The sequence below is a fragment of the Borostomias antarcticus genome (genome assembly GCF_949987555.1).
Source record: "Borostomias antarcticus genome assembly, chromosome: 16".
NCBI classification, from domain to species: Eukaryota; Metazoa; Chordata; class Actinopteri; order Stomiiformes; family Stomiidae; genus Borostomias; species Borostomias antarcticus.
Window position 1 is genome coordinate 21,981,836 of NC_140249.1, and position 60,948 is coordinate 22,042,783.

Below are 60,948 nucleotides of genomic sequence, written 5' to 3' on the forward strand. Positions count from 1 at the left end.
CTACCCTGCTACTCTGCCCTGCTGCTCTGCCCTGCTGCTCTGCCCTGCTACTCTGCCCTGCTGCTCTGCCCTGCTACTCTGCCCTGCTGCTCTGCCCTGCTGCTCTGCCCTGCTGCTCTACCCTGCTACTCTGCCCTGCTGCTCTACCCTGCTGCTTTACCCTGCTGCTCTACCCTGCTACTCTGCCCTGCTACTCTGCCCTGCTGCTCTACCCTGCTGCTTTACCCTGCTGCTCTACCCTGCTACTCTGCCCTGCTGCTCTGCCCTGCTGCTCTACCCTGCTGCTCTACCCTGCTGCTCTACCCTGCTGCTTTTAACAACTCATCCCTCCAACCCTCTATAGAAACTCTGCGGTAACTTCTGCTTTTATGAACCCAGAGGAGAACCTTGTCTGAACACCCGAGATGAAACATATATGAAACGCAGACGGGGAAAGGTACTAAATTAAAAATGATTCGCCCGATGGGCCCAAAGTGGTCTTTTCAGAGGACACACACACACACACACACACACACACACACACACACACACACACACACACACACACACACACACACACTTGATTAAAATAGAATGCGCTTCTCTCCTCAATATGTTCCTGGCTAATAAAGGCCTGTGACTGATGTTGTAAAGGGTCACATATTCATAATCCACCTGCAGCCCATTCTACAGTATGTCCCCTCCTATGGCACCAGCAGTGCCTTTCCCCCAAGCAGGCAGGTGTCTGTGACAGGTCAGCTGACCGAGCCTCTGCCCCTCCCCTCAGCTCTCTCTACCGCAGATCGTCCCCGGACGAGCCCTCCATCGGCGCGTCCAGTCCTCCCGATCCTCCATACGTCTGGCTAGCTCGCTGTCCGGAAGCTCCCAGCCACATTAATGACCCTCCATGCCTCACCATGCTGTTGTTCACCATGTGCTGCCTCCACTCTCTCACCTTCTCCATCAACCCCCCCCCCCCCCCCGATCCTATAGTAGGTATTGAAGAGAAGCTGTTTTGGCCTCGTCCAGTACCCTGCGGTTCACTCCGGCGCCCTTCCTCCTCTGTGCCTCTCCATCACAGGCACGCACATCCTGGTCGACTCTGCGCTCGCAACAACGGACCACCTGGTGCTTAGGCATTAGGCTCCTCCTCCTCCTCCTAACCCAGCAGCTGAAAGCAGCTGGAACACAGGGATCACTACGGAACTGCCCCCCCCCCTAACTTCCCTTTTCGCCCTGTCCCACCCCCACCACGTTCTCCTCCCACCTGGTTCACCTCTCTGCTGGAGGAAGAGGCTTGTGTGTGTGTGTGTGTGTGTGTGTGTAGTCTGACCTGTGTGGTAGTGGAGCTCCAGGTCCTGGTGGTGGTCTCCAGCAGTCTTGGGTAGGAAGTCGACTGTCACCTGCATGCACCCTCCTACCCCCACCGTTCCAACAGGGGGAACCACTGAGAAAGGGCTTGACACAACACAGAACACAGCCGGGTTCATAGGGCAGAAGACTCCAACACGCCTGCTATTTATGTGTGTGTGTGTGTGTGTGTGTGTGTGGATGTGGGTGTATGTTAAATAGGAATTTGGTGTTGTTGTTGTTGGTCTAACCTGTGCGTGCGTAGCTGGAACTTGGCGTCTGTGTTGCCAATATTGCGAACCAGTAGGGTTCGCTGGGCCGAGGTTTTGACAGGGCAGACGGTGAAGTGCAGCTGGTCAGGGAAGTCCAGGACAGCCCGTGCTCCGATGGCCCGAATGGGGACCTCAAACCGCTCTCTCTCCGTCACACACACCAGCCGGTGGAGGTAGTCCTGACCACACGCACAGACACACGGAGACAGAGAAAGATCAAATCACAGTCCCCAACACACAGGAAGGGAGGTGTCTGGTGACCCTCGGCGCGGTACCTTGTTCTCCTGAGGGGTGAAGAGGACAGTGAACGTGGAGGCCATCCCTGGTGCCACCTTGTTACAGACGTCCACCGGACTGACCACACGGAAGTACAGGGAATCCTCCTCCACCACCTTCACAAGCCGAGGAATCTAAAATAACAAACAAACAAACAAATACAGATGTGTTGCTGGCATTTACATACAGTAGCAGTGTGAGCAGAGAGCATGCTGGGAGCCAGAGCCCACCTTGTCGTTGTTGCGGAGGGTGAGGGGAAGCTGGAAGGTCTCTGAGGAAGTGTAGTTCTGGAACACAATTTCAGACGGGTACGGCTGGAACAGAGCCTGGTCCACATCTACCGAGGAGAACTGACGACACAAGAACAGGGTCAGGGTGAAGAACCTCCCAATCATTCAGGACATGGAATACTGAACACACTGGAACATTTGTCAAGGTGCATGCAGAGATAATAATAATAATAATAATAATGTTGATAATAATAATAATAATAATCATCATCATCATTTAAAAAAAAAGTTATTTGGATAAAAACCTTTCATAGAGAAATTTAGACGCACATTGAGTTGTCAAAGATAGAAGTGTAGGAGTGACAACAACCATTCAGAGTCCTTCTGTCTGCTTCCTGCAGAACACCTTCCACCATTTTACATAAAGCCCTGACGGCACCTTCCTATCCAATGCCATCAGATTTACAGAATGTCTGTTGTTACCATGGATCTCTATAGGAGGAATGTGAGTGGCATGAACCACTCTCAGTCCGTCTGGCTCAGGTGAGAGGTTGTCACCACCACCTGGACAACCAAGCCATACTTTCTGTCTAGTGGCTCATCTTTGCCATCCACTTCTACCATTCTGTTTCGGCTAGTATTATCTTTTGATAGGTAGTTTCTTAGATAAGTCTTCTTGACCTTTGAAGTTGAGTGTGGTTCCGACACCTGTACAACACCCGAGATTAAATGCTACTTTTAATGTTCAGCTCATCGTACACTAAGTTTTCCTTACCCAAAATGTCTTTAAAAATTACCGTTTAACTGAGACACTCTAAACCAAAATTGCGCATAACCACCTCTGCTGTTGTATATAAACGAGGGTTAATATGTGCTCTCCCTACTTTTTACTCTCTGGTGTGTGTTCTCCCTAGTGTTTACCTTCTGGTGTGTGTTCTCCCTAGTTTTTACCTCCCTAGGGTTTACCTTCTGGTGTGTGTTCTCCCTAGTTTTTACCTTCTGGTGTGTGTTCTCCCTAGTTTTTACCTTCTGGTGTGTGGTCTCACTCATGTCCAGTAGCTCCAGGATGCGTGGCAGGTGCATCTCATGTGTATTGGCCAGTCTTTCCTCTGTGGACTGGGACCTCTCACGGGCAAATTCAGATGGGACCATCTACAATGACACAGCAGTCTAACTACTCACCGTGGTCAACTACAGAGCACTACTGACCACGTACAGACCAGTAGTCACATACTGACTACTACTGACCACAGGAGCTGTGGGAAGAACTCTGTAATAAGTAAAACACTAATGATAGATCCTTGTTGTTAGTTGCTAGAAATAGGGAACAGTGATCATGCATTATGAAGTGAACTCAGCACTGTACAGCCAGGGTTGTCTCAACAATCAAATCTTTTATTACTAGAATGTTCCTGCACCCTCACAGAACGCTGATCACTCATCTTAAAGCACAGCAAACTGGGGGTGGGGTATCCGTCATCTTCTCACCTTCTTGGGCTTGTCTTCCCGCCTAACTAGTTTAGGGTTCCGAGGGGCCAACACTTTGCTCTTGAGCCCTTCTGGTATTTTCAGGGGCATGCTTGGCAGTGCACCCGCGTGAGATGCCTGGACCTTGGAAGTTGGCATTGTTAGCTAGAGAGTTGACTTCAACTTGGTTCACTTCATCTGGAACAGCTTCAGATCCTGATGGACAGTAACAGAATCACTAGTTAAGTAGTTAGATATCCAGGTAGCTATGGTAAGTTTAGCTAGCTAGCTCAACCCAACTCAAAACAAATGCTATCTATGCTTGTTAAGTTATAGCTAACGTCAGCACTGGCACTAATTGAATGCTAACGTTAGCTAGCTCAACTAACATGAATGAGCATTTGTTTTCAAACAATTACACTTTAGCTCTATTAGTTATTTGTGTATTCATGACGTTATATGAAGTTATATAAACAAACGTTATTTACAGACTTACAGAAACTGTCCATTAATCAGCTGGTCACCAAGTAGATAGTTAAATTAGTACTAAATTAGTACTACAGCGCTTCAGTTAAGATACTGTTGACTGTTTCTCTCTCGTGCGCCTTGTTGGTGGTTAGCAGGCTTGGTCGTTACCATGGCAACGGCTCCCTAATGAGCTGCTTTCTCATTGGTCCGTGGCAAGCAAGTCCAGCCAGCGCCTCGGATGTCAAGAGATTATAGTATTTTAGGCTATTAGGCTACTGTTTGTTTATTTATTTAATGTATCTTTTGGTGATCAAATTAGCATAACTAACACTATCATGGAACTCTCCAGTCCTGCATCTCCTCTTCATACCATTGCATCGGTTTAAAGAGCGTGTAATACATCTCAACAGATTATTTCTCTATTCAGTTAGGCCTAGGCTACTTTGCCATAATTACTCTGGCTGTAAACTAATTTAATGCGTTACACTTTCTTGAAACACAGCACCGTAAACACAAATCATATGTGCTATAGGTCAGGGGTTTCAATCAGAGGAACTGACGGGCTGGATATAGGCTAGATATCTGACCGGCTGACTGAAGCCGCTACGGACCTTGGGTTTCAGGTTAGGCATAGCCTACACACATTACCGACAGGTCCGACAAATGTATCTCCCCGAAAGTTTAAACTATGAGTAAATCATTTTTGTGTTATAATAATGAGTAACTTTCATGCTCTCTCTCTCTGTCATTCTCCCTTCTCTGTGGTTCCCATTGTCATTCCTCCTCCGGGCTCAATGCTCGGGTCAGTGCGCGGCGGACAGCGGGCCTGTTCAAAGGGACCGCACTCTGCAGACTCCTCCTCCCCCATCACACACCCTCCCTCCACGCCAGTCGCAGTGTGTGACATCGCCCGGGCGATTACCGTTTATCACCCACAAGTCACTGACCAAGAGCCGTAACAAACTGCAGAATAAAACCGGTTCAACTATGGATACTCCAGTCTCTGGCCAGTGCAGGTAAGATAACGGTGTAGGCTATTGTTCATTTAAGGTTGTCTAAGCTACGGTAGCCTATGTTATAGCATATTCGCCGACTACTGGGGGACTCAAGCGCATGATGTTCGATCTCCAATCCTTATTATCGCCTCCCTTCTGGCGACGCTATCTGAATCTAATCACCCCCTTTCATCCTCAGATACGCTGATGAAGCTATTATAGCTCCGGTCCCAATCCATCTAACTGTCATAGCAAAGCCCTCGTAGATAAGAACCATTTCCTCCGCCTTCGTGAATAGCGCACTGATCCTGTTATACTAGCCTATCATTCTTATGATTTTTCATACTAGTCTGGGCATCACTTAAAGACACAACCCCTCTTTTTTTAATGCGAACCGTTTGGCATTGAAGCGAGTAATAGCTAGCGCAAGCTCTTTTCAAGGCAACGGGCGGAGATTTCTGTCAATAAATACAAACTGAGAGAGCCATTGTGCCTGTTCACAAGAGGCACGGTGCTTGCGCGGCCTGCTGAATGGAAAACGCTGATCCTAGCTGCCGATAGCACCACGGACAGCTCCGTGTCCGTGAGGAGCCATATCAGCCAATCAGATTGTATCTTTTTCTCTTGCCCCCTGTAGCCACTCCCCCGCTTTATCCTACTGTACCGCTCAACTGAATTGGATTTTGTTTGGTAAATCAATTTTTATGTTGAGAATTACATTCTATACACAGTCATACTCATAAAATGTGCTTCTTTGAAATTGAAGTTTTATGATGGAAGCTGGTTCACAGTTAACATGAGGAACAACATTATATTGCAGGAGCAGTGTTTGCTGTTGCCAACAGTGTGTTCACGGTGGTGATTTATTTGTCCTGCTTCCCTCCTACACACCGTGACTTCCTCATCACAGACATGGAGATAGATTTTAACACAATGGAGCAATATCTGTGTTCCTGATCTGTAGGGGAGCTGGGGACTGATGCTTGTCCTTCTTTAGTGCTGGTCAGATGACCTAATCTGGTTTATGATTATAACTTGTGATCATACTGTCAACTGAGCTGAGTAGGGCTACTTTGAATGACAGACAAGGTCACTGAACCACATCAACTACACTGTCTCTCCGTATGTCTACCTCTCGACGGTACCTCTCTCTCCATCCGACTCCCTCTCTCTGTCACACACTCACACAAAGGCTGTTGGGATGGTCATTACCAGCTGTATGGGTTGCTAAGCGAATACAGCTATATATAACATGTGAGGCCTGCATGTAGCAGAGGTGGTTTGTGTTAGGGAGGTGTTTAGATCCTTGCTCTCATGATGAATAAGCCTTATTGACATTTGTAAGCTCATGCGTCTTCTTTGCCCACAAGGATGTCCTTTTGGTCTAATGGTACTGTGCCATTGGACAAAGCAGAACCAGTTTCTATGACGATGTCTACCTTGAGCTTGTATTATCTGTATTTTTCCCTCAACCAGGAGACCATAGAGACAAGTATGATGAGTATAAGGAGATAATATGAAAAGTTACAGCGATAGTAAAGTTATAGTTATGGTATATTTACGGTGCTGAATCTTGTTTGGAGAAGTTCTGCTTTCATAACCTAACCAACCCTAACCATAAAACAAATATAAGATATTTACTGCTAAAAGGCCGACATAAGAATAGTCACTGCCTATAGTCATAGGTAGTTCTCTAGTTAAAGGATAAGCTCATTATTTTGGACTTTAGGGCCTATTCTCAGTCTGTCTTACATGAACCCAACACGTAGAGATCATTTCTCTGATAGCCTCAGTATTGAACTAGCTGGAGTTGTTCTGCAGGTGTACACACAGCTACAGTGGATCGGTTACAGTGGAAGTCAATGTGGCCACTGGCCAGTGAGAAGTTGGAAAGATTTGTAACCTAACTACTTTTCAAGTTGCCCTCCCCCCAAGGGTGATTTAAGACCCTTTTAGGAGTGCTCAAGCACCCCTGAATTTCATCTTAGCACCCATATAATAATAATAAAAAAATCATTATTATTATTATTTCTGAAATCATTTTAATCACAGAGACAGGGGACAAACAAATACAGGTGGATAGAGATTTTATTTTAAAAGGTTTAATATCCTATTCTTTTCCGGTTTGCAAGAGCCAATGTTCCTTGTTGGTAAAGAGAGAGAGAGAGAGAGAGAGAGAGAGGGAGAGAGAGAGAGAGAGAGAGAGAGCAAGAACCAGGTGAGAACAGTGTTGCCAACTCCTCTGTAAGGGAAGTTGCTGTTGGCTCTCCCAAAAGTAGCTAGAAGTCACTAGATGATGTATCAACTAATTTGCATAATACATTTAAATTCTGAAAGAGGCAAAATGAATAGAAAAGACTGACAAGGTAGTTTACAAACTAACTATTTAGTCCAGGGGTCAATCCAGATTTTGGTACCACCTAACTGCTCGATTGTCTCATTCAGAGAGGTCAGGGAAGAATGTTTTGCAGTTCTCCTCAGGTATATTGGCTTAAATGGGGGAACTGTTATTTTTGCTGCCATCTGGAAAATTAGTGTCAGAATCAGTATATAGGCTACTGTACAACATATGTACACCCCCTTTTCTGAGAAGCACATTGTGTTACGTCTGTATATGAAATGTGCTATGATAGTCGTTTTTACAAGTTTGATTGATCGATTGATGTTACTGTATATAGTTACAGGTACAGTACATTATACTCTAGAGGACTGTAAAAAGACAGTGTTTTTAACAGTTACAATTGATGAATCTCGTTGTCTTTTATTATTGTCCTTGATTAGCTCTGCGTTGTGTTTTGATTTCAATAAAATACGGCCCCAATCTCACACAATACCACACAGTCCAGTGTCTCCTTTTTAGGTGTATTCCAAATGAATCTCTCCAACACGGGATTTGAGCCCCAACAAAAGCGGTTTATTCCAGAAGGTTTTACATACAAAAGACGATGGCATGCCTAATGTACAGTTGACCTCTCTGTATGCTGTCTGAATCCAAATCAAAGCATTGGTCTTGTTGCAACGTTTTTATGTGGTTTGAGTGTCCGCCCCCTTCCTCGTCTCTTCTCCGATAAGACTGTCTCTGGTCTCTTCTGTGGCCTTGTTTTGACACGTTAACCTATGCCGCCTCGGCGCCCAGGCCTTTATCTCTAACCACAACAATGGTGTTTGGCCCAGAGTGTACCAGCCATGGAATGTCTTTATCTCATAAGTCTATGGAAGGCTATGGAGGGACACCGTTGCTTACTGAAAACTCAAGCCGACAGCCATACTCAGAGGTCAATCATCATAATTAGGAAATAGCTAACAGGATCATATTAAAAGGCATTTCTCTGAAAATCACCAATATTCAATACAGGTATGAGGACTGTAAAGATACAGTGTTTTTAACAGTTACAGGTATGAGGACTGTAAAGAGACAGTGTTTTTAACAGTTACAGGTATGAGGACTGTAAAGAGACAATGTTTTTAACAGTTACAGGTATGAGGACTGTAAAGAGACAGTGTTTTTAACAGTTACAGGTATGAGGACTGTAAAGAGACAGTGTTTTTAACAATTACAGGTATGAGGACTGTAAAGAGACAGTGTTTTTAACAGTTACAGGTATGAGGACTGTAAAGAGGCAGTGTTTTTAACAGTTACAGGTATGAGGACTGTAAAGAGACAGTGTTTTTAACAGTTACAGGTATGAGGACTGTAAAGAGACAGTGTTTTTAACAGTTACAGGTATGAGGACTATAAAGAGACAGTGTTTTTAACAGTTACAGGTATGAGGACTGTAAAGAGGCAGTGTTTTTAACAGTTACAGGTATGAGGACTGTAAAGAGACAGTGTTTTTAACAGTTACAGGTATGAGGACTATAAAGAGACAGTGTTTTTAACAGTTACAGGTATGAGGACTGTAAAGAGACAGTGTTTTTAACAGTTACAGGTATGAGGACTGTAAAGAGGCAGTGTTTTTAACAGTTACAGGTATGAGGACTGTAAAGAGACAGTGTTTTTAACAGTTACAGGTATGAGGACTATAAAGAGACAGTGTTTTTAACAGTTACAGGTATGAGGACTACCGCGAGACGGCAGACTGGTTGTTGGCCCACACGCAGCAGCGACCGAAGGTGGCCATCATCTGCGGCTCGGGTCTGGGGGGGCTGGCCGATTTGCTGGAGAACAGGAACACCTTTCCTTATAAGGACATCCCCCGCTTCCCCCATAGCACAGGTTAGAGTCTGTGTTACTGTTCCTCCTGCTGTTGACAGCGGTTTAACTCCGTCTTGCCTGTGCTGTGTTTTAGTGCTGCGCTGTGTTAACCCTCTATTAACCCTGTGTTGACTGCTGCAGTGGCGGGTCACGCAGGCCAGCTGGTGTTCGGGGAGCTGGAGGGACGTCAGTTTGTCTGCATGCAGGGACGTTTTCACTTCTACGAGGGCTACGACATCGCCACAGTGAGAACCCTGGGAACACTGCATATTCCAAAAGAAGAACCCTAGAAACACTGCATATTCCATAAGAAGAACCCTAGGAACACTGCATATTCCATAAGAAGAACACTAGGAACACTGCATATTCCATAAGAAGAACCCTAGAAACACTGCATATTATATAAGAAGAACCCTAGAAACACTGCATATTCCATAAGAAGAACACTAGGAACACTGCATATTCCATAAGAAGAACACTAGGAACACTGCATATTCCATAAGAAGAACCCTAGAAACACTGCATATTCCATAAGAAGAACCATAGAAACACTGCATATTGCATAAGAAGAACCCTAGGAACACTGCATATTCCATAAGAAGAACCATAGAAACACTGCATATTGCATAAGAAGAACCCTAGGAACACTGCATATTCCATAAGAAGAATGGCTTAGCTTGACTAACCTTTAACAGCTATGGGATTAATAGACCGGCAGACCACTTACTGGTTAAACGTTGATTTTTAACATTCACTTTGCTGTACAAGTCAGCCATGGTCTGACCTTTGTAGCTAGCAAGGGCCTGAATGGCACGTTGTCACGTTTTCTCTCTCCAGCTGACATGTTTTCATGTTCCCATACTCTCTTTCTCTCTCCAGCTGACATGTTTTCATGTTCCCATATTCTCTTTCTCTCTCCAGGTGACGTACCCTGTCCGCGTGTTCTTCCTGCTGGGGGTGGAGACTCTGATTGTGACCAACGCGGCCGGCGGGCTGAACGGTCGCTTCAATGTTGGTGACATCATGCTCATCAAGGATCATATCAACATGCCTGGCTTCGCTGGCCAGAACCCCCTCTGTGGGCACAATGATGAGAGGTGAGCAGACAGCAGCTTAAAGTACTGGTGTTTGTACAGTATACTGTATGTATGTGTGTGTGTGTGTGTGTGTGTGTGTGTGTGTGTGTGTGTGTGTGTGTGTGTGTGTGTGTGAGAGAGAGAGAGAGGGAGATAATATTGAGGTTTGGCGTGCATTAATTGTACTGTATAAAGTTCTACAATATTGTGTGTATGTGTGTGTACATGCGTGTCTGTGTGTGCGTGTGCATGTGTTTGTCCACGTGTGTGCGTGTGCGTGCAGGTTCGGCGTGCGTTTCCCCTGCATGTCCGACGCGTACGACCGGGAGCTGGGCGCTCTGGCCAGGCAGGCTGCGGAGGAGCAGGGCTGCGGCTCCTTCTTCCAGCAGGGGGTCTACTGCATGCTGGCCGGACCCGCCTACGAGACCATCGCTGAGAGTCGCGCTCTGCAGACCCTGGGCGCTGACGCTGTGGGTTAGTACTTACTTACTTACTTACTTACTTACTTACTTGCTTACTTGCTTACTTACTTACTTACTTACTTACTTACTTGCTTACTTACTTACTTGCTTACTTACTTGCCTACTTACTTACTTACTTGCTTACTTGCTTACTTACTTACTTGCTTACTTACTTACTTACTTACTTACTTACTTAGTAGAGACGACCGGACACACAGACACAGGCATGCGTGTACACATGCTCACACACACACACACACACACACACACACACACACACACACACACACACACACACACACACACACTCACACACACACACACATACATACACACACACACACACACACACACACACACCCCTGGTAATGTACTTAATGCCCCCCCCCCCCCCCCAGGTATGAGTACGGTGCCTGAGGTGCTGGTGGCCCGCCATTGTGGTCTTCGTGTTCTGGGGTTTTCTCTCATCACCAACAAGGTGGTGATGGACTACGACAGCGAGGAGAAGACCAACCACCAGGAGGTGCTAGAGACCACCCGCATGCGGACACAAGACCTGCAGAGGCTGGTCAGACACCTGCTGGCCAAGATATAGACCATCCCTGATTAACATCTGGACTGGACGAGATTAATGTAGGGACTGGACCAGTCTAACAGAGTTACATTTGGACTGGACAATACAATCTGGTCTGGACTATTCTGTGAGGGCCCCATCCATAAGGATATATTATATTTCATAATCTCTACAGTAAATGTTATAGCAGGCATCGGGAACAGGGACATTATTGTAATTAATTATAAGAAGTTATTTTCATTGCTGTATGTGGTGATGCTTTAATTTGATTTGACACTTTAGACAACAATTAGGCCGGATTCATAGTCGACGCAAACTACATAAGCGCAAGCAACGCAAGCTTAGCAAAGCCACGCAAGATCTCGTTGCGTCCTTGCATGTGTCATGCCGAAATTTGTCACTTGACGCAAGCAATAGTGCAATTCCTGCAACACAGAACGCAAGCTCTCGAGTCATGTTGGAGCTTGCGTTCACAACGTAGCTTGCGTTGTTTACGTCGACTATGAATCAGGTCTTAGTCCTCATCATACAGTAGACTCAAACAGAGACGTTTTGGCATTACCAGAGTGACACACAGTGAGCACTACACAAACATTGGCAACATTATTGTAACCATCAGCTGATACATGCCTAGATGAGAGGAAAGACTTGCTACCACAGGGTTAATGAATGTACCTATAGTCAGAGTCAACAGAGGAGGAAGGATAGCCATCTACTGTGGCTCTAGGACAGCCTTGTCAGCCAGGATGTTACAGTTAGCGCAGATTTTAAATGAATTATTTATTCTTGCCTATAAATCATGGTGTATACCTATTATTCTACCTTTTTGGAATCAGTTATTTATTTTTACTATGTCAATCTATTGGATAATTAGTACAATCAGAGTGCACTATCTATTTAAACACAAACCAACAGAGTGCACTATCTACTTAAACACCATCTATTTAAACACTATTAGGTTATTTTCATATTAATGTATTGCAATATGCTGAAGTGATTTCATATGTTGTCATTTGGTAATGTATTGAGGAATTCTATACACTGCTGTAAGTAGGTGTGGCTGATGGGGGTTTGAACAGAGACTATTCTATGTTTTTACCCGGGCTTTAGCTTAAGGTGCTAACGGAAGTCCTCAGGCCTCAGCCAAGGTCTGGTCAACACATGGTGCTGATGCACTTATCCTGCGTTATCTCTGCTGCTAGTGAATGTATTTTCATACAAGATGGGGTTCTGGAATAAAACAAGAGATGGCACGTGTAACCGTTTGTGTTGTGCTGTTATTGTGAGTGAACCAAACACACACACACACACACACACACAGTATTGCCACACCCTTCCACGGTTTACCCACATACGACACACACATATACTGTACAAGACACACACACAGCCGAAATATGTCAGCACACAGAAGCCGTGACGTTAGTTTAATCAGAAACAGTAGCAGCAGCACGCCCGTGTTTCTATCATTCATGAGCTGAGATGAGGAGGAGCAGGTATGAAATATTAACTATGAGGCAGAAATAGATCTCCAACTCCACTGGGTCAGTCTATACGGCACCCACCGAGAACTAGAGAGAGATGGAGAGGAGAGAGGAGATAAGAGATGGCTGTGAGGACAGAGGAGATAGTAGAAAGAGAGGAGAGATGGACGGAAGTAAGTAAATGTTATTTCTATAGCACCTTTCACAGGACAGAGGTCACAGTGCTTCACAAATCATCAAATAATTAAAAACTGATAAAAAACACTTAACAAAAACATAAAAAGAAAGAAAAAAAGGACAAAAAAACACGAGAGGCTAGACAAAGGCCAGTCTGAAAAGATGAGTCCTTAGCTGTGTTTTAAAAGAGTCATCAGAGGATGGGTAGAGGGGGGATGGGAGGAGTAATGGAGATGTGGAGAGAGGAGGGCATGAGTGGAGAGGGGACAGGGAGGGGAGGAGAGAGGGGGGGAGGAGAAATGCAGGGGTGGGGAGGAAATGGAGGAGAGGGAGAGAGGCAGGTAGAGGTGACAGCTCTTCACTGTAATGATCTATTTGTCCCTGAGGTGGAAGCTGACCTGAGGTCAAAATATTGATCCTGCTGTAAAAAGAGCTGCAGAGGACTGAGACAGCTCTTCTGAGAGGAGAGGTCCGCTGGCACTGACCCAGGACCTGCCTGCCTGTCCGCACACGCACGCACGCACACACGACACACACACACACACACACACACACACACACACACACACACACACACACACACACACGCACACACACACACACACACAGGACACACACACGCAGTTAGAGTTGTGTCGATTTGTTCGAAGCTTAAGAGACCGACAGGACACTTGGTCGGTTCACCTCGACGTACAGTAACACCTCTCAACGGAGGTCCTGCCTCCGATTATAGATCTCTGCCTGTCCTGCGCGCACCGTAGGAAGCTAGAATATCTTTGGTGTCACTGCGCCTCCCTCACGTGCCTGCCGGTACTGCAGGCTCTGCTGTGGTTTAAAAGCGCCCGGTACCGCGTGGCAGGGTACAGTTTGGATCTGATCTGGCTGGACAGTGTCAAAGTTGGAACTGGATTTTTACTGCTCAGGAGAACTCATCTGACACCATGGCGAACAAGCCGCAGCCCTACCTGCACCTGGCCGAGGTCACGGCCGCGCAGTTCCTCGACATCTGGAAACATTTCGACACAGACGGTAGATAACGATACTTTGATTTTATTCATCCCATTATTTTTATTTTTATTTTAATCGTTTTCTGTTATGTTAGCCTATATGCTGTGTTATGTTGTTCACGTAACTCCTTTAGTGAATCGTTAGGGAAAATCGGTTGATATATCCTGTGCATCAGGAAAAAATAAATACATAAAAAGATAATAATAATAATAATAATAATAATAATAATAATAGTTGCCTTGTAATAATATTAATCATAATCATCAATATGTCATTGTCACTCAAATGCTGAGAGGATGCAGAGGATTACAATGGGACAGAGGGACACAATTTTTTAACCAATTCTTCAAGCAGAGTTGTTTGGAATGGGGTTTCCTAATGCTCAACATTTCAACGTGATCTTAGTTAGAAGAATAGGCTTTTTCTGAGCCTGCATAATATGAGACTATGTTTTTCAGATCAAAACTGTCGCACTCAATGTCAGCACGTCATCAGTCTGTCTGCATTTCCTGTGGTGACTGTCCTGGCCAGATTTCTCTCACATTTTTTTTTTTACAAGTGACACAAAAACAGTTTGACACAATCGGCAAACAAACAAAAAGACAGCAATTCTATAGGTTGGACAGTCATTGCTATAGGACTGACTGCTGTCTCTCAGGACTGGAGCACCAGCCAGCCAGCACCCAGTTGACCAGGTCGACCTTGACTCTGTCACAAGGATGGGCGAGACCCATTTCTGTGGGTGGCACTCCCTCATCCAGGTGCCTCAAGTCAGCTTTCTAAGTAATTTACATCCTGCACCTGCTTTGACAATCAAATATCCGGCATCATAACATTTGACTGCAGAGTATTATGTTTCAGTAGTTCCAGAGTCTGTGTTTAGTCCAGCTTTCCACGCAGTAGCCCTCAGTGTGTGTGTGTGTGTGTGTGTGTGCGTGTGTGTGTGTGTGTGTGTGTGTGGAGTATGTTTATGTATATATATTATGTAAATGTCAGTTGAAACCCAAGGCTTCAGGGAGGCCATTGATGCTGAAAGCTCTAGTTGTTGGTATTCATCCACCCCAGAGGTCTGTGTGTGCTATACCATGAGCACACACACACGCACACACACACCATGAGCACACACACACGCACACACACACCATGAGCTCCACCAGGACCGAGCTCCGCTCCAGCCTGACGTTCACGTCCGTAGACGCTCCATAGAGGCTGATATACACATCCTCCCCTGGACACACGCAGCCAAGCACACACACGCGCACGCACGCACGCACGCATGCACACACGCACGCACGCACACGCACACTCACTCACTCAATCACACACACACACACACACACACACACACACACACACACACACACACACACACACACACACACACACACACACGGTATAGTTAGTCCTAGTCTGGTCTGTATCCAGTGTAGGTCTGGTCATGTCTTTAACATTTTTTTTCTAAATTGATTTTCAATTATATCCAACATACATGCAACACAATCTTAAAGGTGCTCAGTTCGATTTCTCTTTTCTTTTTTCGCCCACTAGATGGGGCAGTGGTGCAGCGTATCAGATATAAACAAGTGGGCGTTTTCACTCCATATATTGATATATGAATATATATATGTATAATACAGAAATACATGGTAGCTAACATTTTAGGGGACTAGGGCTGGCTAACGTTGCTTATGAACCTGAATTTAACTACTTATGCGTCGAGGAGAAGAAAGGCGAGCTCCGAGTCGCTTTTGATGCCCAAAGTAGCTACAAACTCTCTACAGATAGTAAAAGCCAGCCCAGTATTGATTAGTGTACGTGATCTTCTTTTGTCTGACTCTTTTTTAGCCGAAGACCGTGGTGTCTTTCCTCACGGACTATAACTTCTCTCAGCCATGTTCAGCTAACGTTAGCTATATAGGCCTATTCCCAACGGCCATGTCTCAAACGTCCATCAAGATGACGCTGCCCCTCTCTTATATATGGTGCCGTTCAGGGGGTGGGGTATTACAGGGGGTATTACAGACCTATTACCTAGATTAAATTGACTACAGGCATATTCCAATCTCACCCATGCCTCACATGTATCAGGTAGGTTCCCTCCAATCCAGTGTAGCATCATCTTAATATGTGCAATAATAATACATAAAATTAGGAAGGGCCAGGCCAGCAGGTTTTTTTAGATCTCTGAAAGGCACTCTTGTTAATCCTGTGTGGTTTGCCATTCCAAATAAATAATGTTATACTCCTCTCCAATGAGTTAAATATTTATTTTTGTGTGTTGGCTGTAAGACGACACACCATGAAGAGGGAATCCTATTTGTCGCCTCAACTTCCGGCGAGTTGTTGACCTGCAGTTCTATATTGCTACCACAAGAGGCAGTGGTCCCAGAACATCAAAACAAAAAGACTCCACAGATTACCCAGGTCAGCAGTGGCCGAGTGGATAGTGCGTTGCCTATCACCGTGAAGATTGTGAGTTAAATCCTTGGTGTGGACATACCAAGGTACCTTGATATATTTTGTCACTGGATGTTGTAGAAGTTATGTAACGGTTAATTATAGACGCTTTTACAGCCTAGTCAGCACAGGTATGCGCGCATTCTTGAAATAGTAGCAGAGGAAGAAGAAATCGCCATTATGAAGCGTACGGACTGGACTTAGGACATAATCAGAAATGCCCACGTTTGTGGTGCCCATTTTATATCAGGTAAGTTATTTTGACTACCTGGTTTCACTGGAATGTCTGGTTGAAATGTAGACCTTGTCGCATTCCGCTCGCTCATGCCAGACAACAGTCCTTTGCCGGTCCATTCACTTTGCCGTCAAAATAAATCGGTGTCGGCCTAGTTAGGAGAGGCGCTCATATAAATAAACATGAAACTTCACTTACCTAAGCAAAAGGGTCTATTTTAACAAATGCTGGGTTGAAGCTTCAAAGCGTCGCCACCACCACAGAAGAAGACTACCTCAGAACAGAGGGGAAAGTCAGTTTATCAAGGAAAAGGTCAAGCCTTGAGAAGTTAACACATTCAGAGTTATGTAGGTGGCTATAGTAACTAGGTGTTTTTGATTTCTATGTGGTCCGTACTTACTACAAATCTTGGGGATAAGATGAGATGACTGAGCTTGACGAGCTTGTTGGGTTAATGACTTGTTTGTCTTATCACCTGACTCTGATGTTATACCGAGCTTTAGTAATTAAGTATGCGGCTTTGTCTGAGGTAAGCAGGTCATATTCTGTCTGCAGACGTAGTCTCTCTTTAAAGAGTGCTGGAGAGGGGGAGGAGGTGTGATGGCAATCAATATTTACGATGGACCGAGAGATGTCATTAAGTTTGGAAACACTCGCTTTCTGTTCCCTGGAGGAATATTCAATTATTTGCTCACGAAGATAGGCCTTTAAGTATCTCCCAAGTGTCTCTTTATTCCCGCTTTGAAAAGCATGACTTCTCTGCTAATATCTCTCTTCTTAGAGAGTCTCTGTCTGCTGACTCTGACAGTGACCTGGTGATCAGGGGAGAATGGGTCAGGGACCATCTGAAACCAGTAAACATCAGGAAGGCCCCTGGTCCAGACCTTATCTGTGGACGGACACTGCGTTATTGTGCGGATCAACTTAGCTGTGTCTGCTGCCACATTTTCCAGATGTCACTTAACTATAACCAAATCCCCACTATCTGGAAAGCTTCCACAGTGACACATGTGCCTACGATAAGCAAACCCAGGCAACTAAACGATTTCAGGCCTGTTGCACTTAGATCACTTATAATGAAGATATTTAAGAAAATAATTAAAAGAATGGTCCTGACATTCACTGATGGAAGGCTTGACCCGCTGCAATTTGCTTATCAGGCAGGAAGAGGAGTAGATTATGCTAAATTATTCATGTTATACAAATTGTACAAACACTTAGAACAGCCACAAGCCCATGCTAGGCTACTGTTTGCAGACTTTTCCTCAGCATTCAACACAATGCAACCACACATGTTCATGGATAGGCTGCTATGTGATTTTAACTTGCCCCACCAACTCGTCATATGGATGTTGGACTTTCTAACTGCCAGAGAGCAGAAGGTCTCTGTAAATGGTGATATTTCAGACTCCATGTATTTCCACGGGTTCGCCTCAAGGGGGCGTTCTTTCACCCCTTCTTTTTATCTTGTATACTGATAGCTGCAGGAGCTCCCAGGAGGGCTGAGGGCAGCTATTTAGTGAAGTTTTCTGATGACACTGCGTTGTTGTCTCTTCTCCGTGGAACAGAATTTGATCATGGCAGTGCTCTCACTGATTTTATCTCTTGGTGTGATAACAATTTCTTAGACTTAAATGTATCTAAAACCAAGGAACTTGTCATTGATTTTAGACAGAACAGAGATGTTGTTACAGAGAGCACCATACACAATGGAAATGTTGAAATTGTTCCATCATACAAATACAAGTACCATCTTTGATGATCATCTGAAATTTGATGTGAACACTGAGGCTATAGTGAGACGGGGGCAACAGAGAATCCATCTTCTCCGCAAACTCAACTCCTTCTCTGTCAAACCTGTTATCCTGTGTCGTTTCTACCAATCCTTTATCGAGAGTCTGTAATGGAATTGAATCTGATCTAAAGTAAAAGATTTGCCAAGGTTCGCTCAAAGAGGTTAAGTCTGACTTATTGAGAAAACATACGAGCGCAAGGACTTCAGGATAACGCATGTGAGTGGTATCCAGCAGAAGTGCCGCAGTCTGGTCTCGGCCTTATATTCAAGCAATACACAGGTATGACACTTCCAGGGATGTGATTGGCTAACCCATCTGTACACGTCATATTAAATGGCAGACATTATCAACAATGGTCAAGAGTTGAGACACGTGATATGAGAAAGGGCGGTAAATCTTGCAGAGACAATGGAACAAAGAATGGTTATTCTAGAGCAGACAAATGAGGTTAGCACAGCTATGTGAAAGGTTGAGGGAAGTAGTGAAATTACAATTTCTATGACAAGTCTCAGAAGTTTCTCTTTCATCTGCTGGTTTCAGAGCCTGACAGTCAAAGACAGAAATAGCCTGAACGGCATTGTAAAAATCTGCTCCAAGATAATTGGAGTGAAACAAAGAGACCTAAATTCCTTCTGTAACCAACTAGTCCTCCGGAAGGCAGAAAGTATCCTAGTGTCTCCAGGTCACATCTTGGCGAGTGAATTGTCCCTGCTGCCATCAGGGCGCCGCTACGCCTCGCCTGCTTGTAGAACAAACCGCTATAGCAAGTCCTTTATCCCTTCTGCGGTCAGACTGTTAAACTCTCTGTAGGTGCTATCGATGGATGAATTGTTATATTATTATTATTATTATTATTTTTTACTTTTTTTTTTTTACGATGATCAAGATGATTAATGATCTTCAGAGATCTACTTGTTGTTGTTGTTGTTAGTAGGGTACAGTACTTGTTGTTGATTGTGTACCGTGTGATGTTTTTATGTTCCTGTCCTGTGCAACAAGCTGCTCCAAATCAATTGCCCCAGTGGGACTAATAAAGTTGTTTGAACTGAAGGGTTAAGAGGGAGATATCTGGGGAGGCATTAGTGTCATGAAATAACTGAATTTGAGAAGTGATACGATTTATAAATTGTTGGTCAGCTAGGAGGAGGGGGTTACAGTAAGTCTTCAACTGTGAGAGTAATGGCGCCGTGGTAGGCTAATGTAATGTAATGGCGCCATGGTCTGATACTGTGATATGAGCCAGAACTAATATTACCCAGCAATCTATTATCTAAAAGAAAGTAGTCTATGCATGTGTGATGGACATTGGGGAAGAAGGAAAATACTTTTTTGTTCTTATATTTAAATCTCCAAATATCCGAAACCCCATTCTGAGCGATGAACTCATTGATAACTTTAGCAGATTAAGTTAGTAGGCTGACCCTTGGATGACCTGTCTAATGCAGTGTTAAGTAGCCTAGTTAAAATCACCCCCTATTATCTGTAGAGCAGCTGCAGATGTAGAAAGTACATGGTTTCCTGATTAAACTTGTCTGAGACTATACTGAGATACCTCGCATAGTTTTTAATGTAAAAATCAAAATGTACTTTCGCTACTAATGTAGCGAAAAGGCGTCCATTTGGTGGTGGATTCTGGTACGGGGGACCGACTCACTCACTGACTGACGATGTGACACCGGCTATCTTAAAGTCCCCCTTCCCCTTCGGCTGTCACTGGGTGGGGACAATGAACCGTACTTTCATTTAGCTGGAAACGGTCTGACATTTTACAAATACAGGAACAGCGAAAGTGCCTCAGTAAATGTATAGTCTATTCTGCTCTGGGGCTTGTCCTCCAAATCAGTTCAGAGCTTGAGGTGATTGGTAGCTATTTTGATGCTTTTTCTAAATGTAAGGATTCTTGTATCAAGGTTAGGGTACAGTAACCATTAGTTAGGGTTGTTATATTTCACAACATAGATCAGATGACTTGTTTAGGTTCTTTTTATTGCAATAATGTAGCCTACTTTCACATTCACGAATACTGAGTGTGTGCATAGTGGCGTGGGAACCATCTAACATGTTGACAAATCTTAACATGTAGATCTGACCTATGAGGCAAGGAGTAAATGTTGGAGTGAAAGGATGAATATGTGGATATGGTTTGGTTGAACCCTGGTCTGGTCTGGTCAGTAATGGTCTGTGTCTTCCAGGTAATGGCTACATCGAGGGGAAGGAGCTGGAGAACTTCTTCAGGGAGCTGGAGATCGCACGTAGAGGATCTGGAGTGGTGAGTCCAGACTATTGTCACCACAACACTGGATATTGGATACAGTACAACACTGAGCCCACACCTAAATATATACTACAAAGCTGAATGTGTGTGTTTGTGGGTTATAGGACTTCAGAGAGAAGATGAAAGAGTTCATGCAGAAGTTTGACATGAATAGAGATGGCAAAATTGAGATGTCAGAGGTGAGTCTGAAGCCTTCAATACCCCCAGATGTGTAGATGTGGTCTCCAGTCACGACGGAAATCTCATGTCAGTTTTGAGCCCTTTTAATCTCAACCCCCTCCATCTACATCTCTCCTCCTTCCCTCTCTATCTCTCCCTCTCCTCTCCTCCTTCCCTCTCTACCTCTCCCTCTCCTCTCCTCCTTCCCTCTCTGTCTCTCCCTCTCCTCTCCTCCTTCCCTCTGTCTCTCCCTCTCCTCTCCTCCTTCCCTCTCTGCCTCTCCCTCTCCTCTCCTCCTTCCCTCTCTGTCTCTCCCTCTCGTCTCCTCCTTCCCTCTCTGCCTCTCCCTCTCCTCTCCTCCTTCCCTCTCTGTCTCTCCCTCTCCTCTCCTCCTTCCCTCTCTGTCTCTCCCTCTCCTCTCCTCCTTCCCTCTCTGTCTCTCCCTCTCCTCTCCTCCTTCCCTCTCTGTCTATCCCTCTCCTCTTCCTCCTTCCCTCTCTGTCTCTCCCTCTCCTCTCCTCCTTCCCTCTCTTGTCTCTCCCTCTCATCTTCCTTCTTCCCTGCCTCTCTGTGCCACCTTCCCAGCTGGCCCAGATCCTGCCCACGGAGGAGAACTTCCTGCTGTGCTTCAGACAGTATGTCGGCTCCAGCACCGAGTTCATGGCGGTAAGTTCAGGAAGTGGATCGGGAATACAGGAAGTGCAACAGAAATTGGTGGTGAATACAGGAAGTGGCAGTGGTGAGTTCGGGAGGTTAAACAGGAAGTTAAGCAGGACCAGCGTCATACATACACACATAAGAGAGTTAAGGTTATAGTTTGGCTTTTTTATTTTATTTATTTTATTTTATTGCTTTATTTATCCAGGGGAAACCCCATTTAAGACCAAGGTCTCATTTGCGATGGTGCCCTGGTTACAAAGTATTCACGGATTAAAATCATAAACAATATATAAAATCATCATACATCAATGCATTCTATACATTAAACTGATAGCGGCTTAGGGTAAGCCCTAATCCCACGATTAGCTCAGGAACAGGGGGTTAGCGCTAGCCTCATGAGACCATCCTGATCTCACACCATCTGGCGCACGTCAGGTCAGGTTAGGTTGGCACGGAAGGTGGTGGTGAACGCAGGAAAGGTCAAAACAAGGAAGCATCATCATTTCACATTCTGTCCTCTGCCCATTCTGCTACACTGGGAGCCAAGCTAAGTTACATTCCATGGAGGTAGCTGCCGTGTACCGTCGCCAACTACATACTTTTGATTCTCTTATGTTCCCTTCTTTATACATTCCTTGACTGGATACAGGAAGTGGTAGTAAGAACAGGAAGACAAAAGTTAAAGGAGGTACAGTATACTGTAGATAGATAGATAGATAGATAGATAGATAGATAGATAGATAGATAGATAGATAGATAGATAGATAGATAGATAGACAGAGAATCAGACAGACAGACAGACAGACAGACAGACAGACAGATAGATAGATAGATAGATAGATAGATAGATAGATAGATAGATAGATAGATAGATAGATAGATAGATAGATAGATAGATAGATAGATGGATAGATAGATAGATAGATAGATAGATTCACAGGTTCACTTACGAATTACTGCCTAACTAACTAACTACTGGGCTAACTAGCTGCTACACTAGATGGAAGAAGTGAAGTGGTTATCTGAGGGAATGAGAGAAGGAGAGAAGAAAGGGGTGAAGGGAGGGTTAGATAGATGGAGGCAGGAAGACAAGTGGAACCTATTTTCAGCTTCATAGATAATACATGGGGAGGAGGAGGGTTTGGAGGAGTAGTTGAGGGGGGAGGGGAGAAGGAGGGATGGAGGAGGCGTGGGATTGATGGGGGAGGAGTGCGAGGGAGGAGGAGACGAGGTGGAGGGGTGGGAGGAGGGGTGAGAGGGGCACAGTTATAATTATCTTTGTTAATAACCTTTCTGCAGATGTAGCGAGGCACAGGGAGAGATGGGAAAAACAGGACGGGTGAACGGAAGCAGTGGTTTACAACGAACTCGCTGTCACCTGTCAGGTTCAGGGGTTTCAAATGTAGTCCTAGACCTGCCATATTAGGGACCAACACCGGTGTTTCAATTTATCTGGTTGGCTCTACTGTATAGAATCATATAGAGTAGAACTAATTCATTCATTTGAAACACCTGTGTTGGTCCCCAACATGGAAGGTCTAGGACTACATTTGAAACCCATGAATATGGGAGCTAGTGTAAGATGATTGGCCCTGCTATGGGAGCTAGTGTAAGGTGATTGGCTCCGCTATGGGAGCTAGTGTAAGATGATTGGCCCTGCTATGGGAGCTAGTGTAAGGTGATTGGCCCGTCTATGGGAGCTAGTGTAAGGTGATTGGCCCTGCTATGGGAGCTAGTGTAAGGTGATTGGCCCTGCTATAGGAGCTAGTGTAAGGTGATTGGCCCTGCTATGGGACCTAGTGTAAGGTGATTGGCCCTGCTATAGGAGCTAGTGTAAGGTGATTGGCCCTGCTATGGGAGCTAGTGTAAGATGATTGGCCCTGCTATGGGAGCTAGTGTAAGCTGATTGGCCCTGCTATGGGAGCTAGTGTAAGCTGATTGGCCCTTCTATGGGAGCTATTGATATGCAGTATGTCTATTTGGTAACTGTTATTGTGTTTTGGTTCAGGCATGGCGACGGTACGACACAGATCGAAGCGGTTACATCGAAGCAAACGAACTGAAGGTAAGCAGCATCCCGGGTCCAAGTTAGTACAGCATGTCTCCCTATACTGCCAATACAATATTTATCCTCTCCTGTATTGGATCACAGGGTGTATAGCATGTTGGTGGTTCCGAGCTGGTTCTAGCCTGGTTCTGACAGGGTTCTGAGGTGTAATGAAATGTTCTTTTGTCCGCAGGGCTTCTTGTCAGACCTGCTGAAGAAGGCCAACAGACACTACGATGACCAGAAGCTGGATGAGTACACACAGACTATAGTGAGTGAAGCTCCTACTCAACTCCAAAGCCTCCAAGCCCCTTCCCTCCATCACCATATATAACAGATGTACATGTACAGACCATCCTGATAATATTTTGTGTGAATGATATACATCACTTGCAAGTACACAATGTCTTCTACAGTATGTAGTGCTATGCATTCAACCCTCTGCTGATGTAAACGTCAGAAGATACCGAGATTACAAAACAGTAACACAGCTGTAAATGTAAACGAAACATATACCGTATGGTTCTTCGTCTGTAGGCTTCAATTCAGAAGGTGGTAGATGTAGATGTAAAGAAGTGAATGAAGTCAGATGAAAGACGCGATGTGATAGCAGCCCGGTCGCGACCCCGTCAGCCTCGGCAGGTTGTGTTCCGCGCCCACATGTTCGGACATCTGCCGCCTCCTGGAGGCCAGGGGGAGCGTGATCTAAACACGGCTCGGATGACACACCATCTGTCCTCCTGCGCCAGAGACCGGCTAGAGGCAAGCTAGCTCTGGGTACCACGCGAGGACAGACTGGCTACTTATTATGGATACAGCTCTCTCTCACCTGCTCTCTCTATCTCCCTGTTTCTCTCTCTCTCTCTCTCTCTATCTCTCTCTCTCTCTCTCTAGCTCAGGATGTTTGATCTGAATGGCGACGGGAAGCTGGGTCTTTCAGAGATGGCCCGGTAACAGAGCGCCACATCCACATGCTTTTAACATCCAATACACCTGATTACCGGTCTCTCTTCACTGTCATGACTGTGCTCTCATCCCTCTGCTGCTCTCTCCAAGGCTCCTTCCTGTCCAGGAGAACTTTCTGCTCAAATTCCAGGTGAGGTTAGCCTTCGCCTTTCGGGCAGCCGATCCTGGCATTCCTCCGGGGGGAGGAGGGCGGGGGGGGGGGGGGGTCCGGTGTGATCCGGTACTGGTGAGCTGTCAACTTTACGCATCGATGCTTTGTTGAGATGTAAAAATGTGGTCCGCGTCCCTCAGGGAATGAAGCTGAGCACAGAGCAGTTCAACGCCATCTTCAAGTACTACGACAAGGTAAACCTCAGCTCTGCCGTGTGACTGTCATTAGTGTGTGAGGTTTTGCGTGTGAGTGTGTAAGGTTTTTGAGTGTGTAAGGTTTGTGAATCCGTGAGGTTTGTGAGTGTGTAAGGTTTGTGAGTGCGTGAGGTTTGTGAGTGTGTAAGGTTTGTGAGTGTGTAAGGTTTGTGAGTGTGTAAGGTTTGCGAGTGGGTAAGGTTTGTGAGTGCGTAAGGTTTGTGAGTGCGTAAGGTTTGTGAGTGTGTAAGGTTTGTGAGTGCGTAAGGTTTGTGAGTGTGTAAGGTTTGTGAGTGTGTAAGGTTTGTGAGTGCGTAAGGTTTGTGAGTGCGTAAGGTTTGTGAGTGTGTAAGGTTTGTGTGTGAGTAAGGTTTGTGAGTGCGTAAGGTTTGTGAGTGCGTAAGGTTTGTGAGTGCGTAAGGTTTGTGAGTGCGTAAGGTTTGTGAGTGCGTGAGGTTTGTGTGTGCGTGAGGTTTGTGTGTGCGTAAGGTTTGTGTGTGCGTGAGGTTTGTGAGTGTAAGGTTTGTGTGGGAGTAAGGTTTGTGAGTGCGTAAGGTTTGTGAGTGCGTAAGGTTTGTGAGTGTGTAAGGTTTGTGTGTGAGTAAGGTTTGTGAGTGTGTAAGGTTTGTGAGTGTGTAAGGTTTGTGTGTGAGTAAGGTTTGTGAGTGTGTAAGGTTTGTGAGTGTGTAAGGTTTGTGTGTGAGTAAGGTTTGTGAGTGTGTAAGGTTTGCGAGTGCGTAAGGTTTGTGAGTGCGTAAGGTTTGTGAGTGTGTAAGGTTTGTGAGTGTGTAAGGTTTGTGAGTGTGTAAGGTTTGTGAGTGTGTAAGGTTTGTGAGTGCGTAAGGTTTGTGAGTGTGTAAGGTTTGTGAGTGCGTAAGGTTTGTGAGTGCGTAAGGTTTGTGAGTGCGTAAGGTTTGTGAGTGCGTAAGGTTTGTGTGTGCGTGAGGTTTGTGTGCGAGCATGTTCATGAGCGTTATCCATTGTTTGCGTTGTGTATGAGGTGTGTGGGGAGAGGAGAGGAGAAAGGAGGAGAAGAGAAAAGAGGAGAGGCTAGGGGAGGAGAGAAGAAGAGGGGAGAGGAAAGGAAAAGAGAAAGTGAATTGGGGAAAAGAGTGAAGAAAGGCAAGGAGGAGAGAGGGAGGCTCGCGTGTGTGGGACTGAGCCAGAGGCCTGGAACAGACTCTCAATTATAAATGAAAGTCGGTCCGCGAACACACGATGTGTGTCAAACGTTAACTTTACGCTAGCGAACATCATTATCTCAGCACAAATCCACTGCTACACCCTGGAGCTCTGTCCCGAGCAGCTGCTGCTGCTGCTGAGGTATTGTGGGTAAGGCAGAGCAGCGAGAGAGAGCGGGGTGCAGCGCCGGTCAGCCAGACACTAACATGGCTCACAGTGCCGTGGCCGAAATATGCATAGCGTTGAAAAAAGTACTTGACTGAAACGCAGCCGAGATGTGTCGTCTCTCCCCTCCTCCCGTAATTTACCTCGGCGCAGATTGTGTACCGTAGCCCGCGTCTTCACACTCTACCTCCTCTTATCATCTCTCTCTCTGTCTCTCTGTCCATCTGTCCTCTCTCCATCCCTCCATCCCTCTGACCTCAGGACGGGAACGGCTACATCGATGAGCACGAGCTGGACGCCCTCCTGCGCGATCTGCACGCCAAGAACAAGAAGGTGAGGAGGTTTGGGCTCCTGAGTGAGATGGCAAAGGTGCTCTCACTGCTCTCAATGAGTGCGATATGATAATGATAATACTGATAAAGTGTTGTTATTGTGATATTTATAATGGTGTTATGACAATCACAATAGTGATAATAGTGCTACGATAGTGATAGTGGTGTTGTGACAATGATAATAGTGATAGTGGTGTTGTGACAATGATAATAGTGATAATGGTGTTGTGATAATGATAGTAGTGCTAATGGTGTTGTGATAATGATAGTAGTGATAATGGTGTTGTGATAATGATAGTAGTGATAATGGTGTTGTGATAATGATAGTAGTGATAATGGTGTTGTGATAATGATAGTAGTGATAATGGTGTTGTGATAATGATAGTAGTGATAATGGTGTTGTGATAATGATAGTAGTGATAATGGTGTTGTGATAATGATCGTAGTGATAATGGTGTTGTGATAATGATAGTAGTGATAATGGTGTTGTGATAATGATAGTAGTGATAATGGTGTTGTGATAATGATAGTAGTGATAATGTTGTGTCCTGTAGGATCTGGACAGCAGTAGCCTGGCAGGCTACAAGCAGAGCATCATGGCCCTGTCAGATGGAGGGAAGCTGTACCGCGCTGAGCTGGAGATCGTACTCTGTAAGGAGCCCATGCTGTAAAACCTTCCCATCATCCTCCGCCGTCCAACCCCAGACCACGCCCAACTAACGCTGCCTGGCGACTGTTACAGGTGCATGTGCAGGCCACACCCATTATAACCTCTGATCGATTGAATCCCGATCCCTGAGGCTGCGTCCTCCTGTATAAAACTACAAGATCACAGACCATCGGGATCATCTGTTTTATTTCGTGATTATTGACTCATGAAAACATTCTCCTCTCTTCTGTCCCCTCACCCTGTCTATTCCATGTATTTGCTTGCGAAGTGTCATCCTGTCTCATTTCTGGTGTGTTGAAGTCTAGTCTGAAATAAAACGTAGGAAGCCAGCCTCACCTCAGTCTCCGAAACTACCGTTCTTTTAGCTGCGCCTCAGCGTGAACCTGTCAACTGAATGACACAACACAACACACACACACACACACACACACACACACGGGAGGTATTCTGTCAAGGGGGTTGTCGTGGATTTATTCTAATAATTAAGAAAGGAGTAGTCAAGAATGACAAGGTTCATCTTTGTAAGCCCAAGCTGGTTACTTTTATACGAAATTAGAGTTTACTCTGAGGGAGACAAGTTCCACCAAGAGCAATGGTTATCCTCAAAACAGAGGATTATAAACACTGTGGGTCCAACCCATACATACATACTGTATGCAAACCTCCACTAACCAATGATATGAGAGGAGGCTGGTTCTGAGGGTGAACAGCTGAACTGTACGTTAAAGATGAAGGAGGGAGGACCCCGGGGGTCTCCTGCCATAAACCTTTGAAGTTCTGTGGAAGGGGTTATCAGGGCAAACAGGAGACAGCTGTTCTATTGTATATCACATAAGGCAGTATGGATAAAAGGAAGATTTCCTATGACAATGTCTTTGAACAGAGAATACACTTATTTGAATTTATCTATTACAGGATATAGGAATTGTGGGAGGGATTCCTCTAGACTGAGATATTCCTGTAAGATGTTGACCTAACTGAACACATCATCGCTTTGTCACTTACCATCTTCCTCTCCCTCTCTAAGCCTTCTGTCTCTTCTCTTCCTCTCTCTCTCCCTGTGGTAGCGAACGGCTGTTTCTCTGAGCTGGGGGGAGTTCGCTCTATTAAAACAGTCTCTGACTGAGTGGGGATGCTTTTAAAAGTAGTTCAATAATGTAGCAGTCAACCAGCAGCATCTCAGAACAGCTACAAATCCTTATCAATTAATCATCATAATTTCAACCGGAAATGGAGGGGAAATATTGGTTTCATCCCATACACTCAGAAATGAGGATGTGTTCTGTTCTGTACACCCGGCCGACATGCTCATCCCTCTCCTAGGAGAGCTGATGTGTCGGCCATTACTGCGCGTGTGTTTGAGTCATGCTGCATCACAAATAAAGAATGCTTTTTTTCTGGTATTCACCCGGATGTCTGATGCAAGGCATGTTGGGTAATGAGAGTGACCACAGATAGATTAGATCTCCGTTATTGTCCATTACAGGAGATTTGTTGCCATGTCTACACACCACCTCACATGAAAACAACACAGACAATATACGCATAGCCTACTGTAAGTTAGTATACACCTCACACCATGCAGATACTGTACATCCAACCACCTTTATGCACACAGGAAGAAAAGGCTAATGTTTTATTAACACCTGAATCCTATATTATTCATGATGTCTTTAAATAGAGATCCTCCCACCCTGAAACTACCTTATACGGAGGAACACCAAACACCCACCCCTAACCACCAACCACCAACACAACCTGAACACCAGTCAAGTAACTTTACTATAACTGTACTATGCTGACTCAATCCCAATAGTTTGGCTAAGGTGCTCTGAATACAAATAAAACATTTAATGCAAATTAATTTGAGCAATATCAGAGGAGGGAAGAAAAAAGGAGTGTAGGAGAAGATGGAAGAGTGAAGAGGCCAAGGGTGAGGACAGATGTTAGTACTGACAGCTCTGCAGCCCTCAAGTCACACCTGACTACATTAGTGCAAATACCCTGCATGAAGCTGCCATGGCTTTGTCAGACAGATGGTTATTTCAAGTGTTCGAACAGCCTGTGAGCAATTGTTTTTAATAGAAACAACCATACAACGTAGTGGTCAGGTTAATTCCGTCAGTTATCAAAAGCAGATCCTGCTAAACATCTTATAATATTTCCAACAGCGCAGCAGCATTACACTCACGTGATCAGAACTCTACTTATTGATAGAACTGTACCGTCCTACTGAGAGAAGGATCAGGGAGCAATACTGCCATCTGCTGTCAGGACTCGACAGCGCAATTGACTGGAAATAAGACCCAGACCTAGGTATGCGGCGCTATTTACGTAGCCTACTGTGTTATCTGGTCTAGTGTACGGACAACAGCTAGCCTACTAAAGTAGCTCTCCTACAGTTTGAAACTCCCTATCGACTGTGAAAGGTCCTAGAACATAGCGTGCTGCCTGTCAGCGGTTAATTATTGATTACCAATTTATTCATCAATCAGACAGATATTCGATCAAGTTATTTATCAATAACTTTGCCAATTCTGCGCACAGACACCTCAAACCACTTCTGAATTATTCTACTAATCAATATCTATCTATGGAACCTTTAGATTTTCTGAAAATATTAAATAACAATTTATTAATCAATCTGACAGATATTCAATCAAGTTTTTTTATCAATAACTGCCAAAATTGGCAGTTATTGATCCTAACCACATTAAATATTGGTTTAATTGATTTATTGATTTTGATTAATTTGCAAGTGGTTTGTGGTGTCTGTCCAATATTGGCAGAGTTGTTGATTTTTTTCCTGATTATGATTGTACTTTCTCCACGGTCCCTAAAATTCCGAATATGAATGTCTGACGAATGTCGAACGTGAAACCAACTTTACCCCAGTCAGATTTAGCCTACAAGTACGATAGTCTTGATCTGGGCTGAGCTTTCAGGATACTGGGTCCGATACACAACATAGGCCATATTTACAGATTTTAACCATGGCTTCCGCCATTTTTAGAAATTGCCGGACGGTAATGATAACGGGTGCCAGTCGAGGCCTCGGTCTACAGATAGTGGAGAGCCTCGCGACGGGGGGCAACTCACCGGCCCGAATTATAGCCACGGCCAGGAACCCGGGCGGCGCGCAGGTAACCTGCTCTGCAGCTTGCTAAAACAACCTTACGTAGGCTACATGTAGGCCCCTATTGGTTGATTTAGCTCATATCCTACATGTAGGCTATTGTATAGCTAGCCAGGTGTTCAGCTATAGCCTACTCTAGGCTACACCCTGTTTAGAAAAGTCTGATCTGTACACTTACAGGAACTACAGAAGCTGGCAGGGAAACACCCCAACATCCACATTATCACCTTGGGTATGTGAGTGGGTATGCTGAATGTATGTGTGTGAGAGAGTGTGTGTCCTGTGTGTGTGTGTGCGCCCTGTGTGTGTGTGCGCCCTGTGTGTGTGTGTGTGTGTGTGTGTGTGTGTGTGTGTGTGTGTGTGTGTGTGCGCCCTGTGTGTGCGCCCTGTGTGTGTGTGTGTGTGTGTGTGTGTGTGTGTGTGTGCGCTGTATTGACTTTCATTGTGGCTGTGGTCCAGATGTGGTCAACCAGGAGAGTATTGAGAGGGCCGCACAGGAAGTGGGTGCGCTGGTTCAGGAAGATGGCCTAAACTGTCTGATCAACAACGCCGGGATCAATGTGCCGGCCGACTTTGAGACCGTCACCGCTGATAAGATGATGGAGAACTTTCACACAAACTCCGTGTCTCCACTCATGATCACCAAGGTTCTGGTCCCTCATCACAAATATATATTATACATATACATTATATAGATATACAATACATTCATTAACATAGAAACTCCTGATGTAGCTGTTGTGATGTATTTTACAATATTGATATAGATAAAGATATGTCATCTTTATCTACATCAACATGCCTAACCCTAAGTTGACACAGTATAGCTGTAGATGATCTAGCTGTTTGTCTCTGCCAAGCTATATAGTGGATATAGCTGGTCTAGATACTAGTACTACGTAACGTGTTTGTCTCTGCCAGGGTATGTAGTGGATAGATATAGCTGGTCTAGATACTGAACATGTGTTCATCTCTGCCAGGGTATGTAGTGGATAGATATAGCTGGTCTAGATGTGTAACACGTGTTCATCCCTGCCAGGGTATGTAGTGGATAGATATAGCTAGTCTAGATGTGTAACATGTGTTGTAGTGGATAGATATAGCTAGTCTAGATGTGTAACACATGTTCATCTCTGCCAGGGTATGTAGTGGATAGATATAGCTAGTCTAGATGTGTAACATGTGTTCATCCCTGCCAGGGTATGTAGTGGATAGATATAGCTGGTCTAGATGTGTAACACATGTTCATCCCTGCCAGGCTCTGCTGCCCTTGCTCAGGCGAGCAGCTGCCCGGGGGGGACAGGGCATGGGCATTCACCGGGCAGCTGTCATTAACATGTCAGGACTGCTGGGTTCTGTGGAACTCAACTGGGGCGACATGGCCCCCAGCAACTTCAGGTGGTACCCCTACAGAACCTCCAAGGTACAGTAACGACTGGGCAAGCATTTCATTGTACATTGTACGCAGTAGGCATCTATTGTGTTGCGTGGGACCGTGTTTGTTGTATTATTTTGTTTTTGTGTTATGTGATTATACATGTTTTGTCTTGTGTTGTGTCATGACATTTCGGTGTGTGTTGTATTGTTGTTGTGTGTACATACTGTGTCGTGTATTCACCACGTGTTCGTGCGTTGCGACAGAGCGCCCTGAACATGGTGACCAGGTGCATGGCGGTGGACCTGGAAGGGGATGGAATCCTCTGCATGGCGCTGCATCCTGGTTGGGTACGGACGGACATGGGCGGGCCTGAGGTAAGCCACACCCACACACATTTGAAGCCTGCAGACGAAGAACCATATATACAGTCATCCGAACATCAGTACCTCGTAGGAAGAGCAACAATGACAGTGGCAGCGGCGGAAAAATTATTATTACAACCCGCAACCACTAGGGGCAGTAAAGCACTGCTGCTATTGACTATGGCCGGGTTTCCAGAACGAGTTAAGAAGCACTTAACTGAGTTAAGAAGCTTCTTAACTCCAAAGTACTTCTTAACTCCCATGCAAAGGGTTGCTTAAGAAGGGTTCCTTAAGAAGGTTCTTTATCGGGAAACCCAGCCTATGTCAATATAGCCTACACAATACAATACGATGTACAATATACACAATATACAAAGGGGGGCTTATAGCGGATTACTGCTCCTGGCAGCTATTGTGCAACACTGAATAAGGAGGTGCTTTGGAGTGGTCCGAACGCTCCTCTAAAACTTCGCTGCCGCTTTCGTTGCTGCTCTCCCCACAATATGCGGCGAAGTATTGAAGTTCGGATGACTGTATGTGCCATACACGTGCCATATATTTAGCCTACAGGTGTTTACCGTTTTGTAATCGGTGTCCTATGACTTTTACACCCGAAGAGGGTTAAATGCATAGCACTACATAGATGACGTTACAAGCTATGTATATCATTCACATTAAATATTATTAGGATGGTCTGTACATCTGTTAATGGTCAAGTTCTCCCACAAAAACTCACCCAAACTCACTCAACCAAACGCACATATATGGTTTAAAAAAGAGAAGATACCCAGGTGCTCAAAGGAGTGGTAAGTAAAGAGGCTATTCTAGATGCTATGGGCCGAGGGAAAAAAATCAATGATAAAAAGAAGACAGGTCCAGTCACTTTATAACTAATTATACCTCCTTCGCGTGCCTGGACCTGTCTTGTTTTTTGGCACATATATGGTTATTCGTCTGTAGGCCTCATTTATCCACTCAGCTTCCTGATTAGTTGTGTTCCTTCAGTAAGCTGCGCTGTTTGTTGGTTTGGTGCTTATTTTGGTGCTGGTTTGGATGTTTCTTTTTCTTTGCTGTCTGTTTTGTGGTATTTAGATATGAAGTGTAGGCATATATTTTTGTTTTGAAGAGAAAATAATTGAAGAGAAGACAATTATCAGCATAACTATTCAGAAAGGTTATCAGCAGTTGTCTAACCATGGTTACTGAAACAGCCGTGATGATTGTGTTAGTATAGTAACGGTCTCTCTTCCCAGGCTCCCTTGAGTGCAGAGGAGAGCGTTTCTTCGGTCCTGTCTGTGATTGGAGGTCTGACTGAAAAGGATCATGGGTCGTTCCTAAACTACACAGGAGAGCCGCTGCCGTGGTGACAAATGATCAGGGGTACTGATTAGTTATTGATCAGATTGGACATGTTTGCACTTGGACTTTGTAAAGCTAAATGGTGTCATGTGTTTATGTCTGTATACTTGTCTTGCCCTATACATTTAGGTATACCATCCCGCCTAGATTATAGGCCTGTGTGCCTCCATGTTTCTTATGTTTCTATTGTTTTTGCGCATCTCTGCTGTTGTATAGTTAAGCTGCCCCATAGAAATAACGTCATTTCGGCCTTTAGCGCCCCCTTCTGGCTGCTTACATATGCAACAGCCTAAGCACAGCGGCTGTTTATGATTTTATTGATTGCACTGTTCTCTGCTATTTCGTGCAGACTGACTGCATCGTTTGCTAGACCTTGATGAAGACCTGCGTGTCGATACGCGTCGGTCCTTTGGTGCCCTCTGCTCTCTCACATTAAAACCTTCACATTTATTGGAAGACGGTGTGCCTATTAGTTTTTTTATCCTTGGGTGTCCTCCACAACTCCCTGGATTTTTTTTTTTTTGCATTTACTTTTACCCACCCCACTATAGAGCACCCGCCTCCAATTAAGCCACCTTGGACCCATACAGGCAGCGCTTCTTTCCCTCCTTGGTTAAAATGGTGTGACTGCCTGTTCATGTCTGACTGGACAGTCAGCTGTAGACCTGTCAGAGGTAGAGCCGGCGTCTGGTATCGACTACCTCAGTTCATCCAGCAAGACTACGACAGTTAGACCTCTGACAGTCATATAGACTGTGGAATGGCTGATTATGCTATTAGTCGCTTGTTTAGAAAGGAAATGCACTTGTGAGTTCTGGCGAGTAGTAGTAGGCCTACACTGACTACCTAGGTGAAATGCAGTTAGTCGCTTTGGATAAAGCGTCTTCGAAATGACTAATGTAAATGTAATGTGGAGAAAACTATATTATCATGTGGCAGAGCACAAGTCATTCATTCTCCACAGGGCAGACTGTGAGACATGCCATCTTGCTGTTGTACCGCTGACCGAGGCACATGCTGTAGCCTAATAGAAGTCCAAATAGGTTTAGACCAACGTGCTTCAGCCAGGTTTAGAATAGAAGGGTTTTGTGCTCAACAGTCAAGGACAACATACTGTATAGGAAAAGCTTTTTACCTGGGCACTTCAAATAGACTACCCAAAGCAAAACACTGGTGCACTCATGTAGCGTTTATTGCAGGTGGACAGACTGACGTTTCGACAAAGTGTCTTCCTCAGAGTCAACAGCATACATTGTGTTGTTCCCCCTGATGTGTTTCTAGAGTGTTGCTGATGCGGGCTAAGGTTGTGAAAGCCGATGTAAAGTTTGGACTAATAAAGATATAATCTAACTGTTCTCTCATTGTCGTCATACTGCTGCTGTTCGCTGAGTTTTGTTCCTTTCCGCAAGTTTGCTTCCTCATGCCTCTCTTGGAATGCCGTCCACGCGTAGGATAAGATTAACTTAGTAATTACCCGGGGAGCGGTTGGAAAGTTGGACTTGTCTGTTTTTCTGTCTGCTTTTCTTGTCCGTCGTCTATTATTAACCTGATAGTTGTGAGAGATAGCCTTGCCGTCAGAGAGGCTGCCAGTTTTGACATCTTCCAGCCAACAAGACCTGTTGGTCCAGCCAGGCAGGAGAACAGGTGATTACTGACGCAGAGCACGTCTAAACAGGAGAGGTGAACACACTCGGAAGGTAAGCGCTCTCACTCAGAATACTAGTTAATTTATCTTTTTCTCTGTTTATACAGTGAAAGTGCTAGAGAATTTTAGTTAATTTCTCTTTTTCGCTGTTCATACAGTGAAAGTGATAGTTTTGTAGGGTTACCTAAACCTGTCTGTCTGACTGGAGTATTAGAAAGTTTGCCTGTGGTGAGTCACTGACTGTATGGATAACGTGAGGACTGTTAGACAGACGTCCACACAAGGACCGAGGACTGCAGTGAAACCAACGCATTCACTGTGATCTCATTCCATTCCAGCCATTTAGCAGGCGCTTTTTATCCAAAGCGGTGTACAATAAGTGCGTTCAACGTAGGCGGTCAATAAAGTAAGTCAGTGCAGTGAGTTTTCAGCCTGCAGCGAAATATGTGCGAGTTTTCAGCCTGCAGCGAAAGATCCGCTGTCCTGACGTCAGTGGGAAGTTCGTTCCACCACTGTGGGGCCAGGACTGATCAGCTGCAGGGGCCTCTGACGAAGTGCGAAGTGGTCGGGCGGGGGTGTAGGACTTGACCAGGGCCTGGAGGTTACTCTGCTATCAATAGACAGGAGGAGAATGGGGAGACTGTCCAGACACAACCTACCAGACTTCACCAGCCTTCTTCCCTGTCCGTTTATTGTTTATTTGTCAGGGACAGTGTAGCCTACATTAGTGAATGTACCAGGATTAGCCAAGGCTAGTTTTCATCCGCCGTCCAGTTTTACACGGGATTTGCATGCAGCAGCAACACATCATTTGACTACTGTCTTTATCAGAAGTGATATAGGACTGCAGGCGTATGATACGGCTCTTCTGTTTCTGCAGAGAGGTTCCAGGCAGAGTAATGATCTTCCTCGCCGGTCTGGATGTGTCTGAGGACGAGCTGCGCCTGCCCTTCTCAGAGGGGGCGAAGCTGTGCATTCTGTTCATCTCAGTGGCCCTCCTCCTGCTGGCTCTGGGCATCCTGCTATGGCAGACCATCCGCTGCTGCTTACGCACGTACACGCTCCAGGACCCTGGTAGACATATGCACGCATGCGCACACACACACACACACACACACATACATACACCCACTCGCACGCATGCGCACACACACACACACACACATACATACACCCACTCGCACGCACACACACACACACACACACACACACACACACACACATACATACACCCACTCGCACGCATGCACACACACACACACACACACATGCATACACCCACTCGCACGCATGCACACACACACATACATACATACATACACCCACTCGCATGCATGCACACACACACACACACACACATACACCCACTCGCACGCATGCACACACACACACACACACACACATACATACACCCACTCGCACGCATGCACACACACACACACACACACACACACACACACACACACACATACATACACCCACTCGCATGCATGCACACACACATACTGTATAGTCTTTCTCTCTCTCTCTCTCTCTCTCTGTCTCTATGAGGAAATAGAATACAATGCGAGATAACTGGTTTGTACAGTGTTCTGAAAGGTTATTCTAGCTTAACCTTGTTGTGGAGTGTAGTGGAGGGTAAACCCAAGTAAACTCAGTTTACCCACCTCTTTAAGATGAGGCTGAGAGTTTACTCACCTGTTTTCAGATCGACTGTATTAACCAACAAGTACTGTACACATGTAAACATGTTGTCCCCCACCCATTATGCATGTTCCCTTGTGGTATCAAGCCCCCTGCTTCTCACTAGGTGTTTTTTATACAGAGATCCCACTATATTGCCCTGTAGAATACCCTCAATTTTCTGGTTTTGTTTGTTTATAATGAACCAAAGAAAGACAGCATAATGTGTGATTTTATATACATGCCGGCAATCTGGAATTGAGAGGCGTGACCCTTGGTTGCAACATTCACTAGCTGTTAAACAAGTCCATGCACCTTTATGGTCAAAAGTCCTATAATGAATGTTGAAATACAGACATATCTAGCGCTACTAATATCACATCATGTGTATCAATGATTGACCAAAGTAAGCTCTCTACAAACCATGTTAGAGTGAATAAAAGTACAATAACGTCTCCATCTAGTGGGCAAACAAGTCCATGCACCTGTATGGTCTAAAGTCCTATAATGAACGTTGAAATACAGACATATCTAGCTCTACTAAACACCTCAAGCTCTACTCTCTGCGGATGTAGAAAGTACATGGTTTCCTGAGTAAACCTGTCTGAGACTATACTGAGACACCAAGCATAGTATTTGATGTAAAAATCTAAATGTACTTGTCAATGGAAAAATGCATTGGAAAGGCGCCCCTTTTGTAGTGGGTTCTGGTACTACGGGGGGACTGACTGACTCACTCACTCACTCACTGACTCACTCACTCACTCACTCACTCACTCACTCACTCACTCACTGATTCACACACTCACTGACTCACTCACGACATGACACCAGCCAACCTAAAGTCCCCCCCCCCTTCGGCTGTCGCCAGGTGGGGGACAAAGAGGAGAAACGCTTGGTAAACCCACCTGTGGATTTAACTACACCCTGTGTACCAACCTTCTTCATTCCTCCGATGCTTCAGGGCCGCCTGATGCCTCCACAGAGCTGAGGACCTACTACTCGTACCCGCCAAACTACACGGTCAGAAAAACTCTGAAAACGCCAAGAATTCATCACAGCGGCTCTGAACTTGAACTTGAACTCCCTTGAACTCCTGTTCACAGGTGGAGGCGCGGAGGTGGAGCAGCCAGCTTTCTCTGGGCTGGCCGCCCCCCGCGGAGCCCGGCGAGGAGGCGCAGCAGGAGAAGGTCCAGGGCTCCCTGCTGTTCTCCCTGTACTACGACCGCCTGCAGTCCCAGCTGGTGGTGACGGTGCTCCAGGCCCAGGGGCTGCGGGGGCGGGGCCCCAACCAGAGGCTCCACCCCTTCGTGTGGGTGCGACTGCTGTGGGCAGGGCCTACGGAGGAGGGGCGGAGGCTCCAGCGCGTGGAGCACGAGTGGCAGAGCCGCGCGGTGAAGGATAGCCTCAGCCCGTCGTTCGGAGACCAGTTCACCTGCGGCCTGGAGCAGCAGGAGCTGGCTCACACCATCGTCAGACTGGAGGTACCACTCTCTTCTGGTCTCTACTGGTCTGGTCTGCACACCTCTCTCTGGTCTCTACTGGTCTGGTCTGCACTCCTCTCTCTGGTCTCTACTGGTCTGGTCTGCACTCTCTTCTGGTTTCTACTGGTCTGGTCTGCACTCCTCTCTCTGGTCTCTACTGGTCTGGTCTGCACTCCTCTCTCTGGTCTCTACTGGCCTGGTCTGCACTCCTCTCTCTGGTCTCTACTGGTCTGGTCTGCACTCCTCTCTTCTGGTCTCTACTCGTCTGGTCTGGTCTAATGTGTGGTATATTGGCCTCTACTGGCCACGCCCTCCACTGGTCTCTCTCTCTCTCATGTTTAACAAACTGACCTCTACTGGTCTTTACTAAAATGGATTTATTGTCAACCCAAAAACTGCATGCGGTGAGAAAAGTAACCCTAACCCTTACCTATGTTCAACATTCATATTATACTAACTAACTAATTAAATACATAAATAAACAAACAAATAAATAAAAGTGTAAATCCCTCCACCCCAAACAAAGGCCAAATTCTATCCTAATAAGGTATGGTAATGCATTATATTCAGACCATGTGTTTGATATTCAAGTTCAGTATTGGGGTGGTTTCCTACATCCGGCAGTTTTGTTTACATAATGTTTTTTTTTTTTTTCCAAACCTTTATTTATACTTAAAACACATTGAGGTCATCCTCATTTACAAGTGCGTTGAGTTTCAGGTCATTTCATAAGAAGATGGGGATATGTTGGCCAAGCAGTGAACCCTGAGTTCAAGTCAGTGAGCCTTGTTACTGGACTTGAGACAGCACATACTGTAGACTTATAACCCAATCAACTTTGATTATACTAGTCATTAAACCTTGCATCATTTCAATCAATAAAAAGAATACAAGAATAGCATGTTTGATAATTCTAACATTACCCATAGATTGTACTGAACACAATGACAATACATTAATCTTATCACCAGCAATCAATGTGAGAATGAGAGAGTAACTAAATAATTTTCCTATAATCATGTGAAAACTCAGACAGTATTTCATATGGAGGCCTGAGTTACAGCTCCAGTCCCTGTCCAATCACAGCAGAGGTTTAGAAAGGCTACAGGAGAGTACAGTGTGCATCATACTGACCTGTAAATTGCATCATACTAACTGCAGTGGACCAGTAGCATGAGGACAGTATTTCCAGCAGCTGTGTTTAATGTCCACCCCCCCTGTCTGCCCAGGTGAGGGACTATGATGCCTTTTAATGTCCACCCCCCCCTGTCTGCCCAGGTGAGGGACTATGATGCCTTTTCCAGACACGAGTCAATGGGGGAGGTGAGGGTCCCTCTGGGTCAGCTCACCTTGACCTCTTACCCCCTGGAGCTGCTGAAGGACCTGGAAACCCCTCAGAAGGTACACGCACACACACCACACACACGCACGCACGCACACACACACACACACACACACACACACACACACACACACACACATGCACACACACACACGCACACACACACACACAGTATCTACTGGACTGTTGTACATGGTACTACTGCATGTGTGTGTGTGTGTTTATTTGTTTATTATAAGGATCCCCATTAGCGGGCTCCTAGACGACAAGCTAGTGTTCCTGGAGTCCAAGACAACATTAAAACATTACGTAGAATAAGAACAAAGGTAGGAATAATCATAACAAATAATAAGAAAAGAAAAATAAATAAAAACAAGAAAAACTCTTATTTTTTATATATATAAAACCAAGACAGACAGACACAACACATGGATCTTAAAATGATCATCAGGTTAACACAGTGACTGACACATCATTGAATTAGACCAAAACAAAAAAGAAGTTGGCCTACAAGACGAGTGGATGCCAGTCAAACATCAGGATAGGACATGTGAATGTAGGTGGGAGCTGAGTTTCTTTTTAAAACACGCATTGCCTTTGATAGAACACATCTTACTTGGAAGACAGTTCTATGGCACAATGGCCCTGTATATTTTCAGGTAGTTGGACTGGTTGGGGGTAAAGTCATCAGCGCTGTACTAGCCCCCTCTAGTGGACTGGGTATGAATATCTGAGCTAAAATTTATATTATTAAAAATTAATGTAGGAGTCAGGGTTTGCATGACTGTATGGAAATATATATATATAAGTACGGTATGTATATAAATAAGTAAGTTAGCACGAAAGCCTTTTCTCAACACTAAGTCATTTAAGACATGCATGCATATCAGCCACATTAGACCTAGAGGAACAGCCCAGAACAAGTCTAGAAGCTGCCTTGTTTTGTGCTACTTGTAACAGTCTGAGTAGACCTGTTGAAGCCGATGACCACTCCATCGAACAATAATCCAAATGACAAAGAACTAGATCAACCAATTAACTCTGAGGGTAGAAGAAATGGTGCACATTTTCTTGTAATAGCAACAGCTCTGCCATGCTAGATACTGTTTTGTCAATGTGATCAGACCAAGACAGTCAAGCCAGAGTCCCAGAAGCTTGGCTTTCTTTACTTTTGTAGTAAACTGTAGGTTGACCTGATATCTGAAGATTCAGTTTAGGATCACATTCTAGTTTATGACTAGAACCAAATATTATGATCACTGTTTTGGATATGTTAAGCACAACTTTATTTGTTTTTATCCGGCGTTTATTTGTTTTTATCCTGCGTTGGAGAAACATAGTCATCATCCCCTTTTCTTTTCGGTAGCATGGGAGCGAAATTCGTTCCAAACAGAAGGCCTACAAAACATCTGCTCGGCTTCACTTGGTAAACACTTCTTGTTGACCAAAAGCACATTTTTGTGGAGTCAGTAACCCAAATAAAAATGTTGCAACAAGCAAACTTTCCAAAAGTTTTGGCAGAGCAGACTAGTGTGTGTGCGTGTGCGTGCGTGTGTGTGTTGCTACTGTGTGGTCCTGATCTGGTGAGTGTGTGTTGTACAGGACCTGGTAGGAGACGTCTTTCTCTCTCTGAGATTCCTGCCCACCTGTCAGAGACTAGAGGTGGGGCTTCTCAAGATCCGGACCCTGCCCCCGCCCACAAACACACACAGAGGTACTCCATAACTCACCTAAACACACACACACACACACACAGTGGATCGAACACACACAGAGGTACTCCATAACTCGCCTAAACACACACACACACAGTGGATCAAACACAGACTTTTTATTATTGCACTTTTGTACTAATGTGATGGAAATGTTTGTTAAGGAGTGACACAAAAATAAAGATTTATCTATCTATCTATCTAACACAGATGTACCCATGTGATATGACGCTAACATACGCGGTACGATGTTAACATGTTACGTGTTTGCTTGATGTTAACATGTTGCGTGTTTGTTTCTTGCATGTGCGCGCGTAGTGCTGACCGCCAGGGTCAGCGTCCAGTGCAACCGGAGCCAGCTGCGCCATCACAAGACCCCGGCCCAGGCCCACGCAGAGTGGACCGTCTTCAACCAGGTCCTCCCCTTCCCCCTGCCGGAACCTGACCTCCAGCAGTGTTCCATCCTGGTGTCCGTCTACCAGAGCCAGGAGGGCAGGAAGTCCACGCGCCGTCTGCTCGGTCAGATGACTCTTGGGAAGGGAGCGGATTTCCAGGACCAACACTGGAACTTAATGATGCGCTCCATCCGCCAGCCGGTGGCCCAGTGGCATCAGCTGTTGATCTGACGGCCAGCGTGTCTCCAAGGCAACCGGGACTGAAACCCAGCAGAGGGTTTCAATGCAAATTGACATAATGTATGATATTATATAAAACATAAGAGTTGTAGATGATGTATATGAATAAGGACTTGCTGTGACATATGACAGGCAGCTCTTCTTACCCAGTCACATTTTGATCTCCCTTGAATAGACAAGTTGACAAGAACTAAAGCAGTTTATATTGGGGATGTTTGACTGTTAGTGCATTCTCTGGCAGCTACCCCTGTTTACCACATGAGGGCGCTGTAACACCGGGGCTCAGTCGTGCCACACCTGTGTCACAGCACCACATAACAGTTGGAATGTGGTCATGACTTCCTTCCTTCCTTCCTCTTTTTACTAGATCAGGTCAGGTGATATTGTGTTGGTCATATATATTTTGTCATGTACTGTGTTTGGTTTGAATGTCAACAGTCAACTCTGGTCAGTTTCACATCATCAAATGGAACCACCACCAAAAGGAAAGTAAATGGTAAATGGACTGCACTTATATAGCGCTTTTATCCAGTGCTTTGCATTGGCCTCTCATTCACCCATTCACACACACATTCGCACACCAATGGCGGAAAATGTCATGCAAGGCGCTAGCCTGCTCATTGGGAGCAATTTGGGGTTCAGTGTTTTGCTCATGGACACTCCGACGTGAACACAGGAGGAGCCGGGATTCGAACCGCCGACCCAACGATCATCAGACAGTTTATAAGCGAGGGACAAGACAATCAGAGAGAGGACAGTGTGTGAGCAGTGAGAGAGAGGACAGCGTGAGAGACTGCAAACTTCTCCCCAAAACATGGGCGTTGCTCCTTCCCCCCCAGCCTGGTGAGAGCAAGCCAGATTAACAGACTGCTTGTTAGTCACTTTCCCAAGGCCGTTCCCAGCCATGGCCTGCCCCCTCTACCAGCCAATCGGCTGTTTGGGAAGGAGGTTTGGGGGTTAGGACTGGGATCTGAGTAAACCCAGCAAAGTACTCAGACAGTGGGGGGGTGGGGGGGGTCTCAGCCTTCCCATGCCCTCCCTCCTCCTCTCCCCCTCCTCCTCTCACCCTCCTTCTCTCACCCTCCTCCTCCACCAACATTCCAGGCTGCTGTGCACCAGAGATAACCAGTTTCCCTCCACACATACACTCTACTGTACGTGCACACAGGAGCGCGCACGTGTTTTAGGTGACCAAAACACGCGCTGGTCTACGAATTCCGTTTTACCGTTCAGGGATTGGCTGAGAGGCTCCAACTCTGAGGGGCCTTGAGTGATGTCATCAGATTGGAATGCTGAGTCAGGCAGGGACACAGGAGCGCACCGGGACAGGAAGCCACTGTCCCCCCCCCCCCCCATTCCAAACTACAGCTCTTTACAACGAGGGGTTTAACATACAGCACAATCAAACAAAGGAAAATGGAGTGGCCAATTCGAATGCAAAAACTCTCAAAAATTCTTGGGATGTGTTTCTGCCCGTTGGTTCTGACCTTTGTCTAGCTGACGTTTAGAGTAAACAAGACGAAACAGGACGTGATCGCTTGAGGGGTAAGAGGGGGGAGAGAGGGGGGAGAGAGAGGGGGAGGATGGGAGTGAGGAGACAAGGGCCTTTAGTTCTGGAGAGCTGATTGAGAGTGAAAATTCCAGACTTCGCTCTCACCTTCTCTCTCTCTCCCTGGTCACCGGCATCTATTTCTCCCCAATCCATCAGCGAAGACCCTCGCCATGGAGACAGACGCCATGTAGCCAAACCTCCTGGCCTGGACGATGGCCCACAGTCCCCAGAAGACATGGGAGGCCAGAGCAAACCTGGTATACAGACAGAGATACATACATAGAGGAGAGACAACGCCCACTCCCTCCTCTCCCTGCTCTCTCCCAGATTACTGCAGCGACCTGAAGAAGATCATTCTGGACCTCAAGACGCCCCTCTAGGTTTGGTGGGCGAGAATTTAGTCTGACACAAAAACATCCCAGAGACCAGTGATTTTAATGCACGCTTGCAGGTAGTGTAATGCCAGAGTAGGAATTTGAGGTTGCGATTGACGTCACATCCGAGACTACCGCGTTCCAGAAACAAAAGGGAAAAAAACAAAAAAACACAGTCGGGGTCAGGTCAGGTCAGGGTAAACCCCGCCCCCCACCCCCGAGCGAACACACCGGAAGTCACGGAGTTCAGAGAGTGTTCCAAACTGAATTTTTGCAGGGGAACTAGGAGAGTCCCAGTTCCTAAGGCAACTGGAACGCAGCATAATCCCCAGAGAACTGGAGGATCAGAAAACAAAGATACATTCAGGGACAGTCTCATTTATACTGGCAAGTAAACAACTCTTGGGGTGTGAGCGCGTGCATCGGTTTATCTTATCAATCGTGCATAGGCATCCCTTTCACATGGTTCTGGGCGTTCTGCCAACTTTGCTTTTCTGCTCATTAGGTTTATCTATGCACTCTCCCACACCCCCCCACATTCTGAAATGTGCAACCCGTACTCTTATTTTCTTAGGCACAAGGGCGTCTGTCAATTGTGTACAGTAAAAAACACAATTGTTACAGATACACCCGTAGGCCTATAACCCAAACATTCTGAGTACTACAGCAGCTGCTGTCCACACCCTCTTTGATCGGTGTTGGGCCGGTCTGGGGTGGTCAGTATTGGTGTGGTCACTGGGCTGGTCAGTAATGGGCTGGTTAGTACTGGGGTGGTCGGTGTTGGTCAGTACTAGGCTAGTCTGTACTGGGGTGGTCTTTACTGGGGTGGTCAGTACTGGTGTGGTCACTGGGCTGGTCAGTAATGGGCTGGTTAGTACTGGGGTGGTCGGTGTTGGTCAGTACTAGGCTAGTCTGTACTGGGGTGGTCTGTACTGGGGTGGTCAGTATCGGGCTGGGCTATACCAGGGTGGTCAGTATTGGTGTGGCCACTGGGCTGGTCAGTAATGGGCTGGTTAGTACTGGGGTGGTCGGTGTTGGTCAGTACTAGGCTAGTCTGTACTGGGGTGGTCTTTACTGGGGTGGTCAGTACTGGTGTGGTCACTGGGCTGGTCAGTAATGGGCTGGTTAGTACTGGGGTGGTCGGTGTTGGTCAGTACTAGGCTAGTCTGTACTTGGGTGGTCTGTACTGGGGAGGTCAGTATCGGGCTGGGCTGTACCAGGGGGGTCAGTACTGGTCAGACACACCTTCTGGATCTATTTCCTGTGGACTGTGTTTATCGCTCAGCAGGATCTTAGCTCAGTCTCACCACTGCAGAGGACAACGTGTCATGACACTCATGTTACTAGCATTATCATTACTACTGTACTTGCTCATGTAAGTCACTAGATAACACAGATAACAAGTTAACAGATACAGGACAGCCAAATAGAAGAGTGGCATGTTCAACTCAAACGCAAAACTCTTCGGTTTGTTTCTGCCCGTTGACCCTGATCTTTGTCTAGCTGACTTTAGAACAAATAAGGAAAATGACATAATAGTTTGAAGGTAAATGAGGAGAGAGGGGGGAGGACAAGGAGGGAGCAGACGAGGGTCTTTGGTATCATCATACTCAGAGATAGTGGAGAGCCAAGACACTTATGTAACCTGTGTCTGCTGTGGATGATGTAGCATGTCCGTAGAATATTCTCTCTCCTATGATGCTTTTAGCCTCTCTCACTCTGAAATGTAATTTAATGCAATGTATTGCTTTATAAATGTTCTTAGCCGGTAGACAAACATACTCCTGGAGCTTGCTCGATCGCCTTGTTGAGAGGGGTCAGGGAAGAATTTTTTACAGCTCACTTATCTGGCCCCCAGGTGATTACAGTTTTTTTGCTTCCCTCTGGAATATGTAGGGGTGGGACGTATGCCCACCTTCCTTGTTCTCTGTAAAGCGCATTGTGTTGCCTCTGGGTATGAAATGCGCTATACAAATAAAGCTTTGATTGATTGATTGATTGATGTAAAACAAATGAGGATTTTGATATTTCTTAGCATGAATGCCCTGTGTCAGGGTCTCTTTACCATATCCTAATCATTTCTCTAACAACTACTGCCGCTACATATTAATACATGTTTTTATTTATTTTATTTTTTGTTGAATCTTTATTTAACCAGATAAACCAGATCTTCATTTGCTTTTTTAGCCTATAATAATGTATATATATTTTTTTATAAATAGACAGAGGTGTCTATAGTTAGGCTAGTGTATTATGAGTCCTTGTTTGGTGGAACTATTGGGGCTACACAAGTTGATACCGCTGTATAGGTCTGAAAAATTCCAGTTCTGTTCCATCGCTATGGATGTCTGGAGGAGGAACAATGATACAGTGACACATGGAGCGTGTGGAGGACAAGATGGATTCAATCAAGTATCAGGAAATCCTAGGAGACAACGTCATGCCATCTGTGAGGAAGCTGAAGATTGGGCTTCCAACAGTACAATGATCCCAAGCAGACCTCAAAGTCAACCAAGGCTTGGTTTCAGAGTCATGGAAGATTCTAGAGTGGCTGTCACAGTTTCCTGACTTGAAAATCTCTGGTGTTATTTGAAGAAGGCGGTTGCAGCACGCGAACCCAAGAATAGAGAACTGTAGGCCATCGCCCATGAGGAATGGGCTAAGATTCCTCAGGAAGGCCGCTGGTGTTTGGCTATGCATCACATTTGCAGCAGGTCATAACAGCAAAAGGGTGCTTTACCAAGTAGGCCTACTTGTCACAAAGGGGTTGAATAATTTTGAGACCGCAGTAATCATTGAAAGTACCTTTTTGTGTTGAATTTGGAGAAGCCTCTTGTAATATTAGTTGTGTTGAGCAATTCAAATTGTTCTTGTTTGATTCTTTTATTGCAAACAGCTGAAAAACTGCTAATTTGCAATGGGGGTTGAATGATTTTGATTCCCACTGTATATATGTAGCCGATTTTTATTACATGTATAAATGTGTTGGCTTCAATTTCACTGATTTCAATGTGCAACATGCAACCCCTTCCTGGCCCTCCGGCTAGCAGAAAAGCTCCCAGCCAAGCAGGTAGATCACAACATGGTGGCCTGGATCACGGACTACCTCCCCAGATAACAAGCGGATCTGGGCCATATATGGGCCGGAACTAAGCCACAAGGGCCAGATCTGGCCTGTATATGGCCCAGATCCGCTTGCTATCTGGGTCACCGGCAGGCAGTGTGTCAGACTGGTGGTGATGACCAACACTGGCGCCCCCCAAGAAACCGTTTCCAACACCTTTCCTGCTCCCCCTCTACACCACTGACCTCAACTCTGAAGCGTGCCATTTGTTGCCTTCTGATTGTTCTCGGAGCACTCGTCCGAGAACATCAGAAGTTCTCGGACGAGTGCACCTGAACAACAAGCTGGATTGGACGGACAACACTGAGGCCCTCTATAGGAGCAGACTGTTTTCCCTAGGGGGATCAGGTCCTTTGATGTGTGTAGCAGGCTGCTACGGATGTTCTAGCAGTCTGTGGTAACCAGCACGGTCTTTGCCGTGGCCTGGACAAGCTGGTGAGGAAGGTCAGCTCTGTCGTGGAGCAACAGCTGGACAGCCTGGAGGCTGTGGTGGAGAGGAGGATGAGGGACGAACTGGACAGCCCCTCTCCTCCCCTCTATGGCGAGCTGTGGCAGATGGGGGGCTCCTTCAGCCATAGGCTCCTCCCACTCAGGTGCAAAACAGATCGGTTCAGGCGCTCCTTTGTGCCAGCCGCCATCACACTCTATAACAGCGCCTGAGAGTTCCTGAGTGTTGTGGATGTGTGCATGTATCAGAATCAGAATATGTGTATTGCTATTGTACTATTCAAGATCCAAGATTCATTTATTTGTCCCAAGGGACATTTGTCTCAGACATGCAGGCTGCTACATACAGTGCAACGGTGCCATAACAAGGACAAAACAAACATTAGTGCATGGACATGTGCAAACAGTTTAAAGTGCATTCATACATAATACATCAACACTGCTTATGGTCGGAGTTTAAGAGACTAACTGATAGTGGAATGAAGGAGTTGTATCTGTTGAGGGATCGTTCCTTGTTTTTAACTGGAACTCTAACATCTGCCAGATGGGAGCAGTTCGTATTCTGCATGCGAGACATGTGAGGGGTCAGCTGTGATTTTTCTAGCTTGTCTGATTACGGTTTTACCAAAAATCATTTGAAGTGTGGGATACTCTCTCACCCCCATCATTTTCTGTGCAGTATGAACCAGTTGATTAATTTGTGATTTTAACTTATCTGATAGATTACCAAACCAGACAGCAATTCCATAATGCAAAATGCTCTCAATAACAGCATGATAGAATAACACTTCTACATACAGAGGCTTTTTTTTCCAACACTCTGGTGCTTACAACCAAACAACAATGGACTAGTGCATGACAGAGCTCATTAAGTGCTGTGATACGAATATAGCGCAAAAAGTAGCCGTGCAATTGGACTGCAAAGAGTTAGTGCAGAGTCAGTATGTATGCATGTATGTATGTACTGTATGTATGTACTGTATGTATGTATGTATGCATGCATGTATGTATGTATGTATGCATGTATGTATGTACTGTATGTATGTAGTGTATGTATGTAGTGTATGTATGTATGTATGTACTGTATGTATGTATGTATGCACGTATATATGTATATTTGAGTATTATTATACATATCTATCCAGACTGTATATATGTATATATCCTAGTGGGAGGCCAGAGCAGACCTGGTACACAGACAGACATACTCAGAGACAGAGGAGTGCTCAATGACATTGTGGCATGAGTCATTAACTCTGTCATGTTACTACCATTATCATACATGTAAATTCTCATGAGTCACTTTTAGATAATAAGACACCAAACATGTCTCTGTTGTTTCTCTTTAATATTTGACCACAAGTTACAGTAGATACTTTGTCACGGTTTGAAAAGCAGTTTCCTTTCGCAATTTCACAAGGATTTTTTTTTAATTTTTTAATTATTATTTTTACAATATTTTTTTTATATATATAACAATGTGCATAGCTAGATACCTGTAGGTAAGCAGGAATACACACTCAAACTCATAGTATATGTGTTGTTCCTTTTACAACATTGGTTAGTAGAATGTCCAGTTACATTGTTAATCACATGAGAGGAAGCTGGTTTAGAGAGAGGTTACAAGTTTGGTTTCTTCACTACAGTCGTTTTGGACAGCAGGATCTAGAACAGCTTCAGGGTACAAACCTAAACAGACTTCAGAGCGTCCATGTAAAACCTGTTAGATCAGGTGTTAAACATCCGGTGTTAATCTAAAAACAGAACTAAATGTTACAGCAGATTTCCAAGTGAAGTAAAACGTAGACTACTGTATTCTAGCTGAACATGAACATAATGACATCATCACACATACTGCAGTGTGTGGAGTGACACTTGTTTCAATGACATTTTCTTAAGAAAAATACATATTCCATTTTAGGAAAAAAAAAGGAAGCACTTAATCCAATGGTACTGTATTTATTGGGAATATACTAGGCATGCACAAGGTTTGTAATATGGATGGTAAAAAATATGTAGACAATGAATTATGGGCCGTGGCAGAAGGAAAGCTGTTTGTCAAAGTGAACCAGGAAACGACCGCCATTTTACAGTCTGTCTTGAAAGGAAACAACTGCCATTTTACAGTCTTTCTTGAAAGGAAAAAAATGCCATTTTACAGTCTTTCTTGAAAGGAAACTGGCATTTTCCTTTTGAAAGGAAGCAACTGCCATTTTACAGTCTTTCTCTGTACCTTACAAATAAAGTGCAACCAACAATCAGTAATCAATAATTGTCAATATTTCTTAAATGTTTGTCAATGTTTCATAAGGATTTAAGTAAAGTCAGAAAAGTGCTGCCGCCATGGTAACTACCAATGACAGGTCAGAGGGAGGTTCATCCGATCAAACATTTTCACATCAACAAAAACAACTGAAATAAACAATGACAACATGTAAAACAGAGCTGATCACATCACAGTCGAAGTAGCAATTACCAAAAATAAAATGACAATGGTCAAGTAAAAATAATATCCAGTCCCAAAGGCTAAAAAATAAACATTCAAACACCTCTAGGCAAAATGATTGGTCTTGTTTTTTTTTGTAATAATCCGTTTTCACAGTTTTCCCTCCTCCCTGCTGTTGTACAGACACAAGTCATACAGTATGACAGTAGTGCAGTAGCACCATACAAACAGCACAGCAGTTCATGAAGCAGTTTGGGTGAACTGTCCCTTTAATGGGCAGGGATAAATGCCTACATCAGGTCATATTTATACATAGTATTCACACACTGGCATCGGAACACTGTTGAGGAAGTTGACGGGTTTCCTCTGCAGAATGCTCTTCATTCAGAACAGAATGTTCTTCTGAATGAATGTTGGGCAATATGCCTCTAAGAAAACCTAGCGAAAACTCAGTAGAGGTCGGACCCTGGTCAGGTGACAGCGATTCATAGATAACAAAGTAGGTCAAAGGTGCTGAGGTTTACTTACACCCAGACTTTCCATATGGGAAGTACAGATTGATACATTGATACAATGTTGCATTTCCAAATGGGAATCTACTCGCAGGTAACAAAAAACAACCAAGCTTTTTGTATCCCCATCTTCATCGTTATCGCCATTCTAATCTGTATCTTCATCTTCGTCTTCATCAGGGTGATTTAAGGAGGGGCTGGGAACAATGCTGATCATGACGACAGTGGTGACCATGACAACAAATGGAATGGAATAGCTAAATATTGTAAACACTGAGCAGCAATGCATCTTGGAAAATCACCTCTGATGGCCTGGGATTGGTCCATGCAACACCAACTGGAGCAAGGCAGGAGGTCACATGAAAGCCTGGTCAGGGACTCTGATTGGCTGAGTTGAAGCGCTGAGAATGCATGGCTCTTCCCCTTCCTCTAGACACCCAGCATCCTCTTATGCTTGAAGTAGGCTTCAAACCTGGCTTGGGCGTATTCCTGAAACACACACACACACACACACACACACACACACACACACACACGATCCAGGCACAGTATCAGACCTGACCTCAGCTGCACACAGCCTCCTCTGCCCCTGTTGAACCTCGGAGGTCAATCAGGGAGAACTAAGTTACACAGAGACATGGCAGAGATGGGTGTCCTCTGGACTTACACCATCACACATCTACCCATTAGGTCACATAACCCTGGTAACAGACACTCGTCACGGTAACAGACACTCGCCATGGTTATAGACACTCACCATGGTAACAGACCCCGTTAACGGACACTCGCTATGGTAACAGACACTCACCAGGTAGCCAAACTTGATGGTGGAGATCCTGGCCTGGACGATGGACCACAGTCCCCAGAACAGGTGGGAGGCCAGAGCGAACCTGGTACACAGACAGACGGCCCTGAGCAACACACAGACAAGAGACGCAAGGCACACGCGCTGCCTTGGTAACTACGGTAACTCACCTGTTGACTTCGAAATACAACTCCTCTTTCATCTTCGTCTGGTCTTCCTCAGCGAGGTTCTCGAACCCTTGGTCCGACTCCCGCAGGTAACTCCCAATGAAGTGCAGCTGGGGACGGAACCCAAAAGTTACTCGATGGTTATGGCATGGCCCTCACCCCAATCCTAACCCCTGACCCATACCACGTCAAAGACGGGTTGAAGCCGTTTTACAGTGGATTTATTTGTTTAGTTTCGTACAAATCTTAATAATAACTTTCATTTATTTAGAGCCTTTCATAAAACCCAAGGTCGCTTTACATAGGGGCAATACCAGACAAGAGATAAACATTTTAGACAGAGACACACATCATTAAGTAACGGAAGCTATCTTGGGCAAAGATGAACAGGTGGATCCTGACCCCTGACTGACCCCTGACTGGACATACCTGTTGGGCTTTGGAGGGGTAGTTCTGGGAGTTCACCTTGAAGAAAGGGGACTTGTCATGGCTGTAGTCATACATCCATTCGCAGAAGTGGTTGCCGATGTCAAAGCCCCTGTAGAACACACCAAGCGGAAAAACATGAGCAAACAGAGAAGCCACCTAACAGTCGTCCCCTCACCGGTGGCCCAGTCATAAAGGAGAGAGAGAGAGAGAGAGAGAGAGAGAGAGAGAGAAAGAGAGAGAGAGAAAGAGAGAGACAGATAGAGAGAGAGAGAGAGAGAAAGAGAGACAGACAGAGAGAGAGAGAGAGAGAGAGAGAGAGAGAGAAAGAGAGAGACAGACAGAGAGAGAGAGAAAGAGAAAGTCAGACGCACGAGTTTTGATGTCTTGAGAACACATGTAACACAGCTGAAGGGGGATGGGGTGACTCACACAGAGCTAGTTGGTCAATCTCGTTTCCAGGAAATAAGGAACCAAAACATCCCCCTAAGGGAATGTATATATATATATATATATATATATATATATACACACACACATGGTACTCTTATATATAATATACCTACTAATTATGTGACATGATCCCAGCAGAAGATACAGAGCAAATACGGTATATGACAAGGGACATTCATCAGTGGTGCGTTCATTTGCATTATCACCGATTCAAAGCTATTGTAAATGAACGCATCACAGATGAATGTCCCTTATCATATACCGTATTTGCTCTGTGTTGCAACATATAGTATGTACAGTATGCTATACATGTATATGTTGTAATTTGTATTTGTCCATATTTAATCATATTTGTCACACCCTGTTACACCTGAACAGGTCTTTCCTCAAAGGGAGATGCAAATCTCAGACAAACCAGTATATAAACAAAAGATTAAAAAAAAAAAGATCAAAGTACAGTAGCTGTAGACTACTGCCAGAGTATAGTATCAGAAAACGTTGAAGATTAGGGGTTAGAAGGGTTAAAGGTTAAGAACAACTTGTATGTATACAAGAGCATCAGTTCCTCCAATCCAGTAGCTACACATCAGCGTCCGTTTCACCAATCAGGGCCTTTGTTACAACACAGTCAACAGCGCTGTTACAGGCATTACGTATACCGCAACACAACACAGGCAGGCTGGGAGAGCGCGATGACGAGGACAGGATATTAGTCATGGGGTCAGTTTGCCCTCCCTGACAATGTGATGTTGGATGTAATTAGATCAGAGTGACTAACTGGCCGAAGTCCACAATTTCACTCTTTTTTGACAGAAGAGGAATAACAAAGGTGACCGTGTGTGTGTGTGCGCGCGCGTGTGTGTGTACTTGCGCTGGAACACACCTGTAGTTGTAGCTGCTGTATTCAAAGTCAATCAGCATGAGCTTCTGTTTGTCTGAACCCTCACGGCCATGCAGAAGCAATACGTTGCCTAGAATCACATGATTAGACACAAATGACAATCAAAACACTCATGTAGGACACACACACACACACACACACACACACACACACACACACACACACACACACATACACTCCGATCCAGAGCAGTACTCTACCTTCTTGGCAGTCGTTGTGACAGAAAACCACAGCGGAGTGGGTGGAGTCCAGCAATGACCTGCAGCAAAGAACAAGTTCAGGGCTCAGGCTCAGGCCAGCAAAGATACACATCAACTGTCTGTCTGTCTGCCTGTCTGCCTGTCTGCCTGCCTGTCTGCCTGTCTGTCTGCCTGTCTGCCTGCCTGATGAACTATGTAAAAAGTCAAGGGTTAAACTGTTTTAGTCCAGTCCACTTTCCTATCAGTACTTGATTATGGTGACTATTTATATGCATGTCGCCCTGACTACCATGAAACAACTTGACACTGTCTATCACTCAGCACTTCATTTTTATCACTGGTGACCGTTTTAGAACGCACCACTGTAATTTGCATCAGGTTGGCCGTTCCTGACCGCTAGGAGAGCACAGCACCAGCTCCTGTGTGTGTACAAAGCCTTCCTGGAAATGCTACCCAACTACCCAACATCCCTCATCACATGGCAGGTTAGTCATCGTTAGGCAAGGCCTCAGGACTGGTTGAGTCATAAGGGCAAGAGTCAAAACTTAACTTGGAAAGACTGCTTTTTGTTATGGTGCTCTTAGAGCATGGAATAGGTCTCAGGAAACTTTTAAATTGGATGCCTTAGTCCCTTTGGACATTTTTAAACGTATGATTCGGGAATATGGGGTCGAAGTCTGTTTGTTTTGGCTAATGGTGTCACTATAATTAATTGTGTAAAATGTAGGAATGTGACTTTATATTGTTATATTGTTTTATATCTTTATGTTTACGATGTTTGTTATGTAACCAGGGCACCGCTGTAAATGAGACCTTGGTCTCTCCTGGATCAATAAAGGTAAAAAAATACTATAGTGTGTAGTATGGTGTTGATAGTGTAGTGTTAGTGTATAGTATGGTGTTGATAGTGTAGTAGTGTATAGTACGGTGTTGATAGTGTAGTAGTGTATAGTACGGTGTTGATAGTGTAGTGTTAGTGTGTAGTATGGTGCAGCGGTAGCCGTACTTGAGTGTTTCCATCTCGTGGGGCAGGTTGTAACTCAGCAGATGGTTGAACCGGCGCATTTGACTCTCCCTGGGAAACGTAGTCCTGAGCACCTGCTTCAGATACCTGCAGGGGACACACCAAACATGGGAGGTTAGTGTACATTCTGTACATTCACAATGGTAATGTAAGGGTCCATATCCTTTCTTTGCATGTGTCCAAACCCACAAACTGTGAGTGGGAACCTGACTGAATTTACCTTGGAAGACTGAATTTTCCGCACCTTCTACACTAGCTTGTAGCTGGTTTGTAGCCTATTACATTTGGAAGTAGATACGTAATAAGTAAGTAAGTAAGTAAGTAAAGTTTATTTATATAGCAGCTTCCACGATACACAATCACAAAGTACTTCAACTCAAGTACAATTTTGAATGGATGATGTTGTACAAAAGTATGTTTCAGACAGGTTCCCTGACCCGTCTCCTGCTGACTCTCTCCTAATACTGTGTGTGTTTGAATCGACAGCCTTCCAGTGTCTGGAGGATGGCCAGCCAGAGTGGACCTGCCACGTTGACAGAGGCAAGGCTGATAACACTGTTTGTTTACGGCAGTAGAGAGATCAACCCACGCTCTACTATCACTGCCTAGGTCAGACGGGGGCTTGCGACTCAGCACCTGAGATTACATGGCTATTACACAACCGTCCGTTCTAAAACAGATCATTCATTCATAGTTCTAACGGAACGCACGCTCCTCTGTGGTTCTAGAACAGAACGTTATCGCACTCACTTCTCCATGGTTCCGAACAACCACTTGGGGGCTTTGTTGAAAGGCATTCTCATGCCGTGAAACCTCGCCATCTTCTCTGCGATCTCGGCTGAGATACTGGGCATGCCCAGTTCAACTGTCTCCAGCATACGGCTCTGCCGACACAAAGAGGTGGTCATGTAACGAGCAGCTGCTGTAAAACTCCGACGGAGTCTAGCTGCAGCATGTTGCGGTTCTCAAAAAGTGCATCTCATCTCACTGTACCTCTTCAAAGTTGCACAGTTACAGTAACATTTTGCTATCTCAACCAAATTCAGTGTTTATCATTAATCTGTAAATTATGTCACTCACTTCATAATCCATTTATCTCGAGAGACATATATGACAGGCTGAACATCTACTGACGGCACAAATGCTTCAGTTAAACCAGCTGTAAATACACTGTTGAACATCACGGAAAATGGATTGTGTAACGTTTTACTGAGAACAGATGGGTTAGCATTCAGTATGCTGGATTTATTCCCTTACAAAACCAATTACACACACTGTTGAACAGAACACAAATGCATGCACTGACGCAGATGCATGACACACCTGAACACAAATGTCCCGTATCAAAACACACACACACCTACACAACCCCCCCCCCCCCCCCACACACACACATACACAGACACACACACAGGTGTTGAAGCAGCAGCTGGCCCTGCGATATGATGCTACTTACAGGGATGTACTGCTCTAGTCTGCCCTGAGGGAAGATCCCGTAGAGTTTGGGCCCCAACTCCCTCTCCGCTAGGATGGCGAACATCACACTCTCCAGGACCATGGCCTCCGCCCCCTGAAACACACACACACACACGCACACACACACGCACACAAATTGTTACACATGGTGCATCACCAACACACAGCTCTGTTATGACGTTAGGGTTCAAGAAAGACCCGCATCCATTTCCCTGGAGTTAGCGATAGTTAGGGACGGACTGGTGTTTACAGTACTATATAGATAGACCAGTATAGACCAGTAAAGGCAAGAGATGGACCAGTATGAAGATGAAGACCAGTACAGACTAGACATGGGCAGAGACAGACCAGTAAGGGTTACAGCTGGCAGCTGAGGGCGAGTGTAGCAGCAATGGGCCTGGTTGCCTTGGAGGAGGGGAGCGAGGAAACAAGGGTGTGATTGTGTCAGAGACAGAGCCGGCCGATCGCCGCCGAGGGCCGAGCCGGACGAGACAACGTGGCTTTTCTACTGACACAGAATGCGTGGCAGGGGCCCATTGTCCAGGGCCCGCTGCCCAGACCGGCCAGCGCCCGAGAGGAGCAGAGCAGAGGAGAGAGCTCGCTGGCGTAGCAGGTGCTCAGAGGACAGGACAGAGGACAGGACGGAGGACAGGACAGAGGACAGGACTCGTCACTGTAGCTAAAACTAAGAAAAGACGGGGCGAATCGAATCGTGTCGAAATGCAGCCTCGGTCTTTGAGGTAACGCCTGGTCTAAAATGATGGAATACTGAATCGTCCCCCCGGTGGAATCGGTTTGTAGTATGCCACACATTAAAATGCACTGGACATACAGTAGGAGAACAACTTCAACTGTAGCTAATGCTAACAGTAATCTCTTCTCTACTGGGGACGGCAAGACTGATCGCTGCAATGCTCGCTGCAATGCTCGCTAACACCGTGTTAATAATAATAACATCTTCTCGGTCGGCGAGGACGGGGGATTGGTCACCGCTGTAGCTCATTACAGTAACATGCTCAGATTCTGATGGCGGTTACGCAACACATTATTACAGCGCTGACGGTGGCAGACGTTAATCCTAAAGGCATTATCTCCGGAACAATAATCAGCCTGACACATACTGTACCGAGGAGGCTTACAGCCAGCTATACCACGGGTCACACCGTCAGGTACGGTTTAGGTTGAGCCAGGTTCATGTTTACACTACGCCAGTTGACCCTTAAGGCGTTTTTTTCATGGCTGGAGCTAAGCAAACGCCGCTTGCTTCTAGAACACAGTGGGCTGCTTATGTAAATAGAGTTGTTTGTTGGGACAACATAGTGTACTATACATGCCGATCTCGGTTTGTTTGTCGGCAGCCCACCCAATCTAGAAACATACCAGACTTGCAATATGGCCTCACAAGAGTCGATTCAGTTGTGTGTAAAGGCTAGTTGAGGTATGGCTGGGGTTAGGCTCAGCTGTGCCAGTGTCAGAAAGTCAAGCTGGAGTCTTTTCTGAGGCACCTCAGACTCCATATGTGGAGATTTTGGGTGGAGACAACTGGTTACTTACTTGAGAGTGATTTTCTCTGTTTGACTGCCTGGGTTCCCCTTTATTACAGGACATCTATCAATGAAAGAAAGCAGGATACTGACCATGAGTACACAGGGATCAAGATTCTGAACGTGAGCACACAGGGATCAAGATACCGGCCGTGAGTACGCAGGAGTCACAACTAGTCCCTTATCCCTTAAGGATTTTTACAAGGACATGTTTGTTGTGATTCCTCCGTGCCCTTCGCCGTGGCCGTATAAGTCAGGAGGACACCGGTCTAGGTCCCAGAGCCCAACAGGACATCGGGCGCAGTTTAGCTCTCATTGCCCGACAGGACAGAGGACAGAGCAGAGACGCTGTGGAGACGGGGTGCGGTCTTCGGGGGCCGGACAGCCCAGAACTAGGGAGGCCTCGAGAGGCCGCCTACTCCTGGTGAGGCCAGGTGGTGTCCAGGGTTTACATGTCCCTGGGCTCAAATCCCCTCTATGATGAGACGATGGCCGCTGTTACGACCGAAATAAGGGTCTGCCTTAATTGGCACATATGCCCCATGGTCTCCGCTGGGGTAACCAAGTGTTTAGGGGTGTCTGATGTGAAATGTCAACTTAAGGTAACAAGGTTGTTAAGGTCAACTTAAGGTGTTAACAAGTAATTTACTGCAGGTTAATACTCACATTAAAATAAACCATTAAGAAGCTGATTATGAGGCAATGCCAGAGAATAACACAAAGAACACCTCAGTAGTTTGGTTTTATCTCTCTGAATTTCATAATAACGCAAAAGTTATTATTGTATATTTTTATTTATCTGTTTTTTAACTGGATAATTAATGTAGGTAGGTCAGCTGCAACCTACAACATCAGTCCCACAAACTTCTTCCAACATCGGTCATCTACAATAGGTATTTTGTAGTGGGGCTGAGACTTCATGGATCTCATACTGTACCGTGTGGTGTGTAGGGGAATCGCCTGGCAACAAGAGTGCTCAGGGCACGCTCCTTTGGGAAGCCTACGGCAAAGAACACACGCATGTACAGCCTTGGTGGTACATGAGCGCACAACATCCGCAGACCCACAATCACACACACACACACACGCACACACACAGACACACACGCACACACACACACACACACACACACACACACACACACACACACTCAGACAGCCAGACAAACATACTGTACAAACACACGCAAGCACTATGCGCACGCACACTCTCACGCACACACATTCTCTCTCTCTCTCTCTCTCTCTCCCACACACACACACACACACACATCCTCCCCCCTCACATACACACACACAAACACACACACAGTCTCTCTCTGACTCACTCTCACACACACACAAACACATACACACTCTCTCTCTCACTCACACACTCTCTCTCTCACTCTCTCACACACACACACACACACGCACGCACTCACTCACTCACGCACGCACTCACTCACTCACTCACTCACTCACGCACGCACGCACTCACTCACTCACGCACTCACTCACTCACTCACTCACTCACTCACTCACGCACTCACGCACTCACTCACTCACTCACGCACTCACGCACTCACGCACTCACGCACTCACGCACTCACTCACTCACTGAGGACATCCTGGAGCTGTGCCATCACATACAGTACTGTAGGCAGAATTGTGAGGGCAGGTCGTGTCTGAGGAGAAACACAGCAGACCGCCTCACCTCATAAACACTCAGAGGACATAACAGAACGGCAGTAGCAGTTTTTCTTCTTTTCTTCGTCAAAATGAGTTCACGAGTAGGCTACAATCTTACAACTGAAACACAGTGAATTATCTGGGGTTGTGGTGTAACAAGACAGTGTTTTAAGGCACTACTAGGCTACACCGACTATTAAAACGTCGTTGGGCTACTGTACATACCTGCAGGATTGCGCCATACAGCCGCAGGAGGACGTTTCGCGGTTCCTCCCCTACAGAACTGAGGCTGTCGGGCAGCGCGCAGAGGAATAACTTGTTGCTGAGACCCCCTCTGTCACAAAACCAGATAGGAACGACATTCAACACTCAGCCAATAGGAACAATAGGAAATGGGTTTCGTTCTGAACACAGATATTATATTAACAAAGGCATAGGCATAGGCTAGCTATAGGCATCTTGGGAGGATAATCGAAAAAATAAAATAAAAATAAAAAGGCATATTGTCATACACAGACCAATAATGAGCCAAATAAAATCTCAATTAAGCCTAAACATTATTTGAATACCAACTTAGGTAATGTAGGCTAATTTTGTTCAATTTGTTCTCGAAATTGCACATAAATAGGTTGATGATGTAAAATAATAATAATAATAGCCTAGTAATAATAATAACAATTGTGTTGTTAATATCATTGACAACAACAATAATAATAATAATAATAGCCTAGTAACAATAATAACAATTGTGTTGTTAATATCATTAACAACAATACGAATAATAATAATAATAATAATAATCATAATAGCCTAATAATAATAATAACGATGTCGAGAGGAGCACAAAAGCTACTGTAGTTTTGACGGTTATAAAAGATCAACACAAACCTTATAATGCTGATTTGAAAATCCTCTTCAGACACCGTTTTCCAGGCACCGTGGAGAAATTCTTTGCACCATAAATACGCCTTGCGCTTTGTGTCCAGTTCGGGCTCATCGGGCCGGATGATGTCCTTGCACTCAACCTCGGTGTCGGGTTGGACCTCTAGCGCATTCTCGGTGACCAGGAGACCAAGAGACAGGGACGGGGATGAGGACACACCATTGATGAATTTTGTCTTCATGACTGCCTTGGAAGTTATCTTTACCGCTCGAATGAATTAAATGAAAATCTAACACTATCTCCACAGTAAACCAGCTATACCAATGATAGGCTATAAAGCAACGTTTTTGGATTAGGCTGTAGGAAAGCACCGCCGTTCACAGGAAACAAATCTCTTGAAAAAATATCCGTATACAGTAACTGAACCGTTTTTTGGCTTAGAATGAACCTAATGAGGATTCTTTACTAGCTGCGCCACACATAAAAAGCTTCGCACCGCTACGTCACCATCTCTCTCCCCCCATTGGTTGGCGCAGGCACAGCCCTTCCGAAAACCAAAAAAAGCCGCGCACGTAGCCCTCATGGAATAATACTGACAAATGGACGCCGAAACTGAAAGAATGTGAGCTATTTCACTGTTCACCGCCCTCCTTTCAAATTAGCTTAACTATCAACACCTGCTGTCTGCTTGTAAAGTAGAGATAACGTAGCATTAGGCCAGCCGGCCATTATCTAAACCCGAGGTAAGCCATATCGACCGAGGGGAAATGATGTCTTCCTGCTTCTCGACCCGACACCATTCAACTACAACCAGTGGAGGCCACCACCACTGAAATGGCACACGCAATTGATTTCTTAAGAAACGTTACACTTTCTTTTAATGTATCGATTGTCAGAGCACAATTG

At 45.3% G+C, this 60,948-nt stretch overlaps 6 protein-coding genes across 8 annotated transcripts in view; 4 read left to right on the forward strand and 2 right to left on the reverse strand.

The window, feature by feature from the left end:
• Positions 1-3,733, reverse strand: part of hydin (HYDIN axonemal central pair apparatus protein) — a gene marked incomplete at both ends in the record, with an annotated part of 48,537 nt that extends 44,804 nt beyond the window's left edge. Inside the window, 6 exons of the mRNA XM_084451386.1 lie at positions 1,313-1,437; positions 1,581-1,780; positions 1,877-2,011; positions 2,108-2,227; positions 3,134-3,259; positions 3,596-3,733. Coding sequence (XP_084307512.1) covers positions 1,313-1,437; positions 1,581-1,780; positions 1,877-2,011; positions 2,108-2,227; positions 3,134-3,259; positions 3,596-3,733 — 844 coding nt within the window. The remainder of the gene's footprint in view (positions 1-1,312; positions 1,438-1,580; positions 1,781-1,876; positions 2,012-2,107; positions 2,228-3,133; positions 3,260-3,595) is intronic.
• A 1,296-nt stretch (positions 3,734-5,029) lies between these two features.
• Positions 5,030-11,364, forward strand: pnp6 (purine nucleoside phosphorylase 6; the record flags this gene model as incomplete). Its single annotated transcript, XM_084451387.1, has 6 exons — positions 5,030-5,058; positions 9,084-9,253; positions 9,374-9,477; positions 10,154-10,329; positions 10,592-10,782; positions 11,168-11,364. 6 exons carry the CDS (start codon positions 5,030-5,032, stop codon positions 11,362-11,364), a joined length of 867 nt encoding a protein of 288 aa, XP_084307513.1.
• Positions 11,365-13,945: 2,581 nt separating this feature from the next.
• Positions 13,946-27,302, forward strand: calb2a (calbindin 2a; the record flags this gene model as incomplete). Its single annotated transcript, XM_084450624.1, has 11 exons — positions 13,946-14,033; positions 20,693-20,769; positions 20,880-20,954; positions 21,520-21,600; positions 23,603-23,659; positions 23,835-23,912; positions 24,536-24,591; positions 24,698-24,737; positions 24,899-24,952; positions 26,561-26,632; positions 27,186-27,302. The coding sequence occupies 11 exons, from the start codon at positions 13,946-13,948 to the stop codon at positions 27,300-27,302; spliced, it is 795 nt and encodes a 264-aa protein (XP_084306750.1).
• A 2,920-nt stretch (positions 27,303-30,222) lies between these two features.
• LOC311319860 (C-signal) lies at positions 30,223-34,798 on the forward strand. 2 transcript variants are annotated; one of them, XM_084451484.1, is made up of 7 exons: positions 30,223-30,444; positions 30,618-30,669; positions 30,897-31,084; positions 31,696-31,860; positions 32,079-32,189; positions 33,431-33,557; positions 33,886-34,798. In XM_084451484.1, exons 1-6 carry the CDS (start codon positions 30,295-30,297, stop codon positions 33,542-33,544), a joined length of 780 nt encoding a protein of 259 aa, XP_084307610.1. In that variant the 5' UTR covers positions 30,223-30,294; the 3' UTR covers positions 33,545-33,557; positions 33,886-34,798. The 2 variants fall into 2 exon arrangements, with proteins under 2 accessions (XP_084307610.1, XP_084307609.1); XM_084451483.1 differs by having other exon boundaries at positions 33,431-34,798.
• A 1,282-nt stretch (positions 34,799-36,080) lies between these two features.
• Positions 36,081-42,089, forward strand: syt19 (synaptotagmin XIX; the record flags this gene model as incomplete). Its single annotated transcript, XM_084451388.1, has 6 exons — positions 36,081-36,255; positions 37,829-37,887; positions 37,971-38,348; positions 39,627-39,749; positions 41,293-41,404; positions 41,721-42,089. The coding sequence occupies 6 exons, from the start codon at positions 36,081-36,083 to the stop codon at positions 42,026-42,028; spliced, it is 1,155 nt and encodes a 384-aa protein (XP_084307514.1). The 3' UTR covers positions 42,029-42,089.
• A 6,785-nt stretch (positions 42,090-48,874) lies between these two features.
• Positions 48,875-60,479, reverse strand: chka (choline kinase alpha). Of its 2 annotated transcripts, XM_084450799.1 has the most exons (12): positions 60,048-60,479; positions 59,385-59,493; positions 57,499-57,552; positions 55,925-56,038; positions 55,219-55,352; positions 54,451-54,555; positions 53,445-53,503; positions 53,227-53,314; positions 51,894-52,002; positions 51,468-51,574; positions 51,301-51,382; positions 48,875-50,981 (listed from the first exon to the last, which is right to left on the reverse strand). In XM_084450799.1, the coding sequence occupies exons 1-12, from the start codon at positions 60,281-60,283 to the stop codon at positions 50,922-50,924; spliced, it is 1,257 nt and encodes a 418-aa protein (XP_084306925.1). In that variant the 5' UTR covers positions 60,284-60,479; the 3' UTR covers positions 48,875-50,921. The 2 variants fall into 2 exon arrangements, with proteins under 2 accessions (XP_084306925.1, XP_084306926.1); XM_084450800.1 differs by lacking the exon at positions 57,499-57,552.
• Positions 60,480-60,948: the final 469 nt, after the last annotated feature.

Excerpts from the sequence above, each read along its gene's own strand:
- LOC311319860 (XM_084451483.1), top strand. The coding sequence starts at position 30,295 with ATGGCTTCCGCCATTTTTAGAAATTGCCGGACGGTAATGATAACGGGT. Across the intron at positions 30,445-30,617 it reads GGAACCCGGGCGGCGCGCAG|GAACTACAGAAGCTGGCAGG; the intron begins GTAACCTGCTCT and ends GTACACTTACAG. Across the intron at positions 31,085-31,695 it reads CTCCACTCATGATCACCAAG|GCTCTGCTGCCCTTGCTCAG; the intron begins GTTCTGGTCCCT and ends CATCCCTGCCAG.
- chka (XM_084450799.1), bottom strand. The coding sequence starts at position 60,283 with ATGAAGACAAAATTCATCAATGGTGTGTCCTCATCCCCGTCCCTGTCT. Across the intron at positions 56,039-57,498 it reads ACAGAGAAAATCACTCTCAA|GGGGCGGAGGCCATGGTCCT; the intron begins GTAAGTAACCAG and ends TGTGTGTTTCAG. Across the intron at positions 50,982-51,300 it reads CCATCAAGTTTGGCTACCTG|GAATACGCCCAAGCCAGGTT; the intron begins GTGAGTGTCTGT and ends TGTGTGTTTCAG.